Source organism: Lepisosteus platostomus, chromosome 11 (assembly GCF_059453375.1).
Source record: "Lepisosteus platostomus isolate fLepPlt1 chromosome 11, fLepPlt1.hap1, whole genome shotgun sequence".
In the NCBI taxonomy this organism is placed as follows: Eukaryota; Metazoa; Chordata; class Actinopteri; order Semionotiformes; family Lepisosteidae; genus Lepisosteus; species Lepisosteus platostomus.
Genome location: NC_142621.1, coordinates 11,489,662 through 11,561,750, shown reverse-complemented (window position 1 = coordinate 11,561,750; position 72,089 = coordinate 11,489,662). Strand labels below are relative to the sequence as shown.

At 35.2% G+C, this 72,089-nt stretch overlaps 1 protein-coding gene across 7 annotated transcripts; it reads left to right on the top strand.

Moving 5' to 3' along the window:
* Window positions 1–22,732: 22,732 nt before the first annotated feature.
* On the top strand, window positions 22,733–69,363 carry ptprc (protein tyrosine phosphatase receptor type C). Of its 7 annotated transcripts, none has more exons than XM_088598419.1 (34): window positions 22,733–22,889; window positions 22,981–23,090; window positions 38,079–38,123; window positions 39,719–39,793; window positions 41,669–41,827; window positions 42,494–42,655; window positions 43,475–43,594; window positions 44,082–44,138; window positions 45,808–46,020; window positions 46,267–46,392; window positions 46,844–46,963; window positions 47,601–47,717; window positions 49,170–49,211; window positions 50,658–50,795; window positions 52,990–53,192; window positions 53,428–53,488; window positions 56,711–56,819; window positions 58,013–58,044; window positions 58,152–58,261; window positions 59,230–59,320; window positions 59,428–59,504; window positions 59,806–59,842; window positions 60,195–60,292; window positions 61,816–61,941; window positions 62,476–62,633; window positions 62,884–63,019; window positions 63,501–63,650; window positions 63,868–63,958; window positions 64,379–64,512; window positions 65,679–65,813; window positions 65,945–66,067; window positions 66,510–66,676; window positions 67,639–67,774; window positions 67,993–69,363. In XM_088598419.1, the coding sequence occupies exons 2-34, from the start codon at window positions 23,021–23,023 to the stop codon at window positions 68,329–68,331; spliced, it is 3,957 nt and encodes a 1,318-aa protein (XP_088454545.1). In that variant the 5' UTR covers window positions 22,733–22,889; window positions 22,981–23,020; the 3' UTR covers window positions 68,332–69,363. The 7 variants fall into 7 exon arrangements, with proteins under 7 accessions (XP_088454545.1, XP_088454544.1, XP_088454546.1 ...); XM_088598418.1 differs by having other exon boundaries at window positions 58,149–58,261; XM_088598420.1 differs by lacking the exon at window positions 41,669–41,827 and having other exon boundaries at window positions 58,149–58,261.
* The last annotated feature ends 2,726 nt before the right edge of the window (window positions 69,364–72,089 follow it).

Sequence of the window (72,089 nt, the reverse complement as noted above, 5' to 3'; positions counted from 1 at the left end):
AGTGCAGTGGGCAAAGGTCCGGACTGATCCTCCACTAATGACCAGCATGATGTATGTGCAGCTGCAGATCTTCTGACATGCGGTCTACATGGCGTCGCTCCCAGCCTGCTAGCAGAAGCAGATCTGAGGCAAGTAGTGGATGAATGCTTGACAGCCTGTGAGGCTGGGGAAGATGCCCGTGAAATTCATCATTAGCTGGGACACAGAGGGTTAACCCTGGAGGGGAGCTTGGGGTTGAAATCGGGTGCTTGTGGTGGCCAGTGCTTTACCTGCAGATTCCTAATCAATGTTAAATTAAAACAGAGCAAGGCAACTTCGGGTTTGACAGCTCTGTTTGGCCTCTTTCAGAAACCAAAAGACGCACTGTTTGTTCTGCTATTTTCTTCCCGTTTAATCACTTTGGAAAACCGCTGCTCTGTTTTGTTCGTGATGAAGTTTCGCGTGTCATTGCTTGGCTGTCATAGACACTGCAAGACATGCAAAATGGAAAAAAAAACATTAAGAAAAAATGCATTGTGTTGTTTTATCTCACTGCACAATCCTCATTTATTCATCCATTTTCTAACTGCTTTTCCAATTCAGGGTTGCAGGAGACCTGGAGCCTATCCCGGCAAGCAACAGGCACAGGCGGGATACATCCTGAATGTGACCCTAAGTCCATCGGAGATACACAAACAGAACAGAGACATGCACACACTCACACCTGAGGGCACTTTTCCCAGAAGCCAGTTAACCTACCAGTACGCTTTCGGGCTGTGAGAGGAAACAGGAGCACCAGAAGGAAACCCATCCAAGCACAGGGAGAACACGCAAACTCCACACAGATAGCACCCCATGACCAGATTTGAACCCAGAGCCCCAGCAATGCTAATCACTGTGCCACCATGCCACCTGCACATCACATCACTAACTTGTCTCTAGCAGAACATCTGCTTTTGTCTTGATGGCGTTTTGTAATGAAACTACAATAATATTTAATTTCACTTCTGTCCATTATAATAATCTGAAAAGGTCTGTGTGTGCTAATTCAATTAATTTAAAACAATGCTATCTCCTTATTTTGAGAGACTTGCCATTTAATTTTCTTCTTCATCAACGTGACTGATGCTTTTATCGAAAGTGACTTAGGTATGTACAGCTACAGTACCGGTTTGTACTGTAGGTTTAGCAGTTAACACTGTTAGGTATTTTTACTGAAGTATTGTGATTTAAGTATCTTTCTCAAGGTACAACCGCAGTGCTTCAACCCAGTATTTGGGCTTTCACCTTTCTGGTGACAAGTATTGACTCATGACCACTATTCCACACTACCGCCACTACTTCTACTAATGATACCAACTGTATACCTATAGTACATCATCCCGAGTCCCTGGGACTGGGATTGTCTGGACATGCCTTGAGCCAAGCAGAGTAGAAACAGTGGAGTATATGGACACGAGACCTTGAAAAGAACCTTTTCTGTTGACTCACTTTCTTACTGAATCAAGGTCTACAGTAAGGTCGTGCTTAAAGTGAGACATTGTGCAGAGGCAGCTGAAGGACATCAAAAACCTTATGGGCATATTATGAAGACAGGAGCAGATTACACTGTAAGTATCTAAAATTAGGACTGCCTCAGACCTTTGTCACAATTTCTCAATTCTGTAATAAAGGTTAAGCAAAAGCAGCTGAAGGTCAAGAAAATGTGCACAGATGAGACTGAGAAAGATGAAAGAATTATGATAGTAATTGAATTATCTATCTATGATAGGAATTGTTTGTGGAAGGTCGGCAATTTCACAATCTTTATACAGTATAAGAACAGTTTAGTTTGGGAATTTGTATTCAGCCAGTTTAAATACAGTACCTCAAACTTTCTAAAATATACTGTACATTTGTTTGGTTTATACCATTAGAATTATTGATTAAAACCTTAAGCTTTTCATAACATAAATAATTGAAAACGATTCACACTGAGTTCTACACAAGAACCAAAATGTCAACTGTAAGAAAAAAACAGTATAAAGCAGAACAAACATACAATATGGAACTTATATTTAAAATAATACACTTTAATACCCAGTTTTTCATTACCTGTTGTTTTTACATTTTGGCTCACAGCAATGACCCCAATACATGCATAGAAAATGGGAAAGAGCAGACTGGCTCCTCCAACCCAACGACATATCATTTGAAATGTTACAAACTCTGTTTCTATATACAGGAGTTTCAACAGTGATTGGAGGAAAGGTAAGTCACTCACTGATGTCATCACTGCCTGTAGCTTCCCAGAACATTGCAAGAGTTACTGTTTTGCCTAGAGCTACTGTATGAGTCCAAACTAGCTAATCCTAACTCTATCCACAGCGGCACAGAGCCTATTGACCACCACTATCTGGGGACATGAGTTAGCTCTGATCTCATGTTAAGAAAGTGTACAATAAAATCGAATTGGTTTTTCATTCTACGAAGAACTGAACTGAACAGAACTGCAAGATTTCTCTGCTAGGTTTGCAAATAAAAGTGATTAACTTCAAAAGCTTTAGGATTAAAGTCAGTTTCCAGTTTAAAAGAAAACTAGTCCTATTCTTCAGTGGGATGGCTGCAATACTGAGCTTTTTTCCATTTGAAAGGAATGTTTGGTTCATGCCTCTTTGCTAGTGCTCAACATACAGTACTATACATTAACTCAAACTCGATGAAATGTCACAACAGTTTAATCAACTTGGCTTAAGAAAACTGTAAAATTGTACTGTCCTCATTAGGATATTATGGAACGCTTAGAATTTAGCTATGGGACATCTACTTTCAGATTTGGTCAGCAATGTTCAGAACATTTTACTGGACAGACAGGAAACACAGTCGCTTCAAATTACCTATCCTATTAATCGCTCAGTTTGTATTCAGCTACCAGCTCATGGTGTCCCATCTGCATGTCCTTGCATCTAATTGATAGGCAAAAACCCTTGTTGTTCATTAAACGACATAAGCTATAATTCTTAATACTTTCTTTTCCACAATCTGATAAAATCCAAGTGCACATATTTTGTATTTCAAACAAGGCAGTGAAAAACATGGAATAACAAACTTGCACAGTGGTCATTCTGAGAACAAGACTGGGAGCAAGCTAGTGGCTGCAGGATATAAGGTATTGTTGGATTTCCCTGTTAGTAATAGGTCAATGAACTGCCTTCCAGATTTTTAAATGAGCACTCAAATCACATTTGTAAAATTTGAACTGTATTAGTCAGCACTTTGACATCTTTATTGTTATACTTTCATTTGATTGTTTTACAGAGTTTGTACTTTTGGATCTTGCAAAGGGTTTCCCTTTACTTCTCTGAAACATTGTTTTCCACTGTTTTTCCTTCCTAAATGAATGCTTGCATTTACATCCAGAGTTGTGTAACTATTTAACACTGATGTTATATAAATTAATAATAATATAATGTCAATCAATAAATATATAATATTTCTGTGGAACAATAATTTTTATCTGGAGTATTTAAAAGTGAAAGATGTGAAAATCAGAAAAGAGTGTCTAAAATAGAAGTGATAAAAGATTGTGTTCTGAAGTTGCATCTTCTTTGAAATTCAGATGAATATTGTTACTTCTATTTTCCTTTGTATTAAATAGAATGCTCATTCTTATCTTTCATTGATATTAGTTATATGTGTTATTTTTTTTCATTCAAAGGGGATAACTATAAAGTAGTTCATTTACTTAATAAAATTTCAATCAATGTGCATTGAGTAAACAAGTGTGTTTGTATGTCCAAATGTATTCTGGTTCCCTTTTATTATTTTTTGAGAAATTAAATTAGCTAGTAAATCTTAAAGCCTTAGAACACATAGTTACCCAATCCCTGTATCCAGTGCCATGGAATCTTAATTGTGACTGTGTGTAGGTTAAGCACTGGAAATAAATAAAAGAAGGAAGGCAAACTGGTTTTTCGTTGTTTAGTCCTTATGTGGGCTTATTGTATGGTATCATCATTAGAAGCCTCACAATAAAAGATCTCAATAATTGTTTCTTTGTGACTAGGATTCTTACACCTGTGGTAGCACCATATCAATTATCAATACAACACATCACAGGCCCCGTTTCCACGTGTTACTCTTAATAGCTTGTGCCAATTGAGGAAATAATTAAAATTCTCAGCCGCCAGATATGACATATTGTCCTTTTTCCTGTTGTTGAATGAAGATGTCTGGTTCCTAGTGTGCGTGTCTTAGCAACACTTCTACTGCAGAGCCTTTCCTAAAAGAAACAGTACTTTCTAGAAGGATTGTGAGTAAGGTTTTTTATGGTATTTTTTTTTTTTTTTTCCCTGCTACAGGCTTTATGAAAGTATTATTGTATAAGGAATAATACATGTATGAATAAGTACAACCGACCAAAACAGAGACCTCACAAGGACAGTGTTAGCCCTGGGCATCAAGTAATTGTTCCTCATTTAATTATTACATTGCCTCCATAAACTGTTTATCATGTTTATAGTTCTGGCACTAAAAAACTATTTTTGAAGCTACAGTATGAAGTTGTTAAACCCACGTTTTCAATTTAAATGCTCATTTCAGCTTTCTACTAATGTCACCTAATAACACCTTACAGTAGCACCAACACGGTACATGTTATAGTTTGGGATTTTATAAAATATATAAAATAAAGGCCACAATTTCTTTTAAATGTTAACCCAAAAACATCACAAGGATATTCTTCAGATAATCTATGTCGATACGATTATATAACTCCTCTAATCTCACAAATTAAAGACAGTGTGTGTTATGTGCTATGCGTCAAATAAAAAAAAAAAGCACTTCATCTTGCGCTTGCATTTTGCACTTACTGTAATGGATTACGATTTCCTTCTCTTCCCCATGATTGTGCTTGTTAATGTTGATACCTCATGTATATAAATATGTCATTATATTAAATGTGCTAGAATTTGGTCTTAATAAAAATGTTTTCAAAATGTTTATGGAACAATTCTCCAGACAATTCAAGTCTAGGCACAAAAATCCAAATTAAAAGCCAAGCAGAAGGAAAGCTGTCTTTTGACTGGAAAACTCATTAACTGCCTGTCAGCTGTGTGTTATAGCCTCCAGACTAGGACTGCTGAGGCAGTGCTGAGGGAAAGGGGAGGGAATGGCTGAAGACTGAATTGCTTCTACTGGACCTGAGCTCTCACGAATGGAACTCACTACTGTTCAGAGACAGTATCATTGAGGCTTGGACTCATTTCACGCAACACTTAGTGTTTTTCTTGAATGGTGCTTAAATACTATGATAAACCACAAATATAGTAAAGAATGTAAGTAGCCACCCCCTTTGCATGCCAAGTCAGGTTCATGCATTTATGAGGACAGAGTGTTAGGTGTGGTTCAGGGTCAGTCTGGCAATCTGGCAGTTGCAGTTCCAGTAAGGTCTGGGATTAGCCGGTGAAAATGGGGAAAAATAAAGATTTTGTATGAAACATTCATTTGATGACCATTATAACTGAACTTTCACATATGTTAGAAAATGATTTAATTAATGATAGGGACAAAACATACTTTGTGTTGTCTCTGAAGCTTAAAATCCATGAATTGGTGATTGAATAAGGTTGCACCTACAATATCTATAGTATATTTGTTCACAGTTAAAGTTCTAGTAAGACATTAAAGGTAAAATACTTAAAGTAACTTAAAGTATCTTCTTTTATTGGCATAGAAATATCTGAATAAAAAACTATTTTACCTCCATAGAAAAATGTTATTTATTTTTTCAAATGCACGTTTTGACAAAAACTATAAATGCGTTATGTCCAAAATACAGACTTTTTTATGTTAGGCATATACAGATTCCCTGTCAGGCCTGGATACAATGTATGCTTTCTATATGCAGTCCTGTAAATCATGAATCTCAGACCCCTTTAAAAAAAAACTTAATAGCAATTAAAATGCTATTAAAATTTAAAGAGATCTGACAACTACTGTATGAATGTGTGAATAATTTAATCCTTTTTTTTAACAAGCAGGTACTTTAAATTAATTGTTGCAATAGTACTACTGAATTATCAAATAAAACAATAGAATTATGATGGAATTGGCTGTAAAACATTTTTATATTCATTATGTATATATAACTAGTATTTTTGTTTTTAAAGTCTCTGAACTTTTTTCCACTGTTTTAACTTTAATGTATAGGAAACACAATGCTTTTACTGATAAGTTTTGCAATTTAAAGTAATATTAATGTATAATGTTTACACATTCCTGAACAATATAACCCAGATGATTCTTTTATTACAAATCAACGAACTAACGTTCATAGTAGGGGCTTTCTAGGATGGTGAAACCATATATTTTTTAATGGAAGAATACTGCCATCTGGTGTGCATTTGCAGCACCTAGTTTTGCATTACATTTTATGTAATGGGACTTCAACAACTTTCTCTCTCGGGTTAGATCAAAAGTTTAAGTTAATCCACTGATAAAATAATAGACTGAAAAACTTAGTATTGATGAAAATTGTCGGGTGGGTTAAAGTTTTGATTTATATCACATGTTTATTACTGTTTGTAAATTTAAAAATAAACGTTGTCACATTATTGAATCCAGAGAAATACAATCTTGCTACCAAATCCGATCATCATTATGGTTGGTCTGCAAGAAAGATGAACATTTCTTGTAACAAGCAGACCTTTTATATCACATGTGCTCATTTTTTACTATGTTCTTCACACATCAGAGGACACAGATGGGAACTACTGTATGTGGGTGGTACATGGTTCTTTGTAGAAGTAAAAGTTCTTTAAAACTAAGGCCAACATCCCTCTGACCACTCAATAAATGCTTTGCCAGAACATCTTTGACACCGCCTGAAAATCATGCTCTTTAGCGTCTCCAAGCTCTTCCTGAGCCCGGAAAATCTATGTAACAGCTTTGTGAAATCTGTGATGAACAACATGCGTTCCAGCAGTACAATGAGGACAGTCACATTCCAGAGTCTCTCTATGGATAAATTAACCAAGATTCTAATCAATATCAAGTAAGGAATGGCAGCAGTCTATGGTAACATTTTATTGGAATTCCTCAAAGAGCTTTGCCCAGAAGCATCATTATGGCTGTTCCAGTTTTACATACAAATTATTAGGGAGAAGAGGCTGCCTCACAGCTGGTTATCTCATACTTGGAAATCATTTAATTATATGTAGGCTTTCTGGAAGGATGCAATACCAGTGACCAAGTGTATTCTTTGAGTGTTTCCATGTGAAAGGGATTCCAATGGAGCCTAAAAACAGGAGTGTTCTTTGGAGGGACAGCTTTACCTAGACAGCAATGTTTGTGCTTGACACAGAACAGCACCATAATTACTAAGCACCATGGAGTGAATTTAAAGACATTTATTAATATGTGAAGCACTGAAATTCTGTGTTTTCCACGGAAGACTCAAAACTATCCCCCAGCAACCAACTGAACATGAACTCGCTTGTTGCTACTTAAACCCAAACAAAGCAGAGGTCAGTAATGCTGACAACAAAGACTAACAACATGTCTTCTGGGAAAATCAGCCCTAGTGTGCGTGTGTGTTCTGCTGTGGATTGGTGTCACATCCAGGTTATATTGTGTCTTGTACCTGTTGCATGCTGAGATAGCCTCTGGCTCCCCTGCAGCCCTGTCTGTATTTGATAAAGCAATTAGAAAATGGAAAGATGAAAGTTACACTATTACAGTTATTAACTTTGGAGCTAGGGTTGATGTTTTTATGTTTTAATTGTATCTGTTATTATTTTGTTCCCCCTTATTCCACATGCCTAGTATCCAAACCATCATCTGGTGATGAGATGAAATTTGGTATTCGGGTGAGTATGCTTTGTGCTCGTCTGTCTTGTTTGTAATATCTGAATGATTCCATCATCGCAGTCTGAGTGGTATGATCATCCATTTCTGACTTAATGTCTGACTTCACTGTGCTCAAACAAGTTAGATAAGATGTATACCCTTTTCCTGATGTGTGTGTCTTTATACAACTTTATCTGTGCATTTCTGAAAAGACCTTGGTCTTTATAGTTGAATCTTTGCTTTTCGTGCTTGAAATTCACTAGCCTACTGAGGGACCAAAAAGAAACGGAACTATTTATTCTGAAATTATGCTGTCATTGACTTAACTCAATCCAGCGGAATTTAAGCAGTTGTAACAGTGATGGGTTTGCTACTAAGATCCATGAGCTGTGAAGTAGCAGAGATAACCACCTCACCACTGTTTTAACCTTTCTAAGACTCTCCTAAGCTAACAATATGTAGCCAAATGTTAATCAGGCTGTAGGAAACTAGTTTTTATTGTGTGAGCAGGTGAATGCAGATGACAAATTATGCAGCCTGGTTTGCAGTACAGGTTCTGCTTGCAGAAGCTGTGATATTTTTCTACTTACAAAAAGACTACAGGAAGTACCTCACTTCCTCAAGATTGCTGTGTGGAGTTGTGGTTTGGCCTCTGGACTCCAGACTGGAAGGTTGTGGGGTCAAATCATGAGTAGAATGCTGTTTTTGTATCTTTGAGCAGGGTGTTTCACTCAGATTTCCCCCAATAAAAGCCCTGATGTAGAAGATGATCTCTAGGTCATCATCGTACATAAGACTTTGTGAACTGGTAAAGAAATGGAAATACAAAAAGACTATCAAAGCCAAAAAAAGATCAACAAACTACTGATTGATAGGATTGAACAAATCTGAACTGTGTGTTTAGAAGTACAAGGTTGTTTCAATGAAGACGATATGTGCTCTCATGGTAATGCATTTATATGCACATAGCTACAGATAGCTACAGGTATAATCAATAACAAGGTCATGGTGCACATCACTTTTCCACATAGTCTCTGAACCTTTTTAGGCATGTGCTCCACTAGCATAAAATCTCGAGTGTTAAAATCTGAGTCTAGCTCCTAAAGCCAATACTTACTGCATCTGACTGATGCACTTTGCTATCTGTTGAAAATCGTCTGCTTGACAGGTGATACTCAGTAGAGAAATAAAAAAAAAAACAAATAAAGTAAAAAAATCAAACTTATTTAAAATTACACAAAAACTGTATAGGATAATAAATGAGTATAAATACCCATAATAGATGGTAGAACTCCAACTCAAGTTAAGATTAACGGCATGAAAGTACAGTCATGTGACTATATAACACAGTACAATTTGACAGGCTTTAATGTTAGCAGAGACCTGCATAAGGACAAAAAGCATAAATATTCCTGGCTTTTACAGCAAGTAAAAGTTAACTGTTTATTCTGTCTCTCTCTTCAGGGTGTAAAATCAACTCACCATAGAATCTCAGTCAAATAAACTGAATGAAATCTAATTAAAAACTGTTAGAAATAAAATAATTATTTTTTGGGTGATTCATAAATGAAACTGCAGCCCGCAACCTCTGATCCTCTTTTAATATATTATGTTTGGAGTCGATTCCTTTGATCAAAAATAATAAATAAAAAAAGGTAGAATTCGCAGCCCCACTAAGAGTGTGTTCAAATCACATAAAACTGTAACTGAATAGATTCGCTGGTGATCAGATTAATTTTTATTAATCTTTAATTTCATTAAAAAAGGGCTCTACACAGGCTATAACATGTGTCACTAGAACATACTTTCATATTGCCTTTACTGTTGTGCCAGTTATGCGTCTGAGTGCAAAGATTAGCCCGCTCATGGCAGGGCTGCCTAGCCTAGTGGTCTGCTAGTTCGTATAAAAAAAAGAAAGAAAAAAAAAATTTGGATTGGATTTTGGAAAATGGAAGTTTGTTGTTAAAGGAGTGAAAAACGAATTGGGCCAGAGGAAGAAAATGTCAAAGAAACAAATACAGACAATGAAACATGTTCAAACAGAACAAAGTCAGAGCATCAGCGATGAGGGTAGGAAATTACTAGGAGGAATGGGGGAGCAAATTTGCCATGATTGATAGAGATGGGCAGCCTTTCCGTTTGCTTTGTGGTAAAATTATTGGTCGCTCGCAAAACGTACAATGTAAAAAGACATTTTGATACTACTCTAAAGAATTTTGACAAAAATATAAAACAAAACAACGTTTTGGTTACCTGCTCTTCACAGCAGAATTCTGTTGAATTTCAATATGGCCTGATCAAAAGAGATTTCAAAGGACCTCAGAAGAAGAGCTGTTGAAGCTCATAAGACTGGAAAGGGTTACAAAAGGATTCCTAAAGACTTGGGCCTCCATCAGTCCACAGTCAGGCAAACAGTTTACAAATGGAAGAAATTCAGCACCATTGCTACTCTCCCCAGAAGTGGACTTCCTACAAAGATCAGTGTAAGGTCACGCCGTACAATCCTCAAACAGGTGACAAAGAACCCTTGGGTGACAGCTAAGGATCTGCAGGCATCTCTTGCCCTTAATAATGTCTATGTTCATGAGTCTACCACAAGAAAAACACTGAACAAGAGTGGTGTTCATGGGAGGTTACCACAGAGGAAACCACTGCTCTCCAAAGAAAACATCTCTGCCTCTCTCAAGTTTGCTTAAGACCACCTGGATGTTTCACAGCACTACTGGAACAATGTTCTGTGGACAGATGATACAAAAGTTCAATTTTTTGGTAAATGTACACAGTGTTATGTTTGAAGAAAACGCTGCATACCAACACCAAAACCTCATCCCAGCTGTGAAGCATGGTGGAGGAAGTATAATGGTGTGGGGCTGCTTTGCTTTGAGGGACCAATGAATTCCAAGTTGTATCAGGAAACTCTACAGAAGAATATCATGGCGTCTGTGACCCAAAAAGAATTTGGATCATGCAAAATGACAATAATCCAAAGCACAGGCATAGATCAACAACAGAGTGGATCAAACAGAGAAATTCTGTATTTTAGAATGGCCAAGTCCTAACCTCAATTCCATTGAAATGCTGTTGCGTGATCTGAAGCAGGCTGTTCAAGCAAGACATCCCAAAAATATACATGAACTGAAATGGTTTTGTATAGAGGAATGGGCCAAAAAGTCCTAACCACTGCGCAGGTCTGATCAGCAGCTATAGAGAGTGTTTGGTTGAGGTTATTGCCAATAAAGGAGGTTCCACTAGTTACTAAATATAAGGGTTCACATACTTTTTCCATCAGTGACCTTGATTATTTAAACCATTTGTTCAATAAAGATATGGCGATGTAAATGTTGTGTGTGTTGTTTGTTAAACAAGACTGTCTTTATTTATTATTATGACTTACTGTAGATGAAGATCAGATCACATTTTAGGAGCCATTCATGCAGAAATCCAGATAATTCCTTTTTCTCACAACTGTAAATGTACAGGATATAAAAATCCCACCAAAATGCATCTATCAATGTGTCAAGAAATTCAGCTTTAACATCATGTATCTATATCAGTAGTATTACTGTTTTATTCAGATACTACATCCTTCATAATCAGATCAGGGACACTTACAGTATTTCCATCTTTATAGAAATTAAAACAACATATTAATCATTAAACAGTCTTACTGAAACTCACATTGTTGTTATTTACACTATTGTCATGAATCTGCATAGATCTTAGTATAATTAAGTATTTTTATTCCATCTCTAAAATGCTCAATACATTTAAACATGCATTGCTAATGTAAATAGCAGCAATTTGCAAATAAGATTATACTTAGATTCATTTCAAATTTTCTCCATTTAATACTATTGAAAGAACACATATTGTATTACTTAAAACAGAGAATGTTCTAATTTTTGTAATGTTAGTATTTGTTGCATCTCTAATTTTCAACTCACAATGCTCATAATAATGAAAATTAAAACATGTAAATAACAGAAAGTGCGTTTCATTTGACCATAGGAAAAGGATTAAATCTTATTTTACACTTAAATCTTAAATCAACATATTCTTAACAGTAAAAATAAGAAAGACCAGTCATTTCTTAATGGTTTTAATTTTTTGATAACCTGTCTTTGGTTATCAGAATACAAAATTGAAAAAAATCAGTACTTTAAAGAAAGATACAACTTCACCACTGAAGTTATTGATTACTTGAAGTATGAATAAAGTACCGATTTGTTCAAAAGTTCATGCTGATTTTAGTTTTCATTAACTCACAAATTGGGTTTTAAAATCTTTTGGGGTTGGAAAGTGTTGTGTGTGATGAAGGATGGGTATATGAACATTTTTCTCTTTTTGTAAATATGTATTCTTATTAATGTGTTGTGAAATTTTGAAATATTAATGTCAGGATGTCATTGTTGAACGGAATTGGTTATTTAACAATGAAATATGGAAAAGTGGACAAGATGTAAACTTTCACATTCAAAATCTCTATTTTCCATTTGGTTATTAACACATTAAGGAACAAGGTGAATTGAATCATTGATACATTACAGTACATTAGATTGGAAGGTTTAAGTACAGAACTACGCCATTTAAACATTGTATCATCTCACATATCCAATAAACTTTATAATATTCAGCAATCTTCCAGTAGACGAGCAAAGACAGAAAGTTACTTTGAAGTGAGACACATTTAATAATACATTCTTTAGATATCTTGTCACAGTGACTGATTTATTTTTGCAAGTTCCCAATATACCCTGTATAATAATATCGTCAGTACAGGGAACAAATGAAGTTTCAGACTGCAGCTAAACATTAACCATACTATAACTCAATTAAGTCATTATTTCTTTTTTCTCAAGTTTTTCAAACAGACTGGTAAAGAAACTTACAGTACATGACCATTTACAATGTTATCAGAATTATTCTGCAATTTTGTTGCAACTTTTATTTTGTTACTATTCAGTTAACAGTGTCTGTTGTTTAAAAACCCATTGAATTCACAGCCCCTCCTCATATGAAAGTGCAAAAACCATAACAAAAATAGACTATTTATAAAAAAAGAGCAATATCTCAGACACAGGATGTTCATTTGCTGTCAAGAATGACACAAAAGCACAAAAGATTGCAAACAAAATTCAGCTTTAAATTTAAATATTGTATATTGCTGAGGAACATTTGGTCTTAAAGAAAAAGTACATTGAAAGAGTCTGTAAAATACTGTACTGTATATGAACCTACATTTTGTCCTTTTGAGTTCAGTAGAAAAGTTTCTTGAGAATAAAGCTTTTAGTCTATAAAAAACAGCTGGAACTTGGACATATGGTCAGACCCTGACAGTGTTGCAAGCAAGCTATTCCTAAGTAAAATTTGAATTTAGGCATACATACAATTTGTGCCTTTTTGTATGGAGTACCAAAGGAGTGTCTGTATACAGTATTCTTTAGTGAAAGTTGAATAATAAAGTGAAGGGATTACTCAAATGTCAGGGGTGGGGGATGAGCTATTTCCTCCTGTGTTTCCTTTGTCTAAACCACACTGAAAACATGCCTCAAACAGAGCTAAAACACATTTTGGTGAAACATGGACTCTTAAAATAAACCTCTTACTCTATGTTAAATAACTATTTAAGAAACCCTGTTGTTTAATCTTTATACACAACCTATAAAAGCAATATAGAAATAATTGAGGGATAATCGGTAATTCAGTTAAACAGAAACATTTTACTGACTGGACAGGATGCTAATGGTACTGTAAAGCGGAAGAGAGAAGTTTCTGTGCGGCTTCTCTGAATTTACGCGAGAACCATTGAAAAGTGTCGTGACTGACATCGAAAAGACAGTTGGACAGCCATGAGTTTTTTTTTTTGTGCTAGTGAATACAGACATCAACAATGCAGTAACCTGCAGCACACAAGAACACATTTAGGTAAACACAAATGCCCACATCTGGGTTGTCACTTTAAGCTCTGCAGACCTTTCTTATTATTAATTTTAAATTCTGAAAGGTTGTTTACAAACAATATACAATTAGCTCCATAAAATGAGGGCTAAACGCAGTTTATAACAGACGTTCGGCAGGTAGATAAGATCTTGATCTCAGCCACTTGCGCTTACCAACATATATGTTGTAAATCTCTCACCCAGGATCTCCCTTCACGGATCTCTCTTGCACCCCTCCTGCCACCCCATCTACACTCTTGCTGCAACTCCCTAGCTCACCCACTGTGATAGTTAGGAGAGTTTGGGCAGCCTCATCCTCACTGCTAGGCTGCTATCCCTCACATACAGTACTTCGCCACTCTGTAACATACAGTAGTTAGGATCTAAGCGTACTAACGAAATACACAAAATGGTAGCTGATAACGAAGGTTTGAGAAATAAGAAATAACTTTTTAAGCCACCCAGCTAAGTATACACTACAGGTGACAAACACATGTTTTTCCCTACAATTGTCAATTGTGGCCCCACCCTCCACGGGTGGAGGAAGCAAGAGCTTTTTAGCTCTTGTCACTAGTTAGTTTCACTAATTTCACTAGTAACAATGACTTGTTCTTACGGTCATGCAGTCATGCACTCTATTGCTCCACGCTTGGGTTATGTGAAAGCTCTGGAAATATTTATTTTTGTAAAATATCAGTTGATCGATGAGAAAGGTTAAATATTTGAAAATAATATGGTGGCTAAGAAACTATTTATTTTATTTAGGTTTCATTTAATTTTAAAACTATTTTTAAATAAAAAAAAATAATAATTTAAAAACAGTATATCACCCTGCAGCTCTAAACTGGCTACCCACTGAAGCTAAACAGGGTCGAGCCTGGTCAGTACCTGGATGAGAGACCTCCTGGGAAGCTATGGTTGCTGCTGGAAGTCATGTTCGTATGGGTCCTAATGCCCCAGTATAGTGGCGGGGACACTATACTGCAGTGGGCGCTATCTTTCATATGAGACATTAAACTGAGGTCCTGACTCTCAGTGGTCATTAAAGATTCCCGGGCATTTCTCGACAAGACTAGGGAGTTATCCCAGTGTCCGGGCCAAATTCCCCCCCTCGGGCTTTAACGTGGCCTCCAGATTGTCCCCATGTATGATTGGCTTTCACTTGCCCTGCGATGGACTGGCTCCCCGTCCAGGGTGTACCCTGCCTTGTGCTTGTTGCTTTCCGGGTAAGCTCCGGCTTTCCGCGACACCATATGGTATAAAGTGGGTTTGACAAATGACATGACATGACTATCAACCCACTTAAATGAAGGTTCAGTATGTTTCCTTCAGAATACATGACCTTTTATCAAATATAATGTAACAGCTTACACTCTGTATAAACTATTGGAACTGGGAAAAGGATAATAGCTTTCTGGAGGAAGTACTAGATATTGACTGCCTGTAAAGAACAGAGATGTGTTGATGTGAATATACTGTATACTGTGTGGGAATTTTATGGATTAGTGCAGAACATAACCTGTTCATATTATACAGTACCTACAGTATATTTCATAAATCAAATTGTTCTAAAATTACCTGACTCCATCCATTCATTTTCTAACTGCATCATCCAACACAGGGTAGCAGGGGAGCTGGTGCATATCCCAGCAAGCAATTGGCACAAGGCAGGGTACTCCTGGACAGGACTCCAGGCCATTGCAGGGCACACACAGATACTCACACGCTCCATGCAGATACAGTAATCTGGAATTGAGCTCAAGGCCCCAGCACTACAGAACAGCAATGTTAGCCACTACACCACTAAACCGCCCATTTACCTGAACTCAAATGTTTAATTATGATTTTTTTCTGGGTTTTATGTACATGGACGTTTTTTGCATTCTAACCTGACTTCTTCTTGCTGGTTGCACCTGTATCCATCAATAATCAATGATATCTTTTTGTATTTTTCTGCAATTATTTGCATTACATACCCACACAGACTAAATTGTCCAAGTGTGTCTTTAAGTCTTAATAATGATAATAAAAATCTCTGTACCCTCTACCCAAATGTGGAGTGTGAGGAAGTGCAGACAGACTCTTAACCATCATTTTGTATCATCATCTTGTATATATTGCAAGCTCTTCCATGATATACAAGAGCAGTATCAATTGGGGGACAAAAATTTGAAGTTGCCCAGGAAGTTGCAGGGATCACTGTTGTGCTTTGTGTTCATTAGTTTCCCAGCAGATTTTCAAACATACTCTTTTATAGGACACTCACAAAAATGTGCAGGTATGTAATGTATTCCCCCCATGAGTGACCAAGAGCTTCGGGAGCAATCTTCATCAGGAACTATGTGTCGTGTACAAAAGTAAAGTGATTATTGATGGAATTGTAAGTTTAATAAAGGTTGCAAAGTACAGTATGCTTAACATTATTTTTGTACAGCTTTCATTAGGGTTGCTCTGAAAATTGTCTTTCATTACTCTAAAAAAACACTTCCTAGGCTAAACATATAGATATTTTTTTCAAAGTAACATATAACATAAACATTTTTCCTCTTAATAAAAAGAAAACCAAGAGAGCTGAATATTTGAGTCTTCTGTTTTTTTAAAAAAATCTGTTATAGTCACCAAGTTCATAACCTACTCATGCACATTCTAGTTCCTTTCATCTTATTAAAGCTTGTTCTGCTTCTTACATTTCCTCTTTTGTCAAGATTAACTAATTCATTTCTTAAAAAGCCCTCTTTAAAAACCTTTCAAGATACGCAAAATACATGGTTATCATGTGCAAAGGTGGTGTATTATTTTCAGCAACTGGAGTTAGACATCAACAGTTAGAAAAAACCCAAAGCAATACAAAGGTGAACACATACATTTTACAGCCAGCCATGAATTCAAAGTGTCTCCCAGTAAAAGGATTACATTGTAAATGTACACTTAACTGGGGCACTGCTTTCATTTGGGCCATCTTATCGTCATAGATGTAAAAAAAAATAAAGAAAATGCATAGAAACAAAACACATAGAAAGATCTATAAGAAAAATGTTGGATTAGAAATCTTACTTTATAAGCTACCATTCCACAGGAGGCAGCAGCTGGTTTGTGCAAAATCTGTTATTTGTAAGGTACAATTAGTGTTTTTACATGGTGAATGTAACAAACAGTGACATTTCTAACCCACCCAATCAGTTTCATGAGTCAAACATGCGTATGTGACTGTATGTCTAAAAAAGAATTAATTTGTTTATCTGTGTCTCCATTTTGTCAAACCAGGAATCCTTAAATGTCACTGCCTGAAGCAGTACAAGGCAAGGTACGCCTGCTGAAGGGCACTTCCTCTGCAATACCCCCAGATATGTTTCAGACTTAGGCTGGGCAACTCCAGTCAGTTCGAAACCGATAAAGAATTAAGGAAACAAATGACTTAATTGTTTAATTAATAAAAGTGAATCTGCATTGGAATGGAAATCTCAGGATGCATTTGTTCTGAGTAGTAGGCCTTGGGGTCTGTAATCCTGCAGGTTTTCTACTCCCTACTCCCCTGTAAGTTAAAATGAGTTTAACTCAGGGGAAAAGACCTACTGTAAAAACGTCCGATAAAGGACTATTTAAACCAATTTACTTCTGCTCCAGAGGTTGTAAGTTTGGTAACAATGTGAAGACCCTCAACAGGCTGGATTGTGAACTTTACTGAATTTGGGAATCGTTGTTTCATAAGGCATTACTTTAAAGTCAAGGTACCTTTTATATATAGATTTTTTTTGTCTTCATCTCTAATCTGTGCATTGTTTTCATCATCAGTTACAGATAATAAGGAATAATCACCAGAAAACTGGAAATATATACTGATAACTTAACCAAACATTTTAAGATTTCCAGTTGATGATCTGCAGTTTATATGCTGGTTATCGATCAGGGTATGTGTGTTTCATATAAACACATACTGGAATGAAACAGTTACAGTACGTTTTTCAGACAACTATGCCTAGTTGAGCCTTCTAGTTCTAGATGCAGTGTGTAGAAAAGAGTACAAAAATGTACATAAGCCTGGACATGTGTCAAGGGGACACCTCTTTTCTATAGATCTCATTAGAAAGTTTGCAAAAGATGAATTGCTGAGACTGAGACAAATGTAGATCAGAAAGTTTGGAACTGATATTAACAGAAATATATTCCTTAAAATTGTGACTGGAATAGAGACATAAGGTTCTGTCTGTAGGGAAACAATCTGTGGCAGCTCAGTGGCATGATGGTAAGCACAGGTTCTCTGCGGCTCTGGGGCCAATTCTGGACTCAATTCTGTTTTAAGATGTTTGTGTTAGTCTATGTGAGTCTACATGATCTCATTTTTTTACATGTGGGTTCACCACAGAGGCTCCAACCTCCCAAAGACAAGCTGGTAAGGTTTCGTTTTTGCCAAATTGCTCTTCATTTTGCAAATAATCACAAAACCTGATTGTATTCTTATGTCATGAAATGCTTATGCACAAGGTTTGCTCCCTCCGTCTTTAGCATGTTAAAAAAAGAAGTTATACTGCAGTGGAATTCTCTATCAGGGCTTTTTACTGTTACTCAAATTCAATTTTCACTACTGAAAACTGAAAACTGACCAGTGGTAGGGAGTGTTCCAGCGAAACTGTCAAAGAAATGTTGTTTATTCTATTATATAAACCATTAATCAAAAGATATACTCATGAATGGGTTAATTTGGGATATAATAAAGGAATTCTTAGGGCCTATTATAGTGGTGTTAAGGAAACAACTACTGTACCACAACTTGTTCAATTAGCTGATTTTTGTGTTAATCTAAGCAGTGATTCAGTGAACGTCTCGGTGACTGAAAGTCCCACTAAAAACATTCGCTTTTCAAGCTCTTTATGCAGGGCTGGATGCATTCCAGCGATGTTGACAGTGTTTACAAAACCATAAACATAAAGCAGGATCAAGATTAGGATGTACTAGAAATTGTAGTATTATAGAAATAAAGATTGTGATGCTTTATTTTAAAAAACACAGTACAGGATGATGGCAATCTTTGTAACACACATGAGTTATGTTGCGGTCGCAAACTTTTTTAACCAACTCCATCAACATAATTTCACATCATCTTTCAGAGTCAAAGATCTAAGTTTGCTGTGCAAATTGATAACCTTAATTTCTGAATTTCAACCCCTGTCACTGATGATACACCAAACGGTGAGTCACAGAGCAGCATAACTTCCTTTTTTGAGCTTGCTAAAAATGGAGGGTCCAAACTTTGTGCATAAGCACTTAAATCCATTCCTAAGCAGCATTCATACGTTGGAGTGGTACTGCCATCTGTGAATTCCCTCAATGTAGATGCTCTCAGTTATCAATGTACCACAAAATGCGTAACTGATGTTTAAGCAGATTCACAACTAACATTCATCATGACTGTTTAATATGAAGTAATCACTTACAGTTATAAGTGGTCTAAAATTAAAATGAAATAAATTGCTTAATATACAGTAGGCGATGTTACATTATTTGTTAACTACACACAGAATAGAATAGAATCACTACAAACTGATTACTCTTTGAGGACTAATTTTCTACTATTCATTTTATAAAGTAGTTCCTTTCATAAGAAATGTTTATTTTTTAAAAGTAAATTTCCCCAATATAACCCCCAATATAATAAAACTTAATGCAAATGTAAACACCCAGATTCAGATACTATAATCTAATACCAACCAACTAATACTGTAGTTGGACATCTAAAAATTAAGTCTGGACCAAGATTTTGTTTGAAAAGACTAAAGGGCTGTAATGCAACTAAAAATGAACTGATCATTGTATGATCTGAACAAGTTAAAAATAAGAAGAGTTTCATGGGAATGCAGGAAACAAATATAATAATCCACAGTCATTGTGCATCATACAATATACAGTACCAGACAATTTACCGTTAACACTGCTTCACTGTTATGATTTACACCTTTCAAATCAGTCTGTTGGTCCTTTGTCAGCTCAGGTTTTTATACACAAAGGCACAGGATGTGGCTCCTTTAATCCACGCTTCAGTTATTACTCCTTGCAACATTTCTGCAATTGTCTTGCCTAGGACTGTTTTTCAATTCTCATATGATGCAATAAAAAAATGAAACAGAAAAAAATGTTTTTGATTAAAATTACAATTCAAATTTATCTCAAAATGCCTGTGAAATTGGAATTGGCTCTGGCTTATCGACAGTGCCCCCATTCACAAAGTATGGGGATGAAAAATATTTTGTTGAAATTTTTGAAAGAAGTTAGTGTATCTTACCACTAAAAGATAACAGCAAATCGTCTTTTTGTAATCAGGGAAATCTTGAGATTAATCCCTTTAATCTTGGGTGCATTTGAACCCAAACCAAAACTAAGCTAACCAAAACTACACCAAAACTCAACTTCATCCTATTAAATCCCATGTTCGTTCCTCCCAATGTTTACTGCTTATATAATCATGTTTCTTTGCATTTATACACTAAAGTGTTTTACATATAAGACAAAAGAGCAGAACTTACTGGGGTGTCATTCAGGAGTCATGTGCCAGCAGTCTTACTACATGACAGTTCAAGAAAAGTTGTGAGAAACTTCCTCACCAAAAAGAAAAAGGATTAGAACTTTAGGAAGGCCAGATTGTGCAAGCCAAGAACGGAATTTCACCAGAACATGTGAAATTCTGGTGAAAACCCCCTTATTTTAAAAAATGCAGTGAGATCATTCATGACCAATTAATCAGGACCATAGTTTAATTTTTTAGGCAGAAGACAGCACATCCTATGGTATACCTATGTCCTCAGGTTTGGAGGGTCTGGTCCAGAGAGAAGAATGGCGCCTACTGGTTCACCAACACTGCTGCTAATATCTTTTGTTCTACATCTGTTTGGACCTCATAAAATCCACACCAAATCTGAGCAATAGTTTTACAACCTACCACATATTCAATGGCTTTATTTCTCTGTACAGTATAGTTCTCAACAATGAAAGATTATGCAAATCCTGCACATAGTCTAATGCTAGACTTTCTCATAGAGCAGCTTCCTGGCCAAATTTCCCATTGGCCTTTACCAATCATGGCCTCCTAATAATCACCATCTAGGAATTGTCTTCATCCCTCTGTTCTCCTCCCCACTGATAGCTGATGTTTGGGGAGCATTCTGGCGCACTATGGCTGCTGTCACATTATCCCCGTGGGTGCTGCACATTGGTGGTGGTGGAGAGTTCTCATTACCTGTAAAGTGCTTTGAATGGAGTGTCCAGAAATCACCATGTACAGTAAGTGTAAGAAATTATTCATTATTATTATTATTGTAATGACTGCTGGGTTTCAGTATGGAATGAAGCAGGCATACAGCTCTGACGTGGGTTGGCAGAACATTTATTAATGCTGCTGAAGAGGGTTACACACACAGGGAATGCAGCACAACACCTACACTATACACGAAAGGGAAGAGAGCGTCTCACAGCCCCCATCCAACTATATATGGTAGTCCCGCCCCTCAGGCACTGTTCCCAGCCCGCCTTGTGTGCGCATGGCTATAGGCGGCGGTGCAGCCACTACAGCGTCCCACGTGGGTGCTACACTGCCCCCACCTGAAGAATCAGGCATCCCTGACTCCAAACTGTCCCTCCAGGCTGCACATGCAAGGCAGGCTGCTCCCCGGGCTCTGCTGCTCCTCTTGCCCGGGGCTCTCGCTGAAGCTCTCTCCGTGCACTGGGCCTCTCTCTGCATGCCAAGCCTCTCACCACGCCGCTTCTACTGTGTCTAGCTGGGCGTCTCCGCGCACCAGGCCTCTCTCCGCGCACCGGGCCTCTCTCTGCGGGCTCCCGCTGCCTCTCGCTGGAGCTCTCCGCGCCACTCTCATTCTCATTCATTGCGCCGCTCCATTCTGTCCCACTCCAAACACCAGTGTAATGACCGTGGGGTTTTGGTATGGAATGACGCAGGCATACAGCTCTGATGTGTGTTGGCAGCACATTTAGTACACACAGGGACACAGGGAATACAGTACAATACCTACACTATACACAGACACGAAAGGGAGACGTCTCACAGCCCCCGTCCCACTATATACAGTCCGGTAGTCCCGCCCCTCAGGCGTCGTTCCCAGTATGCATTGCATGCACATGGCTACAGGGGGCGGTGCAGCCGCTACAGCATCACACGTCATTATTATTATCACAAAGGACTTTGTAAGACATGTTAAAATGAATGAAAGTAGAAAAGTCCCACTGGTAGCTGGTGTGTGGTGAGTGTACTGGCATACTTTGGCTGCCATCACATCATCCAGGTGGGGCTACACAGGTGGTGGTAGAGGGGAGTCCCCATTATCTGTGTAGTGCACTTTGAGTAGATTGTACAGAGCAGCACTTTGCTGTGTAAGTGTGAGAATTATTTTAAAAAAAAATAGAATGAAAGGCTTGTATAGTACGTGATAGAAAATAAGAAGATTAAACAAAAAGTAATCTTAATTTAAAAACACATTGTTACAGTATAACTGCTGGTAGAAACAGCTCCAATAATTTACCATCGAGGTGGCTGTGACCAGCTCACTACATCTACTGTAGCATAGTCCGAAACTTTGTGTTGCTTAAACAAGGAGGAATTAAGCTGTCTTTAAAAAATGACTAGACAAAAAAGTACTGGGTGTAAAAAAAAATCAAAATCTGCTAAACTGTTCCACTGTTTGGAAGTAACAAAAATAATAATTTATGTTAAGGCCTATTAGGAAAGCCTGAATCCCATTTATTGCACCGAATAGACACACTGAGAACCATTATTCTGGCAAAATATCAGAAATCCTTTCAAAAATGATGATACTGAATCTTCAAAGTCACAATCTGGAGTTTGTATGATTTGAAATTAAGAGTGTTGCACAATTGTTTTTCCTGAATTATTTGGTACAAGAAAACAATCAACTTCTGTCTATGGCTGTTTTCAAAGTTGAGTGGAAGAACTAAATGTGGCGCAGTAGAAATTCACTTATAACCTGACTTCCTGCAGTGAATGGACCAAGAGCATGTTAAAAATGTAGGTACGACTTTCTATCTGACATCATTCACAGTAGCATGACAAGAAGCGAGTGGTTAGGGTTTGGGTAACACACAGAGGAAACTGCACTCGGACTGATAAGCAGGCAAGAAAACGTATGTAAAACGTTGCTCAATTATACCCATTTCAAGTAAAAAAATCAAAAAACTGTTTTTAAAAAATGATTCTTATGCTGATTCTCAATAGGACGCATGGTGTTTCGGAAGGACTTTGCTGAACTCTGGAAATGACAGGTCTTTTTGGACTGAAGCTGACACTATGTGTCGGTTTGCTGGTCTTGGGCATCGTTCCTGACGGTATGTAGCGGATAATATTTTTTGGTAGTCCCTGGTTGTGACAGATTAAAATTATTTTTTTGATTGGTTTATTTAAACTGCTCTGCTTAATTAACTTTCCTCATATATTAGAAAAAGGGTTATACTTTTCAATTAAGTAACAGTTTCGTGCTTCCATTAGTATGGCAGTTTCATGTTGACTACATAAAACTAGTTAATATTTAAGTGAATAAAAGAGAACCTTTTTTAACATAATTCACCAAATAGGTATTGTTTCGCTACAGTTTTTGCATTACATTAGCTTTTCATTATTTATGTATTTTTATTGAGGTTGGTTATTTTTTGTTATTTATTCAGATTTTAAACTAAAGGCCTTCTTATGCCCACAAAACCTATCTTTTGAAATTTCCCCAGAATTTTTATTGTCATTAAAAAGATCTGAGTTAAATTTAGTTAATAGTATTTTGTAGTATTCATATTTTTGTTCCTGTAATTTTTCAGTTCTCATTGATGGTTTTATGACATCCCTCTTAAATGTGCTGAAAATATTTTATAAGTAGTGAACAGACAAAGAAAAAGATGACTTCATAAAACCAGTTAATGAATTAAATTAATCATTTGATTGCTTCCAAATCTTTTTTTGCAGTGGTTAGTTTGAATTTTTATATCTCTAATAAAATATTGACAAAAATATGAACAATGCTCCTCAAACTGGAACAAGTTGTTTTGTAGAGAAAAGAGATTTTGGCAGTGCTAAATTTACAAAATAATTTACTGTTAAAGAGATTAAGTTGAACACAGAATAAGTAGAAAGAAAATAAATCATAAGGTGATAATTTAAAAAAAACAAGCAGTAAAATGTACATGTAAACTTTTTAAAAAAGTACACAAACTCTGTTGAAAGTACTGGACTGAATTATTTGATATAAAAATCTGCATTATTTCATCGCTCACTAATCATACATTTGCCACTCCCTTCATATTTTTTTGCAGTTCCTCTTTTAACATTGAGCATTACTTTAAAGTTAATTCACTATGAGTCTTAGGAAAAAAACAAAATAAAATAGAAACACATATTATAACAAAGTAAACCAATGTAGTAAGTTTAATGGTCACATTCATACTGCCAAAATTTGTAACGTATTTGTTCCTGTTGCCAGAATACAATTTTTTAAATTAGTTTCCAGAAACAAAATCACTGTGAGACAAATATCAAAGGTGTTTTAATTCTGAAATGTATTAAATAGAAATGTACTGCATCTTCTAGATACTGTATGTTATTGAATGCAATGAATGCCAAAATTAATGATAACATTTTTCTACTGGTTTTGAAACTTAGGGTGTGTCCTTCTAGTAAACTTTTACTCAAAGGGTAATTAGTCTTCAGCATCCAAACCATTAACTACTTGTAAGACGTACTGTATCAGAGGTTATCTGCTTCAAATGTTTAGAACAAACCACTATGGAACACAAAATGCATTGTTTTTACTATACATTTAGTACTTTAAATTAATTTTGGGTGTTACTTTATGGTTTTAACATGTTGATTAAAACTAACATAAAGTAATTTAGCGATAATTAAAAACAAATATAATAGCAGTGTAAGAAATGGTGTAGTATGTGTAATTATTGTCTGATTCTTCTCTTGATGCTCATTTTCAGATGTGTGTTCCAATTTTCTCATTCTGCCTCCTCTAGTTAAAGATACATATTTATACATTTCGTTTAATTTTATCTGAAGTCCAGATTTATACCACTGTAACCTTTAGTTTGTATTTTTTATGTTGAAGGTTAGTACATTTTGTTTCACTAATGGATCTCAAAAAGGTTCTTAATATTACAACCTATTAATGAGAACATACTGACTTCATGGAAGTCAATGTATTATTATTATTGCCATGCAAGTTTCAATAATTAAGACTGAAAGCATAGGTGAGACCTAAGTGAGTAATAGTCATCTGTTTCATTTATTTCCTTGAAAATCCTGAACTATCGCCCATTTGCAAATGACAAATTAAAAATATTTTGTCTTGTTTCTACTCAGTGGTAAGCCGCCATCGAGAACTGAGTGTGTAAATTGCGAGTACTGGGGGTTGAAGTGCTTTGCACTTGCAAGTATCCAATATGTATGACCATATCTGTAAAAGTGCTATAATTTTTTTCTTTAGAGCTTAATCTCCTTTGAGTTTGCTGTTTCATAGTGCGGTTTAAAAATTCATCATTAAATGTGTGAATGATATTATATTGGCCTACAATAGTAATAGGAACTGTTATTTTTCATATTATATGGTGAAAAGATTCTCATGACAAGGCCTTTAACAACAGAATACTCTTAGTTCCTGTAACTAACTAGTAAGAAAATGACTCATGTTTAGACACAAACAGATTGACATTAATAATTGATTTGTAGAATAACGGCTGAACTTTAATTAACGAATCAGTTAATGTGTAACTTTTATCTTTTTTATCTTTGTTATTTTGAATATTTGTTATATTGAATATGTGTTATTCTTTGGGCTTTTACTTTGGGATTTTATTGTTTTCAGAATTATAGTATTAATCTGAAAGTGATCTCATGCAAAGATAAATTAAAAACACCAAAAATACAAATTAGTCAATGCGCAAGATACAGCTTCTAAAACCTAGCAGACTAGCAAGAAAGGTGTTGGTGCAGGTACTATTTCTAAAAATACAGAAGCAACGATACATATCCTTACACATAAATGATATAGCTTACTGTACTTGCATTCAGATGACTACTTTAATAAAATCACACAATTCTCCTTAAATGTAATAATTCTGAAAGGCAAAATATTCTAATTTGTGTGGCATACCTAGATTGCAACAACATCGATGCAAAAATCCTTGCTATCATACTAGCTCCACAAATCAGCATGCAGTTTACAATGATATACTTCATTTTAATTGGTGCCAGCCAAGAAAAACGACTAAAACTAAGCCAGACATTGGTGAAGTTTTTCTCGGTTAGCTGTTTTTGTAGAGCTGTTACAGTGTAGGCAAGCAGTACCCTGGTAGACCACTTCCTTATTCCATTTTGAGTCTGACTGATTTTTGTTCCAGTCTGTAACAGTCCGTAAAATGGTAAACCCGCTAAGATGAAGAAAAAGGAAGCACAGAAATGAAGAAGTTCAAACTAAAAGTGTTTTGGGTTTTTTTTTGGAAAAGGCTACATACTTAAAAGTTGCTGCTGAAATGACAGTCAACTATTTTTATGTTAGACTGTTTTATGTGAAAGCTTCACTTTGAACGTAAAATAAAAAGTTTTGCCTTGAGAGAAAACCATCTCAAAGTTGTAAGATAACTGGAATTCATGTGTTTTAATCTGCATGTTGCATCATAAAACTACTTTGTTTCTATACCAATACAATATATTTATCTTTTATCAAACATTTAACAAAAGCTTATGAGTGTTTTTCTAAAGTTGTATGTGGTGTATTGTGTTCTTCTAAGTAAAGTAAAAATGCAAAGCCCTTGCAATTATCTATTTTTACGTATAGGCTACTTTGTTACAGTGGTGACTATGATGGTTTAAATGGTATGTAGCTTTGAAGCAGGTGTAGGGGATGTACTATTTTAAATATAGATATGGTAATTGAACCAGTACCATGTATCATGTGACAGGAAGTGTAATGCAGTGAGCAAAAAGAAAGGTACTGTTAAACAAACTGTGCTGTCACTTTTCAACTGCACAATTGTTAACAATGTTGTTGCCAATGTTATGCTATGAGAGCCCATTTTATTTTATTGTTTATTTTTGACCAAACAAATACTAGTAGAAGGTACTTTCGCCCTACCTTGAATTAGTAGAGAGTGCCAGGGGCCTCCCCATTTCACACTCAAGACTCTAGCAACTTGTTATTTCTCGCAAGGGAAAAGACGAGAGGCGTGAAAACATATGACTCAAAAGGTAAATGTTTTTTATGACAAAGGTAAACCATGTTTTTCCATCCATTAAAATAAGTGTTTTTAATTTTAAGCAGGAAATATGGTTAGTACTTCCACAGTAAGGTACTGTAAAAATCACTGATAAAACTTGTGTTGACCATCCAGTAACAAACTTGCACAAAACAAATAAGCTGTGACTGGGAAAAGGCTTATTTTAACTCACGATGATCCAGTGAAACTGTTTTGCTGTTAAGACACAGTAATTTTTTTTTTATTCAGACATAAACATTTGCAGTGGTCACCTCTAGCAATGTTAACCTCAAATGTATTATTTGTACTAAATAGTGTCTGCTGGAGCCATGGTAGCTCAGATAGCATGGGTGTCTAGCTTCTGACTGGAAGGTCCTGGGTTCAATCCCAGGTGGGGGCAAGTGATGTAGCTTGCTCTAATTCATTCCAGATGGCTCCCAGGTCCACAGCCTGCTTTCCAAATGAGTACTGAGGGTTAATCTTTCTGGAGGTAATAGGCTGGCAGGAGTGTGATGCTGACCACATCACCTCCAGTGTCAGATGGTTGAGAAAAATGGTGACCCTTGCCCCCCATTACCCATGGGCCTTTATGGTGTGAAAAGGGGACCTAATGTACCTCCTTAAATAGTGTTTGCTAAACTATCCTTATTTAAATATAATATTTTATTTAAATTATGTACACAATATTTAGGTGCTTAAATGTCCATTGCTTCCTAAGGGGATTTAAATGCCCAAGTATTTTGAGACTCAATATTTCTTCTAAATTTACTAATTTAAGAGTATGAATATTTTTTACCAATGTTTCCATAGATTTGTATATTATTGTACCATTGTGAGACACATAAGTTTGATAACAATTAAGCAATGAATGGGTGAATGACGGAGACTGTATGTGTTTAGTTAATTAATCACTTTAGTTTAGCTCATTTAGTCAGTACTGTATATCACTTTTTGCAATCAGATCCACATATTAATGAAATCACTCCCAAATTATGTTATTATCTCTTTTATTCCTCCCAAACTGCACCTTTCCAGAAACACTGTAAAAGCATTGCTAAAAACATGTATATAACTAACTTTAACGTTCCAACATCATTTATATATACAGTATACTGTATAGGGGAAGGGGGTATATAAGGTTAAAATGCTTAAAGGTTAAATAAGGTTATACTGTAAATGTAAGTACAGTATATAAGGTTAAAAGGTCCCCTTTTCACATGGATTTGTTTCTGAGGTGCCTACAGTCAGTAGAATTTTGTGCCTGATCTTACAGCCATTTGTTGAGAAGTGAGGACTTCCACTGTACTGTATATTCAAGAGAATTCAGTAGTGCAAATGGGAATTTAAGCACCTTGGTGTTTAAAATATAGAACCTCACTGTATGTGTAATGGCAAAATATTCAAAATCAAGAACACGGTGAATTGTGTAACTCAAACTTTTAGTATAGGGAAAAAAAGAAGATCTCTGTAGAATCTGGTCATGACATGAATTGGATGTGCAATTCTTGTGTGGAGAAGACAAAGTAGGAGTGTAGCACATGCAAAGAAATCCCAGTCAAGAACTCCTTTGCAGTGATGTTTAATTTTACAATTAATTTTTTTAATTAAATTGTAAGTAAAAGTTATATGCACATTAGCTCTTTTGCATTTTTTAATACATGTAAATTCACCAAATATTTAACCAAGTATTTGTAATTGTATTTTTCTCACCTAATTTGGAAATATACAGTACACCAGTCATGAGCTTTTTAAAATCTTTGCTCATAGTTACACACACAGCAACCACAAACAGGACAGAATGAGGAAGTCAAGACAGACTCCTCCAACACTCCTACCTTTAAAAGCATTTAATCTTTTAACACATCATAGGCAGCATACCCCAAATCTGCAAATGCCCAGTAGGATGCAGGGGTCAGTGACATTTGAGAGTTGAGAGTACTGTATATCCCTGGCTAACAAATCCTACCCTATTCCCAGTTGCCCTCAGGTCCTTGGGACTCCTTGGGGCATCCAGTGAGAGTCAGTAAGTGGCATTACCCATGTTCAAACCCCTCATGCTTGGATCATAGAGATCCATTTACCTGGAAGTGGTTAAGCTAAGCAGACTGTCCCAGTGTTTTTGCATTTGTAATATAGACAATCTACAGTATATGTTCAAACATGCTAGTCCTGCAACTTACACATGGGTACCTAAGGAGTCAGCGTTGACAAAATGAGAGATCAATGTCTTAGAATGCCTTACAAGGGATGCAGACAACAAAGCGTCTTTCAGGACCCTATGCAGGCAGCAGAATCTTGAAGGGAGTGAACAGACATGGGGAGGAGACGAGGAACTGGGCTGGTAGACAAGCAGGGGGTGTGACAAAGGTGCGCAGGAGCTTGGGGGGGGATGGTCCAGGCAAACAGTCCAAGGGGAGTCCGAAGGGAAATCCAGAGCAGGCAAAAGTCCAGAGCCGGGTGACCCAATCCAAGACACACAACAAAAGTTAAAAACTGGAGCGGGATCTGGCGAAGGGTCGAAGACTGACATGACAAAGTTAAAAACCAGAGCGGGATCCGGCGAAGGGTTGGGGAGATAAACGGGTAACGGGACCAGGTGCTCCAAGTCCCAGACTCGGGTGGTTCGGGACGCCGATTGGAGGCCTATGCCCTTGACGTATGGCCCTTGATCTATGCCTATGACGTAGGGCGACTCTGTAGTAAGTGGGCCTCCAGGTGTCCGTGTTCCAATGCAGAGCCCAGAACAGAGTGAGTGTCTGGCTTTTGGAGGGAAGGGCAGGAACCAGGAGCAGCTGCACAAAGTCAACTAAAATATGAAAGAGCTGGAGAACCCTTAAGGGCGCCCTAAATTAAATGAGTAATGTGAAAATCAGATAGAGCCAGTTAAGCTCCACTTATTTACTGGCAAAGCTGTGTGGCTTTATAAAGACCTCATATGCACTCTAAACTATAGAAAGATTTTTGAATACTAAAATGTATTAGATTTATTAACAACCATGGTTAATTAAGTAATTGCATTCAGTTCCAGAAAAAGGACACACTTTGTAATATCCATTTTTTAAACTGAAGTCATTTTCACTGCTTTTGAAATGATCAATGTTCTTCAGAATTTCTGTTGTTCTCCTCCAGACCCATGATGATCTTATAAGACATGCGATTAGTTCTAAAACTGGGGAAGCAAGCTTAATATACTTAAAGATAAATCAATAGTTGGGAAACACAGAAAAATAGCCATTAATTTGGCTACTTATTTTATGCCCCTACTAGTTTTGAATATTGGATTTTTATTCTGGTTTTCTCAGTTTTATTCTCTAAAGAGTTTAATGGAACAATAAGCAACCAATACAAAACAAAAACAAAACAATTATCAATGAGCAGAATACAAATTCTTCATTGAAAAAAGGGATACCCAGTGACATGGCAGTTAGATCTGCTTCCACACAGTTCTGGGATCCAGGATTTGATTCTGGCCTATAGTGGCTTCAGAGTAGAATTTGCATGTCCTCCCCGAATCCACAGGGGTTTTCCCACTCCTTTCCTACAGAATGCAGAACATGCTCTGAATTCCTCCCATTTCCGACAAACATTATGTTTCATTGGCTGATCTAAATTGTCTGAAAGCAGAAATGTAAAAACCCAAAAAATGTGCAGGGAATGGTAAAGTGGTGTGTTGTTGAGGTATAAAATATATAACAAAATAACAAAGACAAAGAGTTCTTGAATCATTGCATGCACCTGCATCCTCCATGTCTTTAAGTTACAGTATACTGTATACAGTATCTTGGTCCCTATAACATCACAAGAGAGGTTCACAGTAAATGCAAGCCACAATCTCAGTATCTTGGCCACCATCAGCATTAATGTTTGAAAGGAACCTGTGCCTGATGGAGGTTGTCCTATTGGTGTGCTCTGGTTATTGGTGATGCTCTCTGAAGGTGATTTTAGGTGTGTAAAATTCTGACCTAATATTTTGACTTCATTAATGCGTATACTGTAGAGTTCCTGAACCTGAACGTGCCTTATATCATTAATGGCACTGCAAACTCTCAGAAATGGACTGTATTTCTCAGTCTCCTGAAGTGTTTGCAAAAATATGTTAGAATATTTCAGTTAGAGGAATATCCAACACCTCATTACATTTGTTAAGGTATATAATCATGGTATAACTAATTATTGAAAATACACTTTGCTTCCTAAATATATCTTATTTTAAATACTCCATATTTACCACATGTGGTCTTTTGAACATACTGTCTATTATTTAAAGATAAGATTCAAGGAATCAGTGATATCATGCTTAAATGCTTTCCTTTGTGACATTAATTTGGTTGCAGTACATACAATATCTGAGAAAAGTTAAATGGATGATATGTTTGACCTTAAATTCACCATATTTCTCTTACAGCTTATTTGTTGTGGTGGTATATCAAGGATTGATTACATACAGTACATACCAGAAAAAGTTAAAGAAAGAGAAAAAGATGATTATTTTTATTGCCAAATTATCTAGATAGTTCCTTTATATAATTATGTAGATGTTCTTTAAAAAGTAAAAATAGAACTATTTCAGTTACAGAAAAGCATATAATTATTTCTGGGATAGGAGGAAGTAAGTTCATAGCAGTTAGTGCTATCTTCATTCATTTTTATTTACTTATGTATTTCACAATACTGTACATATTTGATGTCTTTTGTAACTCAGACCTCTCAAGACACCATAATGGAGAACTAAAACAGATGTTGTTTCAGATTCTCATGAAAAATGGACAGTTGTTCTCACTTTCATTGTTCCATATTCAATCAACCTACACATATTGAAAAAAGTTTGACATCAGCATGGGAACCATTTGCTGGTCCTTAAAAAAAACAGAAAATGATTGGTTATATACAGCATGTCCCAAAAAAGTACTGTTTTTCTTTAAAGCTGGGGGGTGGGAATTTATGCACTTATATCTAAGGGTATACTTTAATAATTTCCAATATCACTACATACAGTATGCTGTCATGTTTTCAAACATGGAAATGAAGCTTAAAAGGTATCAAGATGAAGTTACAGCTTATTAATACCGTTTAGTTTTTAAAAAATTATCTTATCCTTATTAAAACGTCTTGCCTAGTTTCTGCTTGTTCCTGAACGTCCGTTTTAATCAGTGACTTTGTAAGACTTGTAGCTGAATTTACTCAAATTTAGTATATGAAATTATGCACTGCCATCTCTGGGCCACTACATGAAATAACTGATGCTAGAGAAATCAATGATTCACAAGGTAACTTTTCCTCCTTGTCCTGATCTTGTTTTTGTTCTTGTTCTTGTATTGTTTGATCATTTTACTCCCACTGCTGACGACTCCAACTGATGGCAGGTGACCCATTTTAGTCAAGCCAGTACCTCACGATTTTGAATCTCATACTTCATGAAGCACATCTATTCAAAAAGCTCTCATTAAACTTTAAGCTCTGCATTATGTAGCGAGATCATGCAGTTAAATCTTTTAAATCAACTTAAACTTTCCTTGCTTGACCAGACTATGGCCAATAAATAAGTAAAGTGCCCTTCCAGTATTGGTTACTTTATAGGTTAGAAATGATGGATACATTCTAATGTAATCTAATGAAATATATCTAATAATAAACTGCTTTTACAAAGTGCAAGATCTCAAAGGATGTCAAAGCACTTTATAATATATGAGAGGAACCAGTTCGTCCACCACAGTACCCATTATACACCAGTAGTTCCACTACACAACAAATCAGAAAAAGTGATCAAATGCTTCACCGAATGGAATTTATTTCCCTTTGCACATTTTTCTCACATCCCTCCCGCCACCTCATCCACACCACTGCAGCAGCTCACTAGCTCATTCCTTGTGAAAATGAGAGGGGGTTTGGTTCATTTCATCCTTACCGCCAGGATGCCATCCTGTCAGCTAGGTGACTCCAAATGACCTGTAATGCGTCCCTCTATCATATTCAATAGAAACTGACCAAACTACTGAATTGAATGAAGGTTAATTTTTCTGTAGGCCACATAGCGTAAGCCCAGAAATGTAGTACAGTACAATGTATGGAGTGAATAATACAATAGATGAACGGCAATGATTCAGTGAAAAGAAAAACATGACATAACAAATTTAAAGGTAAAACATTAAGCCATTCCTGAAAAGGCTATTGAGCAGTGCAGCTCTAATGATGAATAGTAGTAAGATGGAATCAGGGATGCAGTCGCGAAAGATAAGTTATGAAAAAGTACCAGGATTATAATTAACAATATCATGCTCAATACGAACGATCCTGTCAATATTTAAAGATTAGTAGTGACTTTTTCTTAATAGTTACAAACTTACAAAATAGTTTTTTTTCTAACTAGTACACATGCTGGTTTACTTTGCTGCTCCACGTTTTTTTGTGGTGGAAACTAGACATAGATTATGTTTTGTTATTATAAAAATTATTCAGTGCACAAGTTTGAAAATGCAAATTGATTGTACTGTCTCATAATTGTATTGTTTTGTGAATCACAGGTGAAATGATAAATGTTTGACGTTCCTTTCTATTCCTTCTACTCCTTTAGTAGCACTCTGTGACCCATTAGCTTGGATCGGCTAAGGTTACTGGTTGAATTGCACCAAATGTCAGGGGGTGGACTTGCTAAATCATTTAATGCGATAAGCTTGTTGCAAGCAGCATCACAATGGCGCACAGTGCAGATAAAGTGAAAACCACATCCTGTGACTATTTATTGTTCCAGCAGACAGCATGTTCACAGGAACTGCCAACTATGTTTCTCATTTCTTTTGATGTGAAATAAATATCTGAAGTATTTCAGTAAATGCATTTAGCATATTGGAGGGGCAGGTTTTTCTTTCAGATTTATATTTTTTAATGTACAGGAATTTTTCAGCTTTCCCTAACACACACACCATTTATACTACTTAACATGTTGCTGTAAATTTAATGAGCTAACATAAACATCTTTATCTACAATCTACAATTGAGTTGTTTATTCAATATTTGTACACACGATATGAAACAAATCCAAAAATACATGCTGTGTAAAACGTTTACATTGTTAACTTTAAGCTATATGTTTCCCATGAATTGAGATGATACTTAACTATGGTATATTGACCCATTTTCTAACTGCTTAATCCAACACTGGGTCACGGGGAAGCCAGAGACAAGCAACAGGTGCAAGGCAGGGTACACCCTGGACAAGACACCAGTCCATCACAGGGCACACACAGAGACAGGCAGACTCACATCAGGGACAATTCTCTCTTTTAACTCTGGGAGGAAACCAGAGCCCCTGGAGAAAACCCACACGAACAATGGGAGAATATACAAACTTCACAAAGATAGGACCTCAGGTCTAGAAATGAACCAAGTGCTGTGAGGCAGCAATGTTAACCACTGTGTCTCTGTGCCACCCCACTTACTATGGTATACAATATGTAACATCTTAAATGAGCAGAAATGTAAGTGAGGAAAAGCATATTCACAGGGTGACATCATGTAACAATGTGCAGTATCATGTAATCGTCACGCCAAGCTTTGTATAAAAATGGGTGATACACAAGCCTTTTCCTACCTTGTGTTACTTTGAAACTCTCCCTCTATCCCATCAATGTCCTTGTTGCAGCTCTTTGGCTCACTTCACCAGGGGAGGGGTTCTGATGGCCTCATCCATTTTTATAATGACATAGTTATTATTTCAATACAACTAAGACAAAATAAAACATTTGCATATAAATACAGTATAACACCATATACAGTATAACAAAATACAGAAGAAATGACATACAGGTAAGAATAATAACTTATTGCGTAGTACAATCATCACAGCAATAACCACAATACAGTTATTGACTTCCTCTACCTACTCTAATCCGCACATTCAAATTTCATACAAAGTTTGCATGACATGTCTCCATATTCTTTGAATTTGTATAGTTCTACATCTTTTTTGGCTTTTCCAGTTTTTAAAAAAATGTCTTAAATAGGATTTCCATTCTAGCAAACTTGATACTAAAGATAATTTCCAATATTCCAACAGGAGTTTCTTTAAAATTACAGCTGAGTATACCACAGTTTGGCCAATCAAACAATGATCATGCAGTGTATCTTGTAATAGGCATTGTGATGGGGTTAAAACAATATTACATTTGTGAGTGGAGGATAACCAGCTCTCTAATCCTACCCATAATGTACAAACTTTCCATCAACCCAAAAACAAATGAATTGTCAAATCACTTTTTATTTTACAAGTTATTATCTCTAGTATAATGAATGAGGCCTTATGGTCAAGTTATCATTCCATTTGCCAAGGAAGATAAAGCCAAGTCTGTGTCTCAATAGCTCTTGCACTAAAATGCTCAAAACTAGTGATAGGCCAAAAGCTCTGGGCTATAACATAAATGTGTACAGTGATCTGAAATAAGAATGGAACATGCTAACCTGGTAATCATTGTGTACTAATGAAGGGAGAGAAAATAATTCATACAACCTTACACTTTTAGGCCTTTACAATAAATAATGCTAAAATGTTAAATATTATCAGTAATGTTACTTCACTATGTCACATGGCTCTAGTATGGCTCTAGTATGCATGGTATATTAGTATTTAATTTCCATTGCTAAAAGAAAAAAGCAATACCTTATTGATCTCAACACTGAGTAGTGTCTAATTTATTCCCTGGTTAAAATGATATTATATCAAAAGAAAACGCATTACGTTCAAACAAATGCTATTGAAGCTTCAGAATGGAACCCACTTTTGTCCACACAAACCTGTTTTTCATGTTTTTACATTAGTAATAAGGCTGAGATAGATAGTTCAGCGGCTCGTGTCTTGGTTTGTGCAGTTTTCATGTTCATGTTATGTTATACTGGTTTCCTGAGCTGGCAGGCTTGCATCTTCAATACCACAACTAGCCACATTGCAAAGATGACAGCTTGCATTGAATGGGAGAAATTCCTTTTGAAGCGAGCTGGTACACTGGCTGTTTTGATTCCCTTGAAGATGTAGCCAGATATAACCAGCTAGTTAACTAAATCACGTCTTAAACATAGTCAGGGATCAGTGGTTTACACAAGTCTCATGTCACTTGCTTGGGCAATGCTGATGTCCCACCCATTCTGCCCTTTTCTACTCTTAATAGAATCATTTCTATCGAGGAGCCCAGAATCTATCTAAAAACAAACACTTTGATATAATGGCTTAGGTTTAAATTAACTTGTAAGTTTCCTGTACTTCCCTAATACTTTATCTATTTTAAACCTTGAAGAATTAAGACATGTATGCTACACAGAAATGTGATGGTTGTAATTGCATTGAAAACATGTTACTGTATGATTTTTAGAATATGAATAATATTTTTTTTATCTTTAGCTTACTATTTAATGCTTTTACTGTCAACTACAGATAAAGATAATTTATTGAAGAATACTATAGATCCTCTTTTGATATGTGGATGATTGGAGGTGGCAGGTGTTTATGTCTCTGATGAATGTTTTGTCTATTCAAGGCTTAAGAAAACATGGCTAGCATGCACTTTAATACAGTGTACTTATCATTTAATATGGCAATAACTGATCAATGTGTTTATAAATGTATATGGGATTACATTTCTTCTTCTGTTTATTTACTGTATATATTTTGATTGAATGACTTCAATCAGTTTTTCAGATTTAGAATTATCCATAGAAAAAATGTTTTTTAACAATTGTCATTGTGTCAAACAAAGAAACCAATACCATATTCATGTAAACATATTAAATTTTTATGGGGATTAATTTTAAAATGAATGACAGACTAAGTAAAATGAAACCTAAAGTTTACTAAAATGAAACCAACTTAAATACTTCTGCAAAACTGGAAAAGCTACTGCACTTTCAGGAAGTTGTGGTTTGATGCTGAAATAGAACAGTTCGTCTGTGGAGTTTGCTGTCATAGCAACCAGGTTACGCCATTTTGAGAATCTGAGGTTGGTAACCACTGTTAGCAACACCCTTTCCTTTTGAGCTGCATTCTGAAGAAAATGAAGAAATTAACAACAGTAGGCATAAACAGTGAAGAAATTAAAATGCAAAAAAAGATGGGTACACTGAGATCTGGACCAGTACTGTACTCTAATTTGAATGTGAGATTTTTTAGGAGTGCCAAATTGTATAGGCAATAACTTTATTTTGGGAGCAAGGTTATGGTAAATGATTTAGTTAAATTGACTGTACAACACTCCTAATTATTCATTGAAATCTTTGCCCTTTAAAATGATATAATTTGATGTTTATTTGTTAAGATTCAGTATTTTAAATTCGAGATTGATTTTCTTCTATTTCTTTGCTTGACAATAATATTTTTGTACAAAAGTAAAGCAGAGATTAAATGAAAGCATCAGTACTCATTATTTTCTTGTTTAGTGGTGTTTTCTTAACACTAACTAGTGGAATGATGAACACTTAGCTCTGAAGCGTGTAGATGGATCTGCTTCTATGCATACTGAGAACCCCACTGTATGGTACAGGCCCTAAGGACAGTTGGTATTTAGTGGAAAACTCATCTCTTGCTCAGAATGCAAGCTCACAAGCAGAATACAATTTAATTGTTCAAACCAAAAGTAATAAGGAGCATCTCAATTTTCACCCTTACAGTATGTTGTACAAATAATGCAAGCCAATGACAAGTCATTTGGTGGTCACTTTTACACAGCAAACTGAGGATCTGAGGATAAACATTTCAATTTCTGTAATTCCACAGTATGTTAGATATTTAGATTTTGTGATGTACTGTATATATGCTGTATATAAATCTCACAAGGGTATATTTAACATACAGTAGACACATTAAAGTAAATTCTAAGTATGCATTGTTATTTTTATTTTCCAGGAAATAGTGGAGAACAAAATGGTTAGACTTTTAATATATATTGTTGATATTATATTTTTATAATAAAGAATGATCCTTTACTGATCCTACTATAAAATGATGTCACCTGTAATCGATATACAGCATACTGTATACTGTATATTAAATGCTCTCCATCTGAAGTTTAATCTCATGGTTGTGATTAACAGACGCAGGACCCACTTCGCCAACTGTTGCTTACTCCACTACAACAGGTAAACTTATTTTCTCCTTTTTTTCATATACAGTAGTAATTGCTGAGGAAATAATTTGATTTTGCTTCAGAGTATTCCTTGAAAGCCATATACTACAAAATGTTGTTTTCTTCATGGTTCATAGTGTAATTATATTGTCATTTTATTATTTCTACAGATGTTTTGGTGCAGTAAAGTTGTCATCCAGTATATAGTATTTTTTTATCAACAATATTTTTTAAATATTAATTGAACAATGTTACTTCAAAGCTTATAGCTTTAATTAAATACAGTTCAACATGGTGAAAGTGTATCATTATCTTAATTCCACTTAAGGCTTCTGCTCAGTTTTCTTTTGCTCCCAGTCAACTACTCTATATTGTTTTTGGCAAAATCAATACTGTTGTGTGAAATCACGTATGGAAACTGCACAAACTATTGCCGTCTTATGCAGGGCATATCGTATGCATATCATAATAAAATTCAGTCCATCTAGTTCCTTTTCTTAGCTAGTAATTAAGTGAATGAGGATCACTATTCTAAATAGTAATTACACTACTACAGTAGTAGTGCAATTTTAACATAGGCAGGGCATCAACTTCAGTAATAGCTGGATGACTGAAAATGAAGGTTTTAATAATAATAATTAATTAATAATTCCTTACACTTATATATTGCTTTTCTGGACACTCCACTCAAAGCACTTTAGAGGTAATGGGGACTCCCCTCCACCACCACTAATGTGCAGCATCCACCTGGATGATGCGACGGCAGCCGTAATGTGCCAGAACGCTCACCACATGTCAGCTATCAGTGATAAAGCCAACTCACAGATGGAGATTATTAGGAGGCCATGATTTTTAAAGGCCAATGAGAACTTTGGCCACACCCCTACTCTTTTCGAGAAACACCCTGGGATTTTTTAATGACCACAGAGTCAGGACCTCGGTTTTACATCTCATCTGAAGGAAGATGTCTTTTTACAGTTTAGTGTCCCTGTCACTCTACTGGGGCATTAGTACCCCCAAGGCTGCAGGGTGAGCGCCCCTTCTGGCCCCACTAACACCTCTTCCAGCAGCGACCTTAGTTTTTCCCAGGAGTCTCACATCCAGGTACTGATCAGGCTCACACCTGTTTAGCTTCGGTGGGTAGCCAGTGCTGAGTTGCAGGGTGATATGGTTGGTGGCACGTTTAACACCTAAGAGTGTTTTAAACACTAAGCACCACTTCTCAGCTGGTTCAATACTTTGATATTAGAATCTGCACAGTACTTGTGAGCATATACATACTGTAATAATGTCACTTTTATTTAATTTTTTGTATTTTATTTCCAGCACCCTCTCACCTGTAAACCCATAAATATTTACAAAATGCTGTTGACTTAGCTTTCACTTACTGTATTTGGCTGCCACTTTCATATAAAGTGACTTGGAGGGGCCACACTTACTAATTTTCTTACATACTGTATTAATATGAATATAATTGCATTTATTATTATCTCTTATCTAAGTAATCTTTCCCCCTGTTGATTTATAGTTTTCAAGGTTAAATATTACCAAGTAAAGTGTTTCCTTTGAGCTCTTTCTGGTATTAAATGCAATGCTTCTAATTTACAGAAACATCAAAAACAGTCAATCCTACAATCTCCACTTCAAATCAAACACACAATGCAACCTCCCTTATGCCTGCAGGTAAACTTTTATTTTATAACATCTTCTTCATAAAACCCTTTCCATTGAATTATCATAATTTAGTTTTGTATCCATCTTTCAGAACATTTTAAAAATCGTTTTACATTTTAATATGGATAAAGTTATGAGCTCATTAGCTTATTATTTACATAGAGCAGGAATCACAGCCTCATATCCACTCACATCCGCAATGCTACTTCCAGTCATCATCAGTAAAACACCACAGAAGCTTCTGTAAAGTATGTTCTAAAGCACTTGTACATATTCACAAGGTAATGAGTACTGTGGCGTTGTAAAAAGCTAATGTAAAGTTCTTCAAAAAGTTAATCTATAACCTTTGGACAATATTATAGCTGGTGCACTGTAGAGGAATTCATTTTCTAAACTCTTTATTATAGCGGCACATTGCATGTATCATTCACATTAAAAATGTGAAGTTAATACAATAGGAAAAATGAAATAATGTTAATACCTTTTTTATGAATACATTAAAAAAAATGTAGTTCAGGTGGGTAGCTGCGTCAGCATGCATACAGTAGGCTGCAAAGGAACAAGTAGGTTTATTCCATACTGAAAAGAGAAGAAAGAAAACACAACGTTTTGGCCGTTGTCTTCAGGTGTCAACACTATTGTGTTCTCTTTCTTCTCTTTTCAGCACGGAATAAACCTATTACTTGTTCCTTTAAAAAGCATGGTTATGCTGATCTTGTAGAGGTACAATCATAATGTGTAATTCCTTTGGTAGGTTTTAAGCCCCCTTTGATAAATGTTTTACAAAGATGTAAAGCTTTCATTCAGGCATTAGACTTATTCATTCATAACTATAATAATCTCTTTTTACTTTTCTATTGATTACTTTTAGCCAGTGCATCAAATATTGTTTTAAAAACATGTCACAATTGTGTTTAGCAAAGGGAAATTTTAGAATTTTATAAAGTCTTCCAAGGTATGTATCTTTGTCCTTAAACATGATGATGCATGCAGCTCCTGAATATTTTCTATGTATTACCTCCTTTTATACTCCAGTATATTGGTTTAGTATGTTTTATACTCCTGTATATTGTTTTGGAGGCTTCCATTGAACTCACTACGTTACTGTAGATTTATTTTGCTGGGTTTTATGTAAATCAGTGCTTATATTATGTCTGAATAAATGTGGCCCTTCTGTTTTCCTGAATTCAATTAATTAGAACAAACATGTCTTTGCTCTGTGCAATAGTTGATTACATTACATTAATATGATTACATTATTAGATTTTTGTAAGTGAGACACATTATTTAACCTTTAATTCATTCATCTATATGATGTTTTTGTTCTTATTTCTTCGGGAGGTTATGAATATATATCTGGGGTGAACTGTGACTACCATCTCCTGTAAATTGCAGGGCCTCCCTGTGAAAATTAGAGGTTCTACAGGTTATGTACTAAAAATAATTAGCAGTAAATGATCTAGTTCCAGATTACTTTAAGGATCTGTTGCATGGGTATAGTGCGCATTTCTACATGCATTGATTCAATCCATTCAATAATTTGCAACTGTTGAGTTGTATAATATAAGTCTGCTATTGTACAGGGCTTTGGATTTTCTTTAAATGGTCTCAATAAATTGTTATACAGTATTATTATATTATTGTTTTCTGTTGTTGTTGTTGTTGTTGACAGACCTTCTTTCTCTGACTTAAACTCACATGGAAACACTTGAGCATACTATCAGGGTGAATTTTCATTATGTTTATTTCCAGAACGCTTTGAAAATACTTTCTTACTTGTTGTGTCAATCCTTCAATAACAGAGTTATTTACAGTATGTACTGTATATACATATTGTTATTATTTCTTTTATATTTATCTAATGTTGTTCTGGTCAATTTTCAGGGGCAACTTCTCACTTCAACGTCTCACCCACAAGCACCTTCCCAGGAAGTTCTGACCTCCCAAGCACAGTCTCATCTTCCTTACCTGCACACACTGTCACCTCAACAGCACAGTCTAATGTCTCTGACTCAACTACACCCCACAACCCTACTCTTACAGGTTGGGGGTTGTATTATTTTGCAAATTTCCAGTTTAATTTAAAACAATTTTCAGAGAGTTCTTTTGTGCGCAAAAAATGCACCATTCCCTTCCTCACAACTTCTAACAAGATTATACAGGAGATCCCTTGGTGAGCAGCAATAGCTAAGATGTATCCTACAAATTAGACCAGGAAAAGAAATACAGTTTAAACCATATTTAATGTATCATGAGTTCAGCAGAGTAGCTTGGCTACATGAAATATCAGTCCCTCTCTTGCTACTTTGTTCATTCAACAAGTTACAATGTTATCGTTCTTCCAAGTCCTACCAGACCAGATTTACTACGTTTTGCAATATCAAATAGGTTTGAATGTCCTGTTATTAAAATCTGGCCTTTTTTTGTAAAGTTGATTGATTCAGACTGACTCACCTCTGAAAAATGAAAACTACAATATCAAAGAAATGGTATCATATTTATCACTATATAAATAATATCAGAATTTGGATACAATAAATATTTCCTTGACCTAAGTAATAAATGTCTTATTTATCTTAAAATACCTGCAGTATATGATAATATGGTACTGTACATCTAAATTAAGGAATAGATTTCAAAATGTAAAATGCATGAATTGCTAATTGAAGTCATTAACCAAGTTAACTACCTCTTCTGGTCAATTTTCAGGAAGAATTGATTCCACGTCCAGCATCTCATCCGCAAGCACCCTCTCAGGGAGTTCTGACCTCACAAGCACAGTCTCATCTTCCTCACCTCCAAGCACTGTCACCTTGACAGCACAGTCTAGTGTTTCTAACTCAACTACACCCCCCACCCCTACATCTGCAGGTTGGGGGTTTCTTTTCCCTCAGAATCTTCTTATGTTCTTGAAAATCTAAAAATTCAGCATCCCCATCCTCAAAATTTGTAATACGATTATATTGGAGATCTCTTGGTGAGCAGAACTAGCTAAGATGTATCATACATATGAGACTGGAAAGAGAAAAACAGTTTTACCATGGCTTATATTTCATGAATTCATTTTTTTTGATGAAGTACTGTAGCTTGGCTACATGGAATATCAGTCCTCTTTTGCTGCTCTGTTCTTTTAAGCACAGGGAATTTCTGATTTATGGGCCTACCATGTTCTACTAGACCGGATCTACTAGAATTGTACATATCTATGGGTTTGAGTTTCCTAAAATTAAAAACCAGCCTATTCTGTTCTTTTTTGTAGCATTTATTAATTCTAGACTGACTCACCTCTGAAAAAATGAAAAATACAACATTGAATAAATGATATCATATTTGAAGACAACGTATATTATCTTATAATATAAGTTTAAGTTTCCTGTAATAAAAACTGACATTTTATGTTCTTTTGATGTGAAATGTATTATATTACAAACTCATCTCTAAAAATTAAAACTACAATATCAAATAAGTGATATTTTATGTCTTTTATATTTATATAAGTATACACAATTTTGAGGACAAAATGGCCCCGACTTACATAAAAATATTTTATTAATCCTAGAATATCTGCAGTTATGTTAATATCAATGTGAAAATCTCATTTAAAGTACAGTATGTTTAAAAATACAAAATGCATGCATTGCTTATTTCACTAACTAACTGAGTTAACCAATTATTCTGGTCGATTTTCAGGAGGGACTAGTTCCAACATCAGCACCACAGTCTCATCTTCCTCACCTACAGTCACTGTCATCACGACAGCACAGACTCTTGTTTCTAACTCAACTACTTCCCCCACCCCCTCTCCTGCAGGTTGGGGTTTCTTTTTCCCAGAATTTCTCAGAGTAACTGCTACCTTCATGTTTATCACAGTTTGTCTTCCTGACAAACGTAGCATTCAATTAATTTGCACTTCGAATGATAAGTTTTCTGTTGAAACCCAGGAATCATCCATATGACAGAAAGGCCCTTTTAATTGGAAAGAACAGTTTTGAATAGTTGCTTATATAGATGTTCATAAACAGTATTTATTCATTTATATATTGTACAATACGAGTTGAGTGACTGAATAGGCACTGTAGTGAGTGGTATATTCACTTAAATAAAATAATATGCATCCTGTGATTTCACACACATTATGAGGCAGAAAAAAAGAGTTTGGGAAGACAATTTCCACAGTTCCAGGGAAACTCTTATACCTAATTAATTTTTGTATCATATATTTAATGGTGATATTGAATGTAAACTGCTTACGAAACTAAAGTCTTATAAAACTGATAATTTATTGTAATCTTCTCAGATAACTTGGAAATTCTTGTGTGTAAGAATTCAACATACCTTGACTGCAAAAGAATCAGTAAGTCCAATCTTTTATTTTTTCGATCATAATCAAAATATACGTCTTTCTGCTTTCATTATAATCTATGCCTCTCATATTTACTTTGTATGATATCATGACATGTCTGTCTAAAAACTAATCAAAGCCCACTGTATCATTTTTGTATGTTGTCTCTGTCCTTAACTATTGAAAATGGATTATTATTTTTACTATCAAATAAACCGCACTAAGAATTTTTGCAAAGTAGAATTTACAGGTTTAAAGCTAGGAATATTAATTCTGACAGGAAATTTATTTTTAAATTTGGAATTGCCAATTATTTTCTATTTTATACCCTTACAATTTAGAATGACCAACTCAGATGTATGGCTACAAACCCTGTACCATGCATACCCTATACTTGTGGATATATTCCAATGACATGCCCAGATAATGGTTTGGTAATTTACAAACTCCACAGTGCCTCCCAGGAAATGTTAGTGCTACCTAGAGGAGTGGCATGTCTGTAATCTAACTGAAAGCTTGCAGTTGTCCTGCAGATCCCAGGAAACATGTTTGTATCAAAAGCAACATCTCAGAGAACCATCTCAGCTGATTATAATCCACCCAGCCTCATCAATGATCATTCTGTACCCAATCACAGGAGACCAATGATAAAGCTTAGTCTCTAACTGATTATTGTGTTGAAGCAAAGGGTTCAGTTTGCATTCTGTTTTTTTACTGTATTGTAATGAAAATATTGGCATTTTATAGAACTATTGTATAGTCTTAAAAACAATTTTTAAGTTATATAATATGGATTTAATTTTATATTCTATATCATACTGTACAGTATGAAGCAAAAATCATTAGATCTGCATGTTTTTATAGATAATTAAATAAATGTGTAAAGACATTGTATCTGATGGAGGTTTTAGCAAAAGGTTTATAATACCACTGCTATTAAGCAATAGGTTTATAATTTCTATTTCCTTCAAAACACACTTAACATTTTCTGTGTTCAACATTTCCATATATATTTTATAGACAATAAAATAATCTCTCCTCTGTTGTCTTCTGTATTGTAATGTCATGTATTGTCACACAGCTTTGTTAAGTGCCTTGGGGCAACCTTGTTGTAAAAGGCGCTATATAAAAATAAATTGAATTGAATTGAACAATTAAAAAAGAAGTTCAGGTGGGTAGCTGCGTCAGCATGCGTAGGCTGCAAAAGAACAAGTAAAAGGTTTATTCCATGCTGAAAAAAAAGAAGAAAGAGAACACAACGTTTCGTCCGTGGAGCCTTCTTCTTTAAAAAAGAAGATAATTAAGATATTTAGAAAACTGACTGACGTGGGCCTCTAGGCAAACACTTTAGGTATCTTAGTATTCAATTGTATTCATTTTTACATGCTGTTATTATCTGTTAGAGGCTCTATACAAACCCTTGGATGTTGTTCCTGTTCAAGATAGGGACTGGAATGTTACTGATGGAATATCTTGGCATTGTAAATTAGACTCAAAAACTCCTTACCATCTAATGATTCACTTAAGTTGTCTTTACAGAATGTAGTTACAGTAAGAGTGGAAAGTTCCTCCTTTTAACTGGAAACCTGGAAACCTTACTGCATATACCGTAAACGCCATTATACTGTTTTTTTTAAATGAAAAATGTTTATAAAAAATAAGATTTTTCTTTTCTTTTCAGATTTAACAGATGGATTATCCATAGATGTCAACAAAACATCCTACCTCTGCAGAAACAACTCATCAGACAATCTAAAAATAAACTGTCAAAATAAAAATAATTCATTTGAGAGAAACTGTGTCTTTTTATCTACATTGAACGAATGTGAAGATTATAACTGTAGTGTCACATCAGGAAATAAAAACCGCACAATAACAATTAATGTGAATCCAGGTACAGTATGTTACAAGTATAGTGTATAGAGCTTTGCACTACAGTCTTTCCTATAGGAAAGAATGGTTTTATTTTAAAATTGTGATAGTTTATAAACAGCATGATTCTTCAAGTAAAATATTGATATGATTTGGAACAAATGAAGTTAAGACTGTAAAAGAATGAAATCTCTTTAGGCTCGCCTTGTTTCTGATTCATGCAAGGAATGCAGAAGTTGAAAGGTTTATATTATTTATTTTGTCCCAGATTTGGACACATTTCAGTTACAATCGGAGCAGAATGGCACAACCATCACTCTTGAATGGAAAAAGGTGACGCAAAATTGTGCAGGCTTGTCGTTTGAATATACTTGTGGTGGAATAAATAATACAAGTGAGTACATATTTTCTTTTAACGCTTATGAAAACACAAAGAAAAAATCCACAAATAAGGAGAGGCCATTTTTCCCATCTAGACTGGCTGCTAGTTAATTATTTCAAGGATCTCATCCACCATTTTCCCTGAAAGGATGGTATCATCTTAGACAGCGTGTGTGGGTAACTTGTTTCAAACTCCCAGAACCATTTTTTAGAAAAAGTCTTAGCTTGTAGTTGTAGCACGTACTCTTAATTTTCATTTTTGAATGATGATTCAAGTAGGGAATTCTGACATTAGGAGCTATTTCTGTATAATCTGCAACTGAGGCATACAATTTAATCTCTGTTTCATGCTTCATTTATTTAAATCATTATTTAATTTTTATCTGCTCACTTTATATAAAATACTTCCTGAGCTACACTTCTTGTGTTTAAAGACTGAATATGATTTTATCTGTTTTGTACAGAGAATGAATCCAAACACATTTTTGAAAAACTAACACCATATAAGACCTACACATGCGAGGCAAACGCAAAATACAAAAACATCAGCACAAGAAAAACGACAGATATAACTACTGACTGTGGTAAGTACACGTATATTCACCCTTTTCTGCTATAATACATAAAAAAATATAATAACCAACAAATTTTTATTACACTACCTAATTTGGAATAGCCAAATCTGTGTGTTTTTTTTCTCGTCTCAACCTACACCAATGAACAATTCAACACAAGAGAAAAAGATTTCAAGGCAGACTCCTCCAACCAGCCCAACTTCAAGCCACTTGTATTTTAATACACTGGAGGTTCAGTGCAGCTTAGATGAAAGCCAACAGCACCACATGCCTGCAAACACCAGGAGGTCACTGTACCACTGAAAGAGCCCCATCCAATTAATCAAACTGTACCCTTGGGGGTGCTCAGCCAATTTTGCACCCCACCTCCTACTTTTGGAATCCCAGTCACAGTCAACTTGAATTGGGAATTGGTCACGAACCTGTGATCACAGAATTCAGTCTGCACTCAGTGAATGTCTTTACCTGTTAAGTCTCATGGGAGACCCCTTACAAAATCCTTATCATTTTAAAGAAGTACTTTAAGTAAGCTTTCAACGTTTTGCACACACAGACATTGTATAGTAAATATAAATACTGTAAATGTGTATTAAAATAAAATTGAACCATCTGCTCTGTTGTACTCATGCATATTCTTGGTTCCTAGATATTAATATGACGCTGAACCTAACCGCAGAAGAAAAATCAATCGACCTTGTGTGGGAAATTAAAACAGAAAAACAGTGCAATTCTGTTGAATTTCAATGTTTTTATTTTTGTTCACGTAAGTATACATTTTACTTTAAAATAACTCATTGAATAATACTAAAACCTCTGATACTAAGACATAATTTTTTTATGTTTTGATATTGTTTCTGTACTGTAGCTATAATTACATTTTTCTTGCCATTACTAAGTATAAAGTGAATGTTCAGTTTCCTTAGTTCCACATGAACAAGATAACTGGTGATACATTTAAGAACATGATCATCCACTTTCTGTAACTACATGTCCACAGTACTTATACCTGCATTTACTGTATAACGCAAGAAAAGCTTCAACTTGGAGGAAGAGGAATCTAGATGTTTGGTTGCTAAGGGCTGAGTATCTCTTCCCAATGTTTCTTGAAGTTTGCCAAAGCTTTGGATAGCGTAGGTTGTTCCACGCCCCCACAAACGTTTGTTAGGAAAAGTGCATGCTGTCCTTTGTTTTAAATGCACTTGCCCTTAGTTTCTAGTTTCATCTATATTTCACTATTAGTTCTCCAGATATCCATTGGGATGACTTTTTTAATACCATTAGGGTACTTGAATAGTTTTTTTCTATTCAAGCCTAAAAAATATTTAGTTAATGCAGTCTGTAAGAATAGGAAGAATATGACATTCCCAATAGTCTCATATATAATTTTATTATATAATCCTATCATATACAATGACCAAAGTTGTACACAGTATTTTAGGTGATTGGTTGCTAACCTTAGCTGCAGTGTTAACCTTTACTGCAGCCTGCAACCCTTTGGTCTCTATGTTCTTGCACCTCTTATCAAAAATCATTACAGCAAGTTGGTTCTTAAAATCTAAGATACTATATATCATAAATATATTCTATATACAGTATTTCATCCTAAAATTATTTTAATTTTGTATTTAAAAAATTCTAAAAAAAAGTGTCTTGCACCCCCAGATTCAGAACAACTGTAACATTTTAATATATCATATCAGGCCCTGTTCTTAACTAGGGAGGCTTGAGGAATCTAAAAATACAGTAATTAAAATCACAATGGACACATGTTTGCAGGAGACTTATTGCTGAGAGCCTGTTTTCAAAAAAATCCTCTTCCTCATCCTCCACAATTAAACTCCTACCAACAATTAAACTGAACTTGATGTCCTTTACTTCATATCCCCAACATTACTAATTATATCCCATGTGAGAAAAGGGATTTAACCACCACCAAAAGTCTCTTTAATTAATAATTATCAGCTACTGTGCCTGTTTACAAATAATAGAGGCCTAAACAGCTCCTAGTGCCAGGTCACTGTTAAATAGTCCCCTCAAAGACCATACAACCAAACTTAATATTTTAATATTCTGTGTGATTTTATTCCACCTTAATCTTTGTTTAGCTATGTATTCCTCAATCTTTAGTTAACCACATACAGTATTGTTCGAGAAAACTGTAAACTTTTTTTCTATGGTGATAACAGTAATAAATTCTGTTACAAATATGTTCTAGGAGATGATAACAAGAAAAAGCAACCAAGCACAAATCTTACAAGTAAGTTCTTTCTCTTTCTCTGCTAAATCATAATGTCTACAGTGTGTATTTCTCAAACACTGTTAAAGTCTAAACATAATTACAGACATTTTAATGATCTGTTTACACCAATACATTCTCTCTGTACCGTTCGTATAAATAAAAAAAAACATAATGGTAAACAGTAAAAAGGAAATGGGTTATACTGCTTGTGGCTTCAGATTAGTTAATGAAACAGTTTTTAAAAAACCTTAATTAACCAAATCAAAATTATGGAAGTATGTTTGCTTTTATTAATGGATTATCACATTTAATGGACTATAAAATGATAGTAATATCATAATAGTTTTACATTTAACCTTTAAGAGAAGTTAAAGTCACAAATATATATATTTTTTATAACAATGATTCTGTGAGCACTCTGTAATGGGTAAAGAGAAGATTTTTATGATTTTGGGTCGTGGGCAGGGTCCTTTTTTGATGCAGCGCATAAGGATTTCTATTTCTCTGAATACCATGAATCCTGAAATCATGATCATTAAGCCAGTTGGGTCAATTAAATGCCTGTGGCTTTGGTTCAATTACAATATGTGAAGTGCTAAAATTATACAATGCTCAGACAATTGTGCTTAGCAGCTAATTGCTAATGTTACAATAATAATTTGTGAGGTATTAAAATACAGTATAATAATTCTGTATAAAATACAGTAAATAATTCACTATTTAGTGTAGGTTTCAGCCTGAATGAGTGCCATGTTTGGTACTTACATATTATGAAAATCTGTCTTTTACCATGTCCTGATAGTGAAAGATCGAAAACAGGTTAGAGTAAGTAAATATAACAAAAAAAAAACAAGTAAGATTTTGAATTTTTTATTTCATGCCATTTTTTACTTACAGTATCTCACTTGGTGACACAATATAACTGTTATGTTGATAAAACTGATCAAAAGCCTGTTTTTTATTGGTTTCAGCAAAAGTAGTTTTGTAAGTATTTAATCAATTGTGCACATTTGTGGTCCATCATTTCTCTGATAATAAGGATTATTATCTTATAGAAATCTTTTACTGTGGGAAGACACATACTTTTCAGCAACTGAAGTGGACATTTGAACTCTGGTCATTCTAATGAGTGTCAATGTTTAAACGGGTACTTCAGCACTGTCAGGACTCACCGTTGTGTGATTCAAATCAAGTTCATTAAGTTTGTTGCAGTAATTCTAACTTTGGGATTATACATTTTCAGTTTGCTGTAAAAAGCACTCAAAAGTGAGCGATTCTGTCCATTGCGAATAATTTGTGTAGTATGATGAGTATTTTTCTTACTGTGTAAATTGTATTACCTACCTATATCTTTCATTTAGGTATGTTGCTACAAGAGAAAATGGGATATTCTATTCTATAGTTGCTTGTAAAGTAAATTCATTGTAAAGGATTCATTGTACTAACATTTGCCGCATTTTGCAGTTTTAGAGGGAAAGGCTGAACACAAAGCAACTGAGAGTAACCTTCAACCGTATACAAATTACACATGCCATGTGATTGCCTTATACAATAACCAACAAAAAAAGAATGTGAGCATGAGAAACCAGACAAAAATTGGAAGTAAGTATTAAACAACATTGCTTCAATTAATGTACTTAATAGCAATATTTATCAATATACTGTAATGCATTTTGACATACTGCATTACACTCCAATGAGTAATGATTCTTCAACTGAAAAAACAACTTCATTCTTTAGAACTTTTGATTCTAAGAATTAAAAATAATGTTCTAAATATAAGATAGATATAAGATACAAAAGATAATCTTTTTCACTCTTTCATTCACACCACACAAAGAATTTGATCTGGCTCTTCATTTAGGCTACGTATTTTGTTAAAAGAGAATCTCCGCAACAATATTGCTGTTCTCAGTGTACTGTGTAAAAAATAACTAATGGTATTATTATAATATTATGCCTTTACAAAATATACTTTAAGAAGTATCTTCTATTTTTGTAGCCATCAGTTCTGTCAAATAAGCTTACTACTGTACCATTGCAATGATTTTCCACGGCACTGCAGAGAATTAATACATACTGTAAGTGGATTGTTGTTGCTGTTGAGTGTCATCAAGTCAGTGTTGATTTATGGAGACCCTAGGTATTGTTCCCCCGTCACTATCCATAGAGTTTTCATGGCAAGATACAGCAGTAGGTTGCCCGGCCTTTCATCTGTGCAGGATCGTGATAGTGTTGTTGCTATTGTCATGGAAACATGATCCTCCACCGCCAACATCACCCCACACTGCTGCTGCCCAGTATGGGTTATTGGAGAACCTTATGCCTGACGTGGGACACAAACCCACTATCCTGAGATAATGAGTCTCATGCTCTACCAACAGAGCTAGTCAGTGCACACACAAGTGGATTACCATGCCTAAATTGAAACAATCATAAAATTGTGATTAAAGCATGTATTCATATTGCAAGTTCCCACACAAAAGAAAAAAGAATACAGTATGTTAGTGTAATTCCGGGAAAAGATTTTCAAATAACCAATAGAGTTTAAACCTTAAACTACATAGATGGAAAAAAAACAAACATTTAGCGCAGTACAGCAAACCGTTAAAAGTAAACAGGATTCTTTTTAAATTTGACAGTTTGAACACTTTAAAGGAATCTTCATGATCCTCATACAGGTAACAGGTAGAGGTGCAGCTAAGAGAATATTCGAAGGAGAAAAATGCTCACTGTGGCCTTTAAGCTATTGGATTTGTCAGAGTAGGAAGTTGTTAATTAAACTTTATATTATATCTTAATATATATTATATATTAAAACATTTCCAGTGTACATGCAGTACCCCAGAGGCTGGTGGATTATAACTGTTTTAATGTAATCCATCCACACCGATTCAGCTTGATAAGAGTATAGTATAGTATAGTATTTTGAGTTTCTTTTCTTCAAATAGCTTTTTTGTAGGAAAACCTCAACTAAGAAGAATTACTTATTTTTTCATCAAATCAAAAAAAGATTAGCCCATAATCTTAACAAAGACACTTTTAAGACACATACAGTAGTGAAAATTGTAAAAAAAAAATATTAGATGGAATGATTGTTTTAGGCTGGCTACCAACAAAGCAAAATCTTGGTAGAAAATATTTTCTTACTGTGAATTTACACTGTTCAGTCCATAATAACACATGCTGTGTTAATAAACTAATATTGTAATATTGTGTACACAATCAGTAATTCATGCAGTTCATAAAATGTGTTGAAATGTTTATGATTCAACATCAGAAGCCAGCCTTTTCATTTAATGACACTGGAAACAATGTAGAAAGGGAATCACATCATACAATTAACACATTTTTTTACTTATGTTAAAAATATATGAAGGTTTAAAAGGTATTTAAAGAGTGGACTATTTAGAAAACCACTACAGCCACTTTAAAATAGCATTAATCTATCCTCCAAATAAGTTCACAGTGTTCAGGGCTGAATAGGCAAAACAAACTAAGGACAAGCTGTAAAGGGGAGAGGAAGACTGTTTGATGTGTATGCAGGAGGCATTGTTAACAGTAAAAGGAGAAGTGAACATTTTGATGAAGGACAAAGTCTTTTTTTTTCAAAATAGAGTAACAGTTGTTGCAGTTTCAAAATAAAGTTTTTTTGGGAAGATTTACAACTCTTAATATAAATCCACAGTAATATAAATCCAACATTTTTTTGTGCAGTACTGCTCACTTATTGATTGATGTCTATTTTTGGTAATTTTAAATGATTTTGTATTCTAGTAATGGTTTCTTTTCACAGCCCCCCAAAAAGTGCAAAACATACAAGGAAAAGTGAATCCCCACAATACAGTGAAAATAACCTGCGATAAACCGGTCACATTTAATGGACCAAGTGGGTTTTTTAAGGCACAAATAAAAGATAAAGATTATACAGCCCAAAAAAGTAAAAATTGTGACTTTGTTTTTGATGATCTGGATTATCTCACAAATTATACATTTGTGGTAAGTGAGTCTATTTTCAAACTCTTCTAAGTGCTTTTCTGTACATGTACACACATTTCATTATCAAAATATCGATGATGATGTAAGTAAGCAATGATTAGATTTCTGTTTTTCTGTGTTTTTGTCAGGGTCCTTAAACTGTTTTATAAAGTATTGGTACGTGATCATATGTAATTGAGAATAGTCTATTATGTGTGTATTCATGAATTTCTTTATTTCATTATATTTATTTTAGATTTGGGCTAATAACACGAAGAATGAAGGTCAAAAATCATTTTATTCAATACACACAAAATGTAAGTTTTTCTTTACTCATCTTAAGCAATGAACACACTTTATGCTTTGTTCCAAAATGCTGTTATTTTGTTTAAAATTAGACTTTACATTTCTGTAGTTTATAAATATATAGTATATGTTATAAATATATAGTATTTCTATATTAGGAAGCAGATATTACAATTAAGAGAACTACATTACTTAACAGATTAATAAATTAATATTAAGATACCTTAACAAGCCTTGTAGTTTAGAGGATGGTATGTAGTTGAAAATAAAAGTCCAAGCCCATATTATTTGGCTATAAATGGCAGAGGTAATGATAGGTATTGATATTCATGGCAGAGGTATTGATAGTTTTCAGCTGGTACTAAATAAAATATTTTGTCTTCTATTTTACATTAGTCTATTTAACGAACTATAGGAAGACTGTGGGACATTTTTTCCATTATTTATATTTGATATCAAACTAAAAATATGCAGAAAATGGACTTTTTTTTTGATTGTTTTAAAATAATAAAAATACAAGTAACATTGAAAAAAAAGTGTAATAACACATTCTTTGTAATGGAATCATACTGTACTACCTTTTCATTAAGCAATTAAGTCAAAAACAGTTAAATAGCCATTCCTGCTATGAATTGGACATTAGTCGGACAAGACATTTGACTACCTATTCTGTGTCAGGAAAGACAGTTTAGGGTTTATGTAAATAATCCTGCTGTGGCCTTGCACTAGCAGTCATTTTTCTCCAGTGGAATGTCCATGTTAACTGGGACACAGTCTGTGTACAGGCTGGTGGATGCTCAGTCAGGATGAGTCACACAAAAAGAAGAGAAACTCAGTTTGCTCCCTACTACCGAACAATGAGAAATTCAGGCATGTTGATCAAAGTCCATCTGTATTCCTTCAGTGATCAAATGGTCGCACAGTGGCAGCTAGCTTGTCGTGAGGTCCTTGCTGCAGGCTAGGAAGGGTCAGGAAGAACTCTCTTTGCATACGGGCTAACTCTCCAATTCAGGGCTTCAGGATAAATCTTAAGTCACAAAGTTTAGACAACAGGGGTGGTACAGTAATAATGTGTTTCTGTTGTTAGCCAGCCAAGCTGGTTCAACAGAGAGAAGCAGAGTTAAGACTGATGTGTACCACTTTTTAACTGCAGAAAATACATTTGTTGCTTGGTTAACAATTCACCAGGAGGAGTGTGTCTTCACATCCTGCATGTCCCTGATTGGTTGGTCATCTTTTTGGGTTATTAACCATGCCCTGTGACTTTTAAAATCATGTCCAGATGCTTATGGCCTATGGCTCTCTTCTAGACATCCATGGACCAGTGATAGAAATACATCATAGGGAGTAATGGTACTGGGTCTTCAAAAGCCTTGGAAAGATCCTTATCCAGAAGACAAACTCATCTCCCTCATCGGAGAATTAGCATCTCTGTCACTAACCATGCATTATCATTCATGAACAATGGTAATGCAAATCTGAAGGAGAAGGGAAGAGCAGTGAATGTTGTCAGTGACTGCAAGATCTTTCAGTATTCATCTGATCTTTGTGTCAGTCTATTCAACTGTTGTGCATAGAGACCAGGATGGTAGGACATCAGCAGTTTCAGTATTCAGGCAAAACAGTGATCTTAATCATCAATGTGGATGATGGTGAACCCTGTTGGATGATGAATGAGTGGACTCTCTTAGCACGTCTTTGCTACGGGCAAGTTGTGAGTTGCCTGTATCTGAGGGATTGAGAAAAGGGACAATGGTGATATCAACACACAGACCTGTCTGAGGTGTCTGCTTTCAGTACAGTGTAGTAGGAAACCTCTGGAGGAGGTGTGGGGAAGATGTATTGTGAGGCCCTCCAGACTGATGCAAAAGCATTAAATTACAGGAGGAGCTTTTCTCACTGTGATAGGACATGGAGTCCACAGAAACACTTAAAAATGGTACTTTGCCAGTGGAAGCCCATCTCTCCACCTGCTCTTGGAATGGCTTGCAGGTAGAACTGCCATCCAGTGCTCTCAGAACATGCTTTTTTTCCCATGCACATGACGTAGTTATCATGGGAAGGAAGCATGAAGCCAAAATGACCACATGCTTGAATAGACCTGTCTGAGTAACCATTGATGGTGTCACGTCCTCTGCAGCCAAAGGGCGCTCCTTCTCTGTCCTATCTCTCATTTGCGGTCATTTCCTTCCGGTGTTTCTCTCTCTCTCTGGGACTATATATTTCCGGGTCTTTCTGTCTGTCTTAGCTCAGCATTGACGTTCGGATGTAAGAGAATTGAGAAACAGGAAGTGATGAAGAGTAAATGTAAGGAAATTATTTTTAACAAATTTTGAACTAAGCCTCAGAGATACTCTGAGAAGCATTGGCCTCTGACAATGTTCTAGAAGTTTAAGAATACCTCACAGGCAAGACTTGTACTGACACCACACGTACACGAAACCACAGATGAAGAAACTACAGACGTGGAGGAAAGGGTTTAATCCTTGTGTCCTATTTTGCTTTTACCAGCCTTTATCCAGTATAGATTTACTGAACTGTAGTTTATTAAGTTTGGCTTATACTGTAATAAATAGTTACACAAAAACACTCAGTACTCTTTTTTTTACAAAAAAGGGCAGACTGGTGGCACAATAGAAAGTATTGCTGCTCTGTAGTGCTGGGGTCCTGTGTTCAAATCGGGTCTTGGTGTGTTGTGTGGAGTGGAGTTTGTACTCTGATCATTTGTCTGTTTTTTTCAACATTTATTTGGTGATCATTCGTATGTTTTATTCAACATGTATTTTGTGTAGCTGTTTAGTAGTTGCAGACATTACATAGTCCCTACAGACAGAAACTGTAATGCCTTCATGTCATTCCTGTTCAATAGATAAATTATCTATTCTGACAACTTATAAAAAACAAGAGATGCAATCCTTAATTCAAAATAAATCATTTGCATTATACAATAATACAGCATACAATTTAAAATAAGTTTTCTATGTTTTTGTTGTTTATTTTACAATAACATACCTTCTTTTAACCTGCTAATATTAGTCATTGTATTTTGAATGTCAATTTTATGTTAACAGTGTAACTCTTGAATCTAAATCACAGACATTTGTGCATACGTTTAGTACAGGTTCATGCCTATTCAGGTCAGTTTTCTGTGGACTAAGGATCAGAATCCTTATTTGTTATTCAAACTTTCACTAAAAAAGGTTTGTTTCAGTTTCTTGTATTTTGTTTTTCAGATAATGACAAAGCTCTCATAGGATTCCTGGCATTCCTTATCATTGTGACTTCTGTAGCTCTTCTTTTTGTTCTTTATAAAATTTATTTGCTGCAGAAAAGGAACTCTAAGTAAGTGGCTTTCTGGGTTTTCTTTGAAAGAAAAGCAGAGATACAGCAAATATTTGAAGATAAATAATTTAGAAAATTAACAATGGATTTAAATTCACTACGATTCAACAGCCCTGTAATGTCTAGGGATTCCAAAACTACTGTATGTTTACTGTTGGAAATGTAAACACTCTTGGATAATACAGCTGCAGTACTTGCAGTTAAATGAGAGAAGATGGGTTCTATTCCACTCACATCAGAAATACTGATTAGCTGTTCATTCAACATGATTGGTTACAGGAAATTGTTGCAACCTTGTTTGTAACCATATATATAATATATATAATATTCTTGATAGGTTAAGACATTGTTAACATTGTTGCTTGGTGATGGTTTCGAGATAAAGTAAACTAGCAATTGTAATCACTCGGGAATTTGTTTCCACCAAGTAATGATTCAAGGTGGTGAATAGTTACTGTACAATCAACCTTTTTTTTCGCTATCTTTTAACTTGTTTTACCAATAAAAGTGTTTAGCTTAAGTATTCAAATTTTGATGAAAAACACATTATTTGTAAGATGAGGAATCATTTGAGGGAGTTAATACTGTTTCAATGCTCTGTGTAATGGTGTTGTGCAGTAAACGTCTGCACAGTTAAAAACTTTTGCTTCCATATACTGCAAAATGACACAATTTTGGTCTCAGTCTTGTGGTAGTCAAGTAGCCATTAATCCTAAAATAAGCAAATACTGACCTGGACCAGATGTTCTAAGATAGTGTCAAGAATTTACTGTTATTATTTAATGTTTATAGACAGGAAACAAGTTAAACCACTTTTAAGATAGTTCGGCTATTTTTTGTCTCATCTAAGTCACTATATTTTACTTGCTTTGTGATGCACCTAAAGCTTTTTGTATTGATTTATAATTCAAAGCAAATGACATACATTTATATTATTTCCTATTGTAAATTCTGATATACTGTAGAACTACTGTATACTGTATAAGCTATAAAATATATGAAACCCATTACTGAATAATTATTTTTTTGGTAACATGAAAAGCCCCAAGGGATTTCTACATAGTGGTATTTTAAGACAACAATAAATGTTTCCTGCCTATCACAGGTTCTGAATGTTTTAGCCATTTCATTTTTGTAAAGATGCAAAATCACAAATTTATTTTCAACTGCTCATGCTGTTCTTTGTTTTACAGCAATAATGAGGAAACCTTAGAACTCATCACTCGTAAGTGCTTTTCTTCGTAAACTCCCATTTATGTCTGGTATGCATTTATTATTTTATATTTTTTCTTATTTTCTGTTCTAATTTTGTACTTTCTGTAACATCAGCAGAAGATGAAGCACAGCTCTTGAATGTTGAGCCCATATCTGCAGAGCACTTGCTGGACACTTATAAAAGGAAGGTCGCAGATGAGGGAAGACTCTTCCTGGCGGAATTTCAGGTAATTGCATTTTCCTTCTGTAACCAATAAAATGTATTGCTTAGCTGAAGGAGGGCTGTTTAGTACATGAAATGTAATTACAAATAAAATACTGATCTCGCAAAAAACATTTACATAAATACAATTACAAAATCACACAACTGATTGAAATTTGTCAGTCTTGCATGTTTGCATGTATTTTATACTGTAGAAATCGCATTGATCTTGACAACAGTATGTCAACTACTGACATTGGCGCAAGGTGCTGGATCACTTGGACTGATTGGTACACAGAGAGTTTAGATGAAGGTGGAGATGAACAGGGAGCAGGAATCAGAGTTTCCAAAAATACAAAGTCAGACAGGGGAAGTTCGTAGCCGGGTAACCTCAAAGCAGACAAAGCCAGGGAGGATCCAGGAACATGGTCAGGAAACAAGGCAGAGGGTCGTTTGCAACAAGCTGACAAGGCAAAGAGACAATGAACCAAAATACAACTAGCAGGACTCTTAGAGAGAAACCCACATTGACAGAATGCTAGAGCAGGGGTAGTCAGGACTTAAATACTGTAGATGTTAACTAGTTACGTGCCCATCAATCAGAGGCAGGTGGTACTGACAACCACCCATACTGTGTACGGACAGCCCAAGTGGCTGAATCAGACTGCATGAATACACGGGAGGGCAAGCTGACATTCACAGAGATATGACTCTTCCCATTCAGTCCATTGCAATACTTGCAATACGACAAGGAAATTAATTGTCAGGAATGAAAGAGCCATTTGATACTAAAGTGCTCTAATGGCGAGCTATGGAAGCATATAAAATCAAATACCCTACATCTAGAAGACAAACATCATTTAAGAAGTGGATGTATTATATTGCATTTTCTATTGTAGCACAGTGCTACAATAATCTACATGGAAACCATGTAGTGCATATAGTGCATAAACCATGTGTGCATATTTGGTAAAAGTACAATTTTATTTCCAGAGCATTCCAAGAGTTTTCAGCAAATTCGCTGTCAAGGATGCCAGGAAAGCTTGCAACCAGAATAAGAACCGTTATGTTGATATCCTGCCATGTAAGTCCTGCCAACTTTCTCGGCTCCCTAGCAGAAATTTATTGAATACAGCATTTTATAAGAAAATGTTTTATTTTTAAGATGGCTAACGTTTATTCATTTGACAGATGATTACAACCGTGTCCAGCTTTCCATGATAAATGGAGAAGTAGGTTCTGACTATATCAATGCAAGCTTTATAGATGTAAGTAATGACAGTTTATTCTGAAATATTCTTATAGCTTAATAATTATTTAAAGTGATTTAAAGTTTTTTTCTGAATTAAGATTTTAGCAATGATCTGGTTAACTTGTAATCAGCACTAATGATTACTTAAACATCTAAAAACATATGCATACTGTATTAGCTTTTCACAGATTAATTTTATGTTTTTAGACTAACAGCATAAGAGTTTCTGTTTTATGCATGTACTGTATTATTAACTTGTATAATGTATAATATGTATAATGTATAATATTAAAAATTATCAAACATACTTTTTACAGGGTTATAAAGAACCAAGGAAGTACATTGCTGCACAAGGTTTGATTTTTCTTTTGTTACATTTACTTTGTGCATGGTTAAAAAGTTTCAGACCAAGTCAAGAAAAAGTAGACCAGAATGTTGTCATTTATACAAAAAAAAAACAAGTCTAACTCCTCAAGAAAACTTTTCTACATTCACAGTACAAATTAAATAACAGTACACTATTTTTAATGTGAGATAGAATTCTAGGTTTTAGAAACTGATGTTTGTTTATGTGATTGTAAAAAATAAAAACCTTTTCAATAAACCATATTGAAGCTATTTTACAACAATTCCAATGTGTTTTGTCAATTTACCTTCTGTACTATAGTTTTACTGTAACTGACATTCTTTATATTGTCCCTTTTAGGGCCAAAGGATGAGACAGTTAATGATTTCTGGAGAATGATTTGGGAACAGCAGTGCTCTATTATTGTGATGGTAACCCGCTGTGAGGAAGGAAACAGGGTAAATAATGATTTTCTTGGTACAGTATACTGGTACAGGCAAATCTAATTGACTGATTATTTGTTATGTATGATGTATAATACACTGATATTTGTTGTTTATGGTGTATAATACACTGAACATTGTGATTTTTTTATCTCCACATGAATGCACTCATTTTTAATAGTTCTTAAATTTGTCCATAGTGTGGTTTCCTACAGGTGGAGGCAGTAAAATACTGTACAGTGCCATGGTTATGATACATCAGAAAGTGGGTGGAAGATCCCAAACAAATCATAACCCCTCAGAGCTTTAGTCAAACTAAATCAGATCCAAGAGTTTCTGTGGATAGTCCATAAAATCTTATTGGATTATCTCAGTCTTAGTCTAGAAATCTTAGTCAGTTCACTTTGGGCTGCATGGGCTAGTAAATTGCCTGCTAAAAGCTCAATCTATATTCAAGAATGCAGGAAGCATTTTTAATATTAGGAATCATATCTGACATACTGTAACAGAAACTGGAAATGAGTCCTCTTTGCTGAAAGTTCATATTATGTCTTGATGATGCCTCAGATAGGCAGGGCCATGTCATATAAATCTTGTTGAAAACATGATATAGAGTATGCGTATCGGTCATGGTGTGGGGTGCCCTCATTATTATTATTATTATTATTATTATTATTATTATTATTATTATTATTATTATTATTATTTTTATTATTATTATTATTGATTTGTGTGTCATCCAGAATAGCAGACTCGCTATTTCCCTGGATTGTGCACAAGATCCATGATTCTCTATTCCAATCACAGGACCAGCTCCCACAGAAAAATGCCTTATATCAGAATACTTTACAGGCATTATGCCTTATCCCTTAAAGATAGATTCCTTATCTTTGTTTGTTGTATTTGTCTATGTGCCTTTAAAACACTTTAATACCCTTAATATAACCATGTTTAGTGTAAGAACATTGTTCTTTAATGCATTGAACCTCTGAAACTTATGCTTAGGTTAGTTCAATGTTAGACATGATTAGACAAAAAATAACTACTGTATTTTTAAGGAAACCAAATCAATAAATTAATAAGAAAACACATTGTCCATATCCTGAACATTATTTTATTTTAAGGTTTATTTTTGTAGTAATCTTTTACTAATCTGTTGTTTAATTTACTTCTTTGATAGATACTTCAATTACCAAGTGTGACCCAGATCATGTCTGTAAATGGCCTGGGTGATAAAAAACAAAAAGTAAAACAAAAAAATAGTTTATAAGGAAAACAAATAAAACACACATACTTACAAAATGTGACCATTGTGTTGGAGGGACTAACACTTTGTTGTTATCAGACTATTTATAAATAGTATATGTTTAGGTACGCTAATATACAGTATACTTATCAGTATGATATCAGTATCATATATATATTGATATATACTAATCAATATAAGCTTTATATGAACACAGTATTAAAAGAAATAAGGTACCAAAAGTAAATATACACAGCCTAATGAAGTCATACTGTATGTTGTCTTTATCTAGAACAAATGTGCTCAGTATTGGCCATCAATGGACAGGGAAGCTGAGATCTTCGGGGATTTTGCAGTGAAGATTAACGGAGAAAACCAGTGCCCAGATTACATTATTCGAAACCTGAATGTTACAAACGTGAGTTTGGTTCTTTCTTAGAATGTCAGTATCATGTTTGTTATATTATGTTCTCTTAACCATTGTGTGAATTTCACTTTATTTGAGTTTACTTGAGGATTCTTATTTTAAAATGTAATAAATCTCCTATTATTATTTTAACTTTCAGAAGAATTTCCAGATAGTAGTGTTGCTTTAAGAGTTGCTGTCCTATCCTAATTTGCATTCGGTTAAACAATGCACTTTTGAATGTGAGGGTCTATGATCTCAATGGCAATATAAACATTTGAATTACTGGACCATAACAATTACTTTGGAATTAAGTGATTATGAAATCAGTTACATTTCTATTTAAAGCTGACCTGCATACATTTCTTAACAAATGTTAGATCTATGACACAAAGAATCAACTTAGGAATGAATATACAATTCTAATTGTTTTCACATGAATTGAACTGATACAACCCAAACTAATTGGCACAATGCATGTGCTTCATGGAAACATGTAGAACTATTAAAAACAGATTATTACAAGACCTCCTGATATGTTTACAGAGGAAGGAGAAGAACTCAGAGAGAGCAGTGACTCACATCCAGTTTACTAGCTGGCCTGACCATGGGGTACCTGGTGACCCCCATCTTCTGCTGAAGCTGCGGAGACGTGTTAATGCTTTCAACAATTTTTTCAGTGGTCCCATAGTCGTCCACTGCAGGTATGAAAAAACATTTTACAGCGTTACCAACAATGCGAAAAATTAATGCACTGACCACTTCTAGAAGGCCTGTGCATTGTTTGAAATTCTGCTTGGACTGAGTCCCAATATGCATATCGCCTTTCCTTGAGAAGAAGTCTTTTAGAACTGCAATAAAAACAAGAAAGAAAGATTTTGTATTGGTAGAAACCCATTATTTTTTATTGAAATTTGATCTTTTGGTCATTGGTAACCTCGTCTTTCTCTGCAGTGCTGGTGTTGGCCGTACTGGCACGTATATTGGCATTGATGCTATGATGGAAGGCTTAGAGGCTGAGGGGAGAGTGGACATTTATGGATATGTGGTCAAACTGCGGCGTCAGCGCTGCCTCATGGTGCAAGTCGAGGTGAGAATTTCAAAATGTGATTTTGAAATACAATTGCATGCAACAGCTTATCTCACTCCATGTCTCCCCCTAAATAACATAACATCAGTTTATTAGCCCTATACAATTTCTTGCATTAGGAATTCATCTTTTCAATTACCCCAGCTTACTCTCCATGAGACACACAGATACACAGACAGGGGGAGAGAGCCTGGGGTCAGAGCACAGGGTCAGCCAATGTACAGCACCCCTGGGGTTAAGGGCCTTGCTCAGGAGCCCAACAGAACAGGATTCCTCTGCCAGCTGCAGGATTTGAACCGGCAACCTTCCAGCCACAGGCACAGAGCCACCGCTCCACCCTGATACAAGAGTTACTTGGAGGAATACACATATCAAAGTAGTGGTAAAAAAAGTGCATTGATCAAAATCAAGCTTCAGCCTTGTTCTTGTCGCAATATTCAGTGGATACAGTTGATACAACCATTTCTGTATTTCTTCACAGGCTCAGTACATACTAATCCACCAGGCCCTGATTGAACACAACCAATTTGGAGAGACGGAAATCCCCCTTTCTGAGCTGCACTCCACACTGAACAACTTGAAGAAGAAAGACCCACCCTCAGATCCGACTCTGCTGGAGGGTGAATTCCAGGTGATTTTCTCTAGTTTCTGAAGAATTCTCAAAAGACTCCATTCCAAATACGTACTCCTATGCATTGCCAAAAATATGGATGTGCAAAATGATTATATCAGTGAACATGAACAATCAGTGGTTGCTAATGGCTTTTGCTCATTTTGACAGAAAAGGAAATGCTCATTTTGATTCAAAGGTCGGTTTCATTAATCAAAGCTGTATTATCCTATTTCAGAGACTTCCGAAATATAGAAACTGGAAGGTCCAAAATGCAGGCACAAATGAAGAGAATAAGAAGAAGAACAGATATTCCAATGCTATCCCATGTGAGTACAGTATCACAATTATAATGTGCCGGTTATCTCACATGTATCCAATTTATATTTGACATTAGTCAAAGTACATGTGTAAGATATGAAAGGCCCTAGGTATAAACCTTTATCCTTCTAACTTATTTAACCCACAGTAGGAGCAAAACACATTTCTTGATATCATAGTCCAACTTAGAGCAACATTAAAAAACTAATGTTACATATAGAAAGTGTAATTTTCTCAATTACAAACAACTTAAAAAGCACTATTAAGAGAATGATCCCAAAAAGAATTTTGTAATCATAGACTAGCTATACAGAATTTGTAATGGTTCTTTAATCTGCACAGTATACTACTGTTTATGCCTATAATGCTAAGGGTTTAATGGTTTTCATGCTTACAAATGTATCTTCTACTATAATGCTATGCTGCAGATGACTACAACAGAGTGCCTATTAAGTTGGAAGATGAAAAAAGCCAGGAGAGTGAACACGAGGAGGACACTGAGGACTCATCTGATGATGATGATGAAGATTCGACCAAATACATCAATGCATCTTTTATGGATGTATGTGTTGGAGTCCATGTTATATTGTAAAAACAAACCCAGAAAATAGATTTTGATGTCTGTAGTCAATCTGTCATTTAATTAGCAATATAATAACACCTAGGGGGAATGGGTATATGGCTAACTTGGTTTCCCAGTCATTTACTCACAAGCAGGGTTTTTCACTACTGCAATTTTTACCCCTAATAATAATTAAAATTAAAACAAATTTTAATCTAGAATTTCCCTCCTCTCCTGTCTTCAGGTCCTTGCTTTTAGTCCTGAGCTCCCTCCTGCTTTATTGCTGAGCTGGGTGAATCTGCAGGCAGTGAGACTCAAGACCTTTGAGCGAAAGCCTGTATAGATTTAAAATAAATTTATTGCATCTCAAATATTTATTCATTAGAATTAGCCAAAGTTACTTAAAGAAACTAAGGAATGAATTATGCATCAGGGACTTCCTTTGAAAGAGTATTTTGTATTTCAGCTGTTAAATATTATGTATTGCATGGAAAATAGTTATAATATATATGGTTAATTGTGACCTTTCTCTCAGATGGGGAAGTCATTAATTGAAAATGATCAAAATTCATTTTAGAACACAATTTTACATTGTGAGCCAGAAAGCACCTTTTACTGAGTGTGGTAGGCATACATTTTCAAAATTCCGACAATAGTTCAGTCAAATCCTAACTAATATGACGCAGAGACAAAACTCATTCAAAGTTTATTTGGTGGAATTCGCCTGACTGAGGGAACAATTACTTGAGAGAAAGTCCCAGGCTGATGGGTCCACAACATGACATCACTAGAAATGAGCCAGGCCAGGTAGCTGCTGAAAGAGTGAAGATTGGGAGAAGGGAAGGGTGCACCAAAATATTTGCAAAAGGTGTAATTAGAATGCAATATATTTAGGAGACTAGAAATCAGAAGATTAGAATTTGACATTCTTCTGAAAATGTACTGTATGTCAAAACTCCACATTGCACATTTAAACACTGAAGGCCCTAATTTCTATGATAAATCCCAGGATGGCTGAGTTCAGATTATTCTTTCCAGCACCTTTTCACATCTCCTCTATAGGACAGAGCACAAGTTAGATTAGGACAAGAACATAAATAATTATTAGTGGGAAAGCTTATAGTTGTCTCATACTTTAAAAATACTCTGTTGTTATACTTTTTCAGGGCTACTGGGGTCAGAGAAGCCTGATTGCTGCCCAGGGACCTCTTCCAGATACCATTGCAGACTTCTGGCAGATGGTCTTCCAGAAAAAAATCAAGATTATTGTGATGCTCACAGAATGTACAGAGGGAGATAAGGTTTGTCCCTACTAAAATGGAAACTAGTTTAAATGATCTCAATATATTTAGCAGGACAAATATACTGTGTTATGTTGTGAACACATGCATGTCTCTTATGTGATCTTGTTTTTTTCGGATACATTTTTTAGGATTTCTGTTCGAAATACTGGCATGATGAAAAGAAGTTATATGATGAAATCGAAGTTGGAGTGGTGGACTACAACGTCTGTCCGGAATACATAATCCGATCTATTGAAATAAAACACACAAAGGTAATTCTGATATAGTGGTTAAGAAGGGAGGAGAAGATGAGAAATATAGGGAAAAATAACATTAACTGTTTTCAGGAGAACTAAAACCTTTTAATATGAGTTTTTATGACCTTAAAATCAGTTAACCACCCCAAAAAATCCAGTTATATCTGCATAACTTTTTGTAAAGTCTAATTTTAGACTTGACAATTTTAGACTAAAGTAGTTAGACTCCCTTTATTACAAAGGATGAGCATCCTTCCTATTCAAAAGGAAGACAAAGACAAAAGGTTACTAATTGTTTATTGTAATGTTCTGAGATGTGAAGTGTTAATTCTTTTGTTATTGTCCCAGACGTTGCTCATAATTTCTATAATGAATAAGACCAATACACAGAACTGAAAAGGTGCAATCTTATCACCGATTTGTATGTGTTTTGTTTTTAAATTTTCTGCCTTTTTAGAGGAAAGAGAGCCGTAGGATCTACCAGTATCATTTCCAGAAGTGGAGTGGGCGAGACCTTCCAGAGAATCCACAGGATCTTATTGCTTTGATAAGGAGCATAAAGCAAAAGATTCCCCAGAAATCTGTCAAGGACAACAAGAGTGTGCCTGTTGTTGTTCACTGCAAGTGAGTGACAATTGAATTTGTGTGACAGCTACCTTGAATAAAGGGAATGCGTGAAACAGAGGACACAAAACTGTTGTGCAGATGTTAAAGTGAATGCCATTTATGACACGAACCACTGTACCAGTGAATGTTCAGCATACGGGCAGCACAGTATGTGTAGGCAGTTCACATGGTATGTCATCAACACTGTTTCACCTCCATTAATTAAGCAAGTTATCCTATTGAATTGGCTTCTGGGAAAGCTGGCCCTGGTCTATGTGTCTGAGTTTGTGTCTGCCTACCCAGAGATGGACTGGCGTCCCATCTTGAATATCCCATCTTGCACATGCTAGTTGCCAGAATAGGCTCTGCCACCCAGTGACCCTGAATTTAATTAAGCCAATTAGAAAACAGAAAAATGGATGGAATACCACACAGAGAGCACTTGTTTAAACGTGTTTAAGCATATGAGTCTGAAGTACTCAAAAAGCAACATGTTAGATCAGTTTTGATTTTTTAGTGGAATTCATAATGAATGTTTTAAAGGTGATAAGTCTCAATTCCTGTCAATCATCTGGCTCGAGTATGACTTTAGGCCACTGGACACCTATTCCCTTGTATTCTTTGCAATAGCACCCCTCTGCTCTCTCCTATACCACTGCCAATTTACTGTAGCAACCTCTTGTTTCACCACTGGGAGAATCCCCACTGTCTTGTCCACATTGACAGGCACCAATCCATCAAACCAAGCATGTTAAAAATAATTATTGGCATGTGCCTGCTACTTCTGCATTTGATTGAAAATCAGTACATTGCATCTACAGTACCTATCCACTACAAAGCAATGTGATCCACACATGAAGAACTGAGGTGGTTCTTTTGTTTTTAACTCTAAAGACCAAAGGGTTCTTTTGCACAATTTTAAACTTTATTTACTTATTTAAACCAACCTAATCATATGCTTAATATTCTGTTTATTCTAGCGATGGGTCAACACGGACCGGGACGTTCTGTGCACTGTGGAATATCTTGGACAGTGCGGATACAGAAAATCTGGTCGATGTTTTCCAGGTGGTAAAGAATCTACGCAGAGAAAGACAAGGGATGCTTTCATCCTTTGTAAGTAAAAGAAGAAAAAACAACGTCCTTCCTTTTTTGAGAAAAAACTGTGCTATTGTTTTGAACCTGCACTGTTTATTCCCCCCTGTGAAACTGCAAACATTTTGGCTTCATACAGTAAAACATTTGCCAAATTGCAGATTGTATCTGAGAGCAGTGAAAAATATGCAAGAGTAATTTCTTGTACGCTGAATCCTAATGCTTGCTTTCCTGAACAGGAGCATTACCAGTTCCTGTATGATGCCATAGCGAGTGCCTACCCAGCCCAGAATGGAGAGGTGAAGCCAGCTAGAGCAGCAGACTCTGTGGAGGTTGTCAATGAAGGCAAAAAGGAGAGTGTAGAGGAGCCAGTGCCCCAGTCCACTGAAAAACCTCAAAAAGCTAGCTCCAAAGAAAGTGAACCTGCAGATTCTACCTCTGCCAGCACTGAAGGAAAGAAAGAGCCCTCCTCATCACAGGAAGTGCCAAAAGAGTCCTGTAGTACCGAGAAAGTGTGTGAAGGAGATTCAGAAGACAGCACTTCTAATGGTCCCACTCCTAATGTTGATAGCAAATAAAGAGAACTGTGCATGTGATTGTGTTATATTCCAAATATTCTTTTACTTGGTACATGTGGTACTTCAGCTTTTTCAATATTTTATGCAAATCTTTTATTTTTCGACATTGGAGGACAAAGATAATGTTTCCAGATATAAGAAAAAAAATGAATGTACTGTAAACGTTATGCTGTGGAGAGTCATAGAAGCAAGACATCTGCCTTGATTTTACTACACTCCAGACAGGGCTTTGAATTATCTTCAAACTACATACTGTAATTGATAAGACTTTGTATATTCATTCATTATTTTTCACACGATCAATAATCTGAAGTTTAAATACTATACTATTACAATTTTCTAATTTAGAAGGAAGAGTATTTTGGCTAACATCAAGTTAGCACTACTCTGCTTACTAGACCATCAATATCAAACTAAATTTTGCTTTGTTAAAAAGCTTTTGCACAATGTTGCTTGATTTGTGTCTATTGATAAGGAATATATTATATCCAGTGTGTCTTTTTATCTGTAGTTTTGGGAGCTTTTATATGCTTTATACATGCATGTTTCCTCATATAATATGTAAAATACTCAACCCAGTTTTAGTCTAAATAGAAGAAAAATAATTTATAGAACCTGTGAGCAAAGAGCAAAAAATTAATGTTGGAAATCCCGTTGAATACCCAAAGAAAAATGGAATTTATGTTCTTTTTTTTTGCAGGTAATTCAAGTAATTCTGGAAGTAATTCAAATGTTTGAAAATTATTTTAAAAATTCACCATATTCTTGTACTTTGTTACGTTTAGCGATTGCAGGATTGCCTCAGTTGACCATTTTCTATCGTAAATAAATCTTTAGGTCAGAAACAATGCCAAACGAAACTATACAATAACAAGAATGAACTTGAGTTATAATTCCTGCTTAAACTAAGCAAAATGTTGTCAAGAATGTGCTTTTAAACAGCTTGTACTTTGCTGCTGTTCTGTTATGAAGTCTAGACACCTGTTAAAATGAGCTTCATTGGAGTTTAAAATAAATATAGCTTTAAACTTATTGTATTGTAAGTTTTTATTTCTATTTCCAAGTATTAATGCTTGTAATTTGTGTTTGTATATCCAGAGTTTCATCTAATATTAGGCAGATTCAGCAGGGAAAGGTTCATGGAAATCAAACTGTATTAGCCGTGTATCACCAATGCGCAGAATTGTCTTACTTGAATATGTATGTTGCATCAAAAACTTTTTTTAGTGCATTTGTGTTAAACCATGTTATATACTGTGTACTGTATATAAACAGTCTCAGGTAATATTTTATGCAATGTCTGCAAGGTACTGAGATATCCAGCCATATTGTTAAACCAAATACCCTGGCTTTTAAGAAAGACAGCATGATAAAATCTTTGAATCAGTCTACTCTAAAACAACATGGCTTGAATAGCCGCCTTTCATTTGTACATGTTCTAATTTTTGTTGTGAATCAATACATTTATCTCAGTTTATACAAATCCTCTGGAATATCTATGCAGAATCCAAATGAATTACACCTTTAATTTTTTATTGAGAATTGTATACTTTTATGTTCTGAATATTTTCAGCCCTTTTGGTACATCTCCTATAATGTGTTACAGCACTGTATAATCAATATTATTGACTTCACTATACCTAGTAAAATTTAGTACAGTACAGATCAAATACATATTTTAAAAATGTAAAAAATATTTCTGTATCATTATTTCTAAAACTTTATTATAACACAAGCCACAGTGTTCTCATACTTCCTAGTTTGTTTGTAGCCCATAGAAAATGGTGTATTTGTTTTCTTATCTGTTTGTCTTTCTAACACACTGTAATGGGTGATATATTTTTAGAAATTTGCTTCTATTTCTCCAACAATTACCCTGGTGTACTGTTGTACAAGATTATGTAGTACAACACTACAGTTCCATGTACTATTGCATTTAATGCTGATACTCAGTTACACATAACTTTTATAGAGTTTGTTAAATGTACAGTAGATTGGTGCTGTTTTTAAATTTTTTTATGACATCATGTTGATTCTTCCTTATTGATGCATGCAAGAAACTACTAAATGGTGCCTGAAACTTCACTTTCCTTCTCTACAATTACCTCTACTACCCACATCCAAAACATAATGCTAATTTATACCAAATTTACAGTTAAAGAAATGTTCCTATTAGACAGAGGCAAAAATTGAATGCTAACTCTTTTTCCTGCTTGACATAATTGATCTTATTAACAAACAAGTAAAAGGCTTAGGCATTTTCAATGATTTATTTAACATTATGTGTTTTCTTAGAAAACAAAACATTTTAAATGCAATGCAGTTAAATAAAGGCAGGTTTTGTGTGTGGTTTTACACATGTGGGCCAATATCTCTCAACCTCAAGCAAACCTCAAGTAAACAAGCTAACAGGTCTTATACAAATTATGGAAAAAAGCTAACATTTCAAAGCATAATAAAGTACAGTGGTTGATGACAAAGAGGTGATTTTATTTTTTAAGATGTGTCTTTTTCAAAATATTGAATCAGCAGCATAATTAAAGAACATTTTGCTATCCTAAAAAAATCCTAAATATCCTAGAATTCTTTAACCCAAATGAGGAGCTGTGCATAGTTTTCTTTCTCAGTTTCATGGAGGAGAGGGAAGGGAGCAGTCTAAATAATAAGGAAATTCTTTTAACTTAAGTAAGAGTTTAAGATATTTTTTTGCTCACTTCCATTTGTAAAACGCACAGCTACAGTATGCACAATGCAATCAGGTTTCTAAATTGAAAAATATTTCAGAGTAGACTATTTCTTAATATGCTCATACTATGCTCATTTTCTTAAAATCTGACTTCCCTCTCATTAGATACTATCTCCAAAATCAAGATTGAGATGATTAAAATAAAAAAAAATTGTTTAAGCATTTTGATAGCAACAAGATGGTTTCTTGCATTCTCCAAGAGGATACAAGAAAGTCAACATTTATACAGCCATCATGATCAGCACCACCTGTACTTGAATATGTAATTATTGTTCCTGTTTGGTACAATAATTGCACTGCTCCTTCATCGGAAAAGATTCTCCAAGCATTGTACCTCAGATCTCAAGCCTGCAGGTGGCAGGAGATGTGCTTTCTTCATGACCCACTTTTCAGAGCATACGGACAAACAGAATGCACCCCCTGCTTTGATGAAGCTGCTCAGGCAGAGTCAGACACACATAAAAGCATTCCCTGCAGAACACCTGTCGTCTCTTTATCTGATAGAGCCACCCAGAATGTGTCTTATAAAGAGAGAAACATACAACCAAGCTAAGCTGGATAATAAGCATTTCCTGCACACCTGCTGGGCCACTACCACAGAAAGAGGTTTGTACACAAGGTGCTGTCAGACAAGTAGCACTCATTGTTCACAGTCTCTGAATGAACAAACACTGGAAGCCTAATGAATGAGTGGGGTTACCAGTGTATCTGATACTAGCCGATATGGATGTGTGATAAAGACCTTGACAGCCTTAACTGAAACTTTTATGTGTTTTACCATGTGCAGATGACAGGTTTTGTCTTCATTTCAAAGAACCTGGCTTTCACAATCTTCACTCCTTATTACTTAAAAAAAATACTGCATATAATTTAAAAAGCTAAGTTCTAATTGTAGACCTTGCTGTTAGTTAGGGTATCCAAAATATCAGATGAGCATTCTTAAACAGTTAATCTGTACCACAATGGATTGTGGATGACTTACATGGTGAGCAGGTGTTTCTAGAACTGTCAC

Bases quoted from the DNA above. Each gene is read 5' to 3' on its own strand.
- ptprc (XM_088598418.1), top strand. From the start codon at position 23,021: ATGACAGGTCTTTTTGGACTGAAGCTGACACTATGTGTCGGTTTGCTG. The intron at 64,513-65,678 runs GTATGTGTTGGA...ATACTTTTTCAG, and splicing joins TCAATGCATCTTTTATGGAT to GGCTACTGGGGTCAGAGAAG. The intron at 67,775-67,992 runs GTAAGTAAAAGA...TTTCCTGAACAG, and splicing joins AAGGGATGCTTTCATCCTTT to GAGCATTACCAGTTCCTGTA.